This window comes from Cucurbita pepo, chromosome 20 (assembly GCF_057944985.1).
Source record: "Cucurbita pepo subsp. pepo isolate OVF chromosome 20, ASM5794498v1, whole genome shotgun sequence".
In the NCBI taxonomy this organism is placed as follows: domain Eukaryota; kingdom Viridiplantae; phylum Streptophyta; class Magnoliopsida; order Cucurbitales; family Cucurbitaceae; genus Cucurbita; species Cucurbita pepo.
Window position 1 is genome coordinate 8,621,569 of NC_141817.1, and position 72,089 is coordinate 8,693,657.

A 72,089-nucleotide genomic window follows, 5' to 3' on the forward strand; every position below is an offset into this window, starting at 1 on the left:
TTATGCTCTAGTCTTAACTTGGTTCTCTTGTACATATTTTGCTAGGAAGATTATCCTCTTAAACACCTAATGCATGATATACATAATCAAAATATTCGTGCAAGTTTATTAGTGAGATATCCTATCAATCACCGAGCAACCAGAAGCTAGAACACATATCACTATAGCGCATCCTCCTTTCTTACGCAATGGAAAGCATTTAAAACAAAATTTATCTTCAATCTCATAATAGATAATTTTGATAACTTCTTACATCTTAAGTAGTATACTCATCCATATTACTCATATGATATTTTAGTCATGCATATTCTCTTTCTATCACTACGAAAAATTCAAAAAAACAACATGCATCCCAAAATCTTACACTACGGGATATCGATAATTTTCCGTATCATACATACAATGTGTTCTCATCCAAAATTACTCTTTTCTAGTCCTAACATGCATATTCTGACCACCTAACGTAAGAAACACTTGCATGCTAGCACATCCTAATAATCCCTACAAATATTACTTACCTAAAGTTTATATGGCTACTTATAAGGATGTAGTGTGCCTTTTCGAGCTTGCTTTTATTCTTATAGGTCGTAATTAACACAAAAATTCATTTATGAAACCTAATTAACGTAAAAATAAAGTTAGTATCAAAATTGAGATGAAAAATAATCAAACAAAGGTCAAACGAATAAAATAACATTCATGCCCTTCACATGGTGCAAGGGAGTTCTACACTCATTTTCACGCATGGCACTACAGGGGTAGTATAGCTGCTTGTTGATAGATGGGGTTGCGGTTATGGGTCAGATACAGGGGTACAGGCTGGACGAACTAGTTCCTAAACGCCCAAATAGCTAAACAAGTTGTTGAAAGTTAAGTTTATTAGACCAGCAAAGGTGGGTATCAGTGATCGCCTGAATGCTAGAGAGATCCCAAACCAACACTTTAATTCAAGGGTGGAGACAAATTTTTTAAGTAACTCCTGTTTACTTAAAAAAAATCTAGACGAATGAAGAGAAGATCGGATAGAAAAAGTAGGCCACAACAATTCCAATATAGAAAGAGTTCTAATCACGATAAGATTAGATCAACTTCGAATTCAAAGCAAAAAAAACCAACGAGTGGTGCAAAAATACTATGGACCAGCGATATGTGCATAACAAAGGCAGCCAATTCAACTGAAAGAAGGAGTGAGTGTTCGCTCAAATCAGTGAAAGAGGCAAGCAGCAAAAGCACCAGCGATATGTGCATAACAAAGGCACCGGCTGGAGAGCCAAAATTCAACTGAAGGAAGGAGTGAGTGTTCGCTCAAATCAGTGAAAGAGGCAAGCAGCAAAAGCACCAGCGATATGTGCATAACAAAGGCACCGGCTGGAGAGCCAATTCAACTGAAGGAAGGAGTGAGTGTTCGCTCAAATCAGTGAAAGAGGCAAGCAACAAAAGCACCAGCGATGGGTCCTCGACACGGGGGCAACAAACCATATGATCGGGGCCCACTCCGTCGTCGAGATCGAAGGGCGCGGCACCATCCTGTTCGTCGGCAAGGGAGGCATGGCTAATATTGTGAGCCTGGGTCAACTCGATAAGGTCGGCTGCCACGCTTCCATCAAGCGTGGGTTACTTAGGATCGACGAGGTTGCTCACGCAAGTTTGGTGCATGGCAAAACTGTCTTTACATCCTAGAGTTAGAGATAGAGCAACTAGTCAGCCTCTCGGCCAGGTACCAGAGGATGGAAGACCTATTAGAAAGAGGTGAACCACCTTGACTGGCGTCGCGCCTTCTCGAAGAAGAGGTGGCCGAACAAGAGTTGGAGTCTGGAGGACATGAGCCATAGGGCTCATATACAACAGGAAATTTTTTTAGATGGAAGAAGTTGGAGTCTGGAGGACATGAGCCATAGGGCTCATATACAACAGGAAATTTTTTTAGATGGAAGAAGTTGGAGTCTGGAGGACATGAGCCATAGGGCTCATATACAACAGGAAATTTTTTTAGATGGATGAAAGTGACACAGATTTAGTTGGCCTCACCAATTCTCTCTCTCTCTGTTATTTTTCGCATTTTTATTTTCTTCCAACATCTTCCCGTCAAACGATTTCCTCTCACCGAAAAGGATTTCACTTGTCGACTATCCTTGCTGATTGTCGAAAAACAACAGGCGGTGCTAAAGGCGAGGCGGGTACCCATCGCTTTTTGGAGTCCGCGCCAAAAGGCCGATGTAAACTCGCGGGTCCCGATCCGACACAATTGACATCGGTACTCCATGCAACCTCACAATTTCTTTCACATACAGTTGGGCCCAATTGTCTACTGTATATGTTGCGTTACCCGGTAGGAAGTGAGCCGACTTTGTCAGACGATCGACGACCACCCAGATTACCGTATAGCCCTTTAATGTTTTGGGTAGGCATACTATGAAATCCAAGGCAATGTTTTCCCATTTCCATTCCAGTATACTTAGAGGTTGTAGTAGCCCGGCGTTTTTCTGTCTAGGGGCTTTTACTTGTTGGCACACCAGACACTTACTCACGTACTCCGCGATATCCCTTTTCATACTTGGCCACCAGAAGTGTTGTTTCAAGTCTTGATTCATCTTTGTTCCACCTGGATGTATCGAGAAGGGTGAGTTGTGTGCCTTAGTTAGGATTTCATTCTTTATTTCGCTCATGGGTGGCACACATAAACGTCCTTGATATAATAATCCGTCATTTGTTGACATAGAAAATTTGTCCACTGGGCCTACTTTCAATTGGTCTACGATTTTGCTTAGGCTTGGATCCCCACGTTGTAAGTCTATGATCCTTTGTCTGAGCGTGGGACGCTCTGTCAGTCGGGCTATTTGGGCTACCACTTCTTCGATTACTACCATTATGTCAGCTCGTTTGAAATCAGTTCACACTCGTGGCTCCCTTGTGATGAGGGCCGACGAGTGTACTGCTTTTCGACTCAGTGCATCAGCGACTACGTTTACTTTTCCAGGGTGGTACTGGATATCTATGTCATAATCTTTTACCAGCTCTTACCATCTACGTTGCCTCATGTTCAATTCTTTTTGTGTGAAGAAGTATTTTAGGCTTTTATGGTTTGTATAGATTTGGGTCTTTTCGCCATATAGGTAGTGTCGCCAAATTTTTAACGCGAACACCACCGCTGCCAGCTCCAAATCATGTGTAGGATAGTTTTTCTCGTAATACTTTAGTTGGCGTGATGCATACACAACAACCTTGTCATGTTGCATCAGTACACACCCTAACCCCTTTTTGGATGCATCACTGTAAATCACGTATCCCACAGAACTCTCTGGAACTGTGAGCACTAGGGCGGATACTAGTCTTTGTTTTATCTCTTGAAAGCTAGCCTCACAAGTAGCATCCCAAACGAAAGGTACACCTTTTTTTGTCAATTGGGTGAGAGGCGTGGCTATTCTAGCGAAGTCCTGGACAAACCTTCGATAGTAACCCATCAATCCCAAGAAACTTCGTATCTCGGTGACCGATGTTGGGCGTTTCCACTTTGTGACAGCTTCTATCTTATTGGGATCTATGAAAATTCCATCTTTAGACACTATGTGCCCCAGAAACGAAACCTGTCGTAGCCAAAATTCGCACTTTGAGAATTTGGCATACAACTTGTTCTCCCTTAGGATAGTTAAGGCTTTGCGAAGGTGCTCTTGTGTTCTAGGTTCATTTTTGAGTATATCAAGATGTCGTCTATGAACACGATCACAAACGAGTCTAAGCACTCCTTAAATACTCGGTTCATTAATTCCATAAATACCGTTGGGGCATTGGTGAGTCCAAAAGACATCACCACAAACTCGTAGTGACCATATCTGGTTCGAAAGGCTGTTTTCGGTATGTCTTCATTTTTAATCTTAATTTGATGATATCCTGATTGAAAATCTATTTTAGAAAACACTGTCGCCCCTCGCAGTTGGTCAAATAGGTCCTCGATACAGGGTAACGGGTATTTGTTCTTTACCGTCCTCTTGTTTAATTCCCTATAATCAATGCATAAACACATTGAGCCGTCTTTCTTTTTGACAAACAACACTGGTGCACCCCAAGGGGACACGCTAGGTCGAATGAAGCCTTTATCTAATAGGAATTGCAGCTGTGATTTAAGTTGTTTTAGTTCTGCTGGTGCCATGCAGTACGGGGCCTTAGAGATGGGTCCGTTCCTGGTTCCAATTCTATTCCGAAGTCTACCTCTCGCGATGGAGGGATTCCCGGGAGGTCCTCCGGGAAGACATCCATAAATTTGTTTACGGATGAGAGGTTAGTGGAGAGAAGTGGGGAAATGTTGTTTTTATTTATTTATTTATTATTATTATTATTATTTTAACTACCTTACTATAATTATTTTTATTTGTTTATTTATTTTTGCTATTACATTTCCTCACCCAAATTAAGATATATAAGTAATAGCAAGAAGAAGAAGAAGAAAAAGAAAAGAGGAGAATAATGAAACATTCAAAGATCTATAAAATACATGTGAGTGATGACAAAACTGGGCACTGAGTCGTTGCAATCATTTCATAATCTATTTACATTACGAAATAGAGTATTAAACCATTTCCTATTTATACTCACATCGCTTTTCTTCAATGGTATGACATTGTGCACTTTGAGTATAAACTCTCATGACTTTGCTTAATTAGCCAATGTGGGATCTTCTCCGAACACTTCTGTCCTCAAACAAAGTACACCATAGAGCCTCCCCTAACTATGAATCCCTCGAATAACCTTCTCTTAATCGAGACTCGACTCCTTCTCTGGAACCCTCGAACAAAGTACACCCTTTGTTTGACACTTGAGTCACTTTTGACTACACCTTTGAGGCTCACAACTTCTTTGTTCGATATTTGAGGATTATATTAACATAAATAAGTTAGGGCATGATTCTGATATGATGTTAGGAATCATGAACATCACAATGATATGATATTGTTTGGCTTTGCTTTTGATTTTCCCAAAAGGCCCCATACCAATGGAATGTATTCCTTGTTTATAAATTCATGGTATCTTTTTAATTAGCCAATGTGAGACTTCTCTCCCAACAATTTTCCATAGAATATGGGGTAAAAACCCATAATGGAGGAAGGTATGAGCAAGGTTCAATATACTTAAAAAAAAAATCGCAAATATAACCAAATTGATGATAATGGGGATGAGAATGGGGATTGGCTAGAAAATGTTGAGGATTATTGGGAGTGAGTCCCACGTTGGTTAATTTAGTGGATGATCATGGGTTTATAACTAAGGAATACTTTCTCCGTTGGTACGAGGCCTTTTGGGGAAGCCCAAAGTAAAGCCATTAGAGCTTATGCTCAAAGTGACAATATCATACCAATGTGGAAACCCGTGATTCTAACATGGTATTAAGAGTGTTCCTGTTGAACAAAGGGGTGTACTTTGTTCAAGGGCTCCAATGGGAGTGAATCCCACATTGGTTAATTTAGTGGACGATCATGAATAAAATCTTCATTGTCTTCATACCCTTTGGAATGCTCGGAATACGATAGTGATGAACATGGTGTTAGATATCCGTTGAACCTCTTTCATGAGATCTTCAATCTTTGAGGTTGGATGGTTAATTTAGTGGAAGATCATGAATAAAATCTTCATTGTCTTCATCTCCTTTGGAATGCTCGGAATACGATAGTGATAAACATGGTGTTAGATATCCGTTGAACCTCTTTCATGAGATCTTCAATCTTTGAGGTTGGATGGTTAATTTAGTGGAAGATCATGGGTTTACAAGTGAGGAATACTATCTCCATTGGTATTGTTCGAGGGCTCCAGTAGGAGTGAATCTCACATGGTTAATTTAGTGGAACATCATGAATAAAATATTCATTGCTTCATCTCCTTTGGAATGCTCGGAATACGATAGTGATGAATATGGTGTTAGATCCATTCATGTTACAAGCGATCTCATAAGTCCATAAATTTTTTCTTGGATTCCATGAAGATTTTCTAGGTTCTTAGTTTGTCTATGTAGTGTGATTCTCAACTATTGTTTCTAAGATGTTTAGGACTAGCTCATCGGCTAATCTATACTCTGGGTGCACGCAGGTCTAAATCTTTGATTGCTGCTTATGATCCTAAAGTGCTCAGTCTACTGAAAATGTACTAACCTGAGTTGGCTCGAAATATCTCTAGCTTTTTTGTCCTAGTCTTAACTTGGTTCTCTTGTATATGCTTTACTAGGAAGATTATCCTCTTAAACACCTATTGCATGATATACATAATCAAAATATGCGTGCAAGTTTATTAGTGAGATATCCTATCAATCACCTAAAGCACTAAAAGTAGAAACTTAAACATTTGCAAACAAACAAGCTCAACCACAAGCTAACATCCATCAATAGCGGGAAGCACATATGAGTATAGTGCATCCTCCTTTTTAGCACAACATTTATCTTAAATCTCATACTAGAAAATTTTTGATAATTTCTTGCGTATTTTATAAATATCTCTACGGAAAAATATAAAAAAACAACATGCATCCCAAAATCTTATCCTAGGGGCATATCGATAATTTTCTATCATACATACAATGTATTCACATCCAAAATTACTCTTTTGTAGTCCTAACATGTATATTCTAACCACCTAAGGTAAGAAACGCTCGCATGCTAGCACATCCTCACAATCCCTACAAGTATTAGTTGCCTAAAGTCCATGCATCTACTTATCAGGATGTAACATGCATTTTTTAGCTTGCTTTTATGCTTGTAACTCCTAATTAACACAAAAATTTATTTGTAGGACTTAATTAACATAAAAATAGGGTTAGTATGGTAATCAGAATGAAAAATAGTCAAACGAATATAATAGCATTCACGAACTTCACATGAGGCTTGTAACTCCTAATTAACACAAAAATTCATTTGTAGGACCTAATTAACATAAAAATAGGGTTAGTATGGTAATCAGAATGAAAAATAGTCAAACGAATATAACAGCATTCACGAACTTCACATGAGGGAGTTCTACACTTATTGTTCTGAACTGTACAAATAGCTAAACAACTCGTTGAAAGTTGAGTTTATTAGACTAGAAAAGGTTTATGTTAGTGATCACGTGAATGCTAGAAAGAGATCCCAAACCAACACTATCATTGAAGGGTGTAGACAAACTTTCGAAGTAACTCGTGTTTACTCAAGAAAACATCGAGACAAATTAAGAGAAGATCTGGTAGAAAATGTAGGCCACAACAATGCCAAAATAGAAAGAGTTCTAATCACGCTAAGATTAGATCAGCTTCAATTTCAAAGCAATAAAAACCAACGAGTGGTGCAACAATACTATGGACCAGCCGAAGTCATTAAGAATGTCGGGAATGCATCATACATGATTCAATTTCTCTAATGGATGCAGACTAGCCCTGTTGTCCATGTCAGTAACTTGAAACGTTACAATCCTGACCAGGAAAACACTAGGCACAAGAAGGCAGTATGATCTCCTGCTACGAAGGAAGTAGGAGAGATTCTAGCTGAAAAGACGTGAAGAGTTGACGAAAACTTGACGAACCAAGAAGTGATTTTCAATAGTTCATGGTAGATTAGAAGAGGCTCTTTAATTTGAGATCAGCTGGAAACACATCAAGAGACTTTAAAGTCAACATTATCATACATCGCTAAGTTCACAAAGAGTTGGTTGTCAAAGGCATCAACCAATTGAGTGGGTAAAGATGTCACGGTCATGTTTGTTGAAGGCGTATTGCTGTCATGACTATTTATCAATTCTTCACCACGTTATAAGCCATCAAAGTTGTGGTTGTTGCTTATTTGCTTTTAGCATATAACATTACTTTCTTTCAAGTTGTTTTCAACTCATTTCTTCCCTCACTTTTTATGAAATAATTTATCTCAGATGTGACTCGAGGCTCGATCATACGTTAAGATTGTCCACAAAGTTCAATTTTCACATGGCTGACTTGTTCAATGGGTTAGAACAAGTGTCACACAATCGTTGTCCTGCTGCCATAAGAGTGCGATTATGATATTTGGCAATCCCAATTATTAAAGTGTTATAAACTAACTTTACTACTCTTCCAAAATCTCTCTCTTATAGATAGTTTTAAAGGCAATCAAGTTCATATGCCGTCTCTATCTCCTAAGAAGAGTCTTGTAATAGCGTATATCTCAGTTTTTTATTCGACCATTTCTACAAGGACTTATTTTCTTCTCTTACATCATAATTTTCAAAAAATTATATTGACTCGTAGAGTTGGAATACAATATCACTGTCTATCAATTAATCTTAGTAACAAGGTTATTATGATATGATAATAGAGTTTTTATAGATTTACCTACATGAATTTCAACTTTAATCTCACTTTTTCAAGAAAAATATTTAAACTTTCGTTGCATTTGATAAAGATACTTATATATTAAATAATAATCAATCAGATCGATGAAATATTCATAATGTTCTTTGACTTGTACATTCACCAGAACATTTGGGTCGGAAAAAATAATTTGTCATTTTATTCGTGGTTGTATAATCATGAATATCTCAGTCTTTTGTAATACCTAAAACCTATGTTCCTAGAAAACAAGCTTCATGAATTTGAGAAAAACTTATGTTCGGGACTCAAATAAGAATTTCAATTTTGGTTTCACCCCTTCGACTCAACATTGTCATGCATCCCCCGTGACCTAATATGAGTCTAACATCCTACAAAAAGAATATGGACATGGCATTCCACCCATTGAAGTGAGAAAAACATGTGATCTTGGTGTATCGCATAGGTCGGAGGTGGGTCCCATCAGGTTGTGTACTTTCTTTTCCATACATTATACTTTCTAGTTCTATACCTAAAAACACTCCCTTAAAAAGACTAGCTAGGTCACATGACCGGTAAATATCATGAATTAAAGAAAAACCTATGTTCAAGACTCAAATCACAATTCAAATTCTGGTTTTAGCCAATAGACTGAACATTCATCTACATCCCTCATGACATAGTATGAGTCTAACATCCTACAAAAAGAATATACATGTGATCATGGTGTATCGCATAGGTGGAGGTCTAAGATGACTGAGGGCATATAGCATGTTTGAGTCTCTTATATTTAGTGACACCTAGTTGTTTGGGCGTTGTATTTGGCTCAGGGTCGTGGATGTGTTTTTTCTCGAATCAACTTACTTGGCTTGGCTATACCCTTAGAAATAATGCATAGGTTTGTAAGTTCATGGTTCTGACTTTAGAGGGTCTATCATAAAAAGCTAAGGGTATAACCTAAGCATGTGATGTTCTACTCCTATCACAAAAAATACCTATCATTTCTATGCTTCATAACATCATAACTAGATGCCATATAAAACTTCAGGTTAGTCGTAAAAGCCATAAAACATCATAGAAGGTATAGTAAGGGCATTTTTCGTTATTTTACTTGTATCATTGGTTTGTGCAATGCTCCTATAACCTTCAAATTCAACATGCATCGTGAATTCATGGTATAAGGCCATAACACTTGTAGGCTCTCTTCAAATTTAGGGCATGAAAAGGAAGCTCTCATCGTCCTCTTTAACAGCTGTATGATCACCAGCTTTTACTTGTATAGAAACTCCACAAATCTTCATCTAAATTTCGAGGTATTTTCCATATTTGATTCTCGTACCCTCAGGCAACCTCAACAATTGGATGGCTTTGTGACGATTCCGTATAGGCCTAGGTAGATTCTTTGGTTGTTACATTAAGTACATGGACATTTCATATATTAGAGTTAAAAGATGACCAAATTGGTCTAAGGTATTTTGTTTCTTTTAATGTTAGCCCATCCCTAATCTATTTTCATTCCTATATCTTTTTAAGAAATATGTGAACATTAATGTCTAGAACTTGACTATTAATGTTGGAGTTAGTCTAAAATGTTAGATTAAGGTTTTGGTTCGAAAGGACTCGAGTTCAAAAAATTTCTTGTGGGATCCTAATAAGATTTAATAATTATGTTATCTTTTGATCCCTAAACCTTTATAAAGAATACAAATGGATTAATTTTTTTCCAAGCATCAAAGTTGAGATGGCCGAGTTGGTCTAAGGCGCCAGATTAAGGTTCTGGTCTGAAAGGGCGTGGGTTCAAATCCCACTCTCAACAATTATTTTTTATACGTTGTTTAATATTTTGATCACTTATAAAGAATACAAATGGATTAATTTTTTTTCAAGCATCAAAGTTGAGATGGCCGAGTTGGTTTAAGGCATAATATGTTGATCCCTAAATCTTTATAAAGAATACGGATGGATTAATTTTTTTTTTCAAGCATTAAAGTTGAGATGGTCGAGTGGTCTAAGGCGCTAGATTAAGGTTCTGGTCCAAAAGACTTATATAAAGAATATGGATGAATTAAGATTTCTAAGGAGTTTGTATCGAGCTGGTCCAAAAGACTTATATAAAGAATATGGATGAATTAAGATTTCTAAGGAGTTTGTATCGAGCTGCCCAACAAGGTGGAAAAATGACTTGAAAGTTGACCCTGACTCGATGAATTTGACTATAAAATTAGGAGCCTCCACCAAAAATGATTTCCTACCTACTTTGAGAGCCTATAACTCGTGCTATAGTCCACGACAAGGTAAAAATTGATTCCTAACTTCTTCTTTTCTAAGCAGTTTGTATTGAGCTGCCCAACAAGGTGGAAAAATGACTTGAAAGTTGACCCTAACTCGATGAATTTGACTATAAAATTAGGAGCCTCCACCAAAAATGATTTCCTACCTACTTTTAGAGCCTATAACTCGTGCTATAGTCCACGACAAGGTAAAAATTGATTCCTAACTTCTTCTTGCAATCCCATCTGCCACTTTTATGAAGAAGATGAACTAGTCACGTCACCCTAAGTCAGAACTTCCTTTAGTCCTTCACCATATTTGTAGGAATTGCTTCGAAATAATCCAATTAAGTAATGTTAGATTAACCTACTAAATGGACTCCATTACTTATGAGATATGACATCTTAAGGTTACACATGAAATTTGGTAATCACAGTATACATATCATGAACATTAAATGCAGAAATACTTCATTTAAACTTTCATAAAACGTCATCTTCATATTAAAATATAGTCATGGACTTATGTATTTTGAAAACACCTTTAAAATGACGCAACAAAAGACTAAATGATATGAACCAAGAGACATCAATCATACAATATATTTCAAAGAAGATGTGAAGAAAATATTGTTGAAATTATCAAAAGATATTTCAATTCATGCCACATTGAAGAAGAATGAAGTTTCATGTTATAAATTTTAGGTGGATTACAATTTAGAGTTATTGTACTTCATTAATGTATTTTAAGACTTTGTAGTTACTTTAGGTTAGAATTACAGAATGGTTAATTATGGCCATTAAGTATGAATGTTACCGCTCTTGGAATGCCTTTAATAGTTTCATTTTGAGACTATATAAAACCATGTAGGTTGATTACATATTGGTTAATTATGGCCATTAAGTATGAAAGTTACAGGTCTTGAAATGCCTTTAATAGTTTCATTTTGAGGCTATGTAAAGCCATGTGTTATATTTGTATGTAGACTTGGAAAATATAGTAAAAGGAGCATTTGTGCTTTTCTTTAGCCAATGGCTAAGTTTCTTAAAATTCTATGTAGTTTAGGTTGCATGTAGAATCATTCAAGCTCGACATGATCAATCTTGCTTGTGGAGTGATTCGAATCTCAAGCAAGTGTTCTTCCGTTGAGATATTTGATCAACAAGATTCATTCAAGCTAGACATGATCGATTTGGCTTATGGAGTGATTCGAATCTCAAACAATGTTATTGCCTTGAGATATTAGATCGACAAGGTAATCCGAATCTTATTCCCCATGTATTGATTCCTTATCTTATCACTAAATAAAATAAATAAACGTTTACATTCAAAACATCTTATCCTAGTCTAAGTATAAGAAAATAAATGTGACTACCATGTGCATGTGTCATAGTCTCGAGTTTCAATATCGTCGTCAGCCGTACAGGAATGCCTTGCCTTAACTTGAAATAGAAGTAGCACGTAGCTTGAGTATCAGTAAGTGACCCTACTATTGGGGTTAAATGGAATGACGGGTCCTATCATATCAGTCTATTTTCCTACGACACTATCCTAACGGGCAACTTGGATGTGTACCATATACTCTACACACAACCCATATGTGCGAGTATGGACTCACCAGTCAGCTCGCACACCACTGGGCCCCTTTCCTTGTCGGGCGAGCATGCTCTGGTAGCTCTTTATGTCGAACACCCGTTAGAATTAGTAACCGTCACGACAGCATTATGTAAAACATAATGATAGTTCTCCTGCTTAGTGGTGTACGCGTCCCTACTCTCGTGATGGAATAATGGTATCCCCCAATGCATGAACACACATAATGCATGAGATCCCAATATTTTTCAATTTTCAACATTATTAAATATAATCTCGCTACCGTTTTTCATTCATATCATATCATTTCTCATTTTTCAGTTCTCATATCATGCATAATTCTAACGGGGTTATATTTCATGTCATGTATCATGATATCAAGTCATTCATAACAAATATGTTTTATACATACAGTTTAGGAGACATAACATAACGTTCTATGCTTTTAACAAAACATTTCATAAAGTGTGATTCATACAACAATTACCTCAACGGTCACATAAAACAATCTAAACATAACATATCACATCATAATATATCGTATCATAAATATGTCAATTTATCACATATCTCGTACCATAACATATTTCTATTTTCTTTTTGTATTTTTATTTTATTATCTTTTTTGCTTTAATTACGTTGACCTGAGCTAATTTTTAATTAATTCTTACTCTCAAATCTTCTCTTTTAATTTTTAATCACATCCATACTCATCATCATAAATAGGAAAATTTTCCGAACACACACAATGTATGAAGCCTCCCTAGTTTTCATCTTTAAATCATTTTTATCACACAACCCTATACATTGTTCACACATTACTCTAATAACATATAAGCATGGACCTTCATACATTCATCATCATTAATATTAACTAGGGTTGTGCCTTTGAAAACTCGTCTTCACAGTGCATCTTAACATTTAATACATGCACATCATCTTAATATATAACATCATAATGTGAAGTCGTTTCATCATCATATATCTCACATCATCTTGTTATCATGCATCGACATCATCATGTCAACATCATGTAAATCATCACATCATCATATCATCATTTAACATCATCATGTTCTCATATAACATCACACATCATCATATAATATTAACTTTGTGATGGTACTGTCTGATCTGTGTGTAAATGCATTAGTTTTTTTAGTTTTTTTCATTCAAAGCACAACGATTATCTATAAATAAGGAAAATCGTAGATCACAAAGAAGATATCTTGGGACTAAAAGTCATAGAAAGGAAAATCGGATAATTTGCAATCTGTAGATGACTGGATGGACTTCATCAATGAATAAACAGGTATAAACTCTATGGTAATGAATATTTATAGATCAAAAAAATATATTATGATATTTTCGAGATTATTATGTACTTTGATATAAATGTTACTTATGTCTTCTGATTGAGTAGTTGAAATGTGAAAAGTATAATGCCATGAAAAAAATAGACAACTCCCTCGTACATGCAGAAAGCTAGTTTGGAAGTACTATATTTGTAGGAGCGCATTGAACAAGCCGAGGTTGAGACAATAATTTCAACAAATAATGTTGTTGATGATGCTTTGAATCCTTATTGAGCCTAATCGTGAGCATGTAAGAGGGCTATGATTTTGAGTAACTCGTTTCAAATTATCTCTCATTAGTTATTTTTTAATTTAATGACTAAATTATTGATTACATTATTAGAGCACAATAATAATACTCAAATTAACTACTAAGTTATTATATTGGCATGACTTAAGAGAGATTGTTGCAAAAGGACGATAGTTTTCTAATGATCCAGTTGCTCTTATTCATCACATTCCTATTGGACCACATGAGGTTAGAGTATGGGCCGATGTATCAAGGAAATTTAATGCGTACTTATGACGTCCTACATAAAAAAATAACATGTATGGAAAAAGTTATAATTAATAAAATTTATTAATCATACCCAATCACATATTTATATATATTTTATATATTTATATAGGTGAATGAAGTGATACCTTATTCATGTGAGAAATTAATTCGAAGATGACAACTCATCTACTTGATAAACTTCAATAAATAAAAACGGGTGAATCTTGTATTTCCTTAATTAATAAATAATTTATATTATGAAATATAATGATAAGAAAAACTCTGTCATTTATTACTCTTCCAAAATGATAAGTGTCATATTTTGATTTGTCCATCAATTTGATTTAGCTGTCACATCATCACATCGGTATGTTGTCTTGACTGTAATATCTTCGTTTTAGCTCTGATTGGAGTGATTGAAAAGTCGTTGAAATCATTATTCCCAACCATTCAAAATCCTGAAAATGGTTAATAATCAAGAGTAAGTTTGTTATCATCAAAACATCGATCAATTAATTAATTAACATGAGATTAAGGGTCAAAAAGCTAACAATTTGATACCTAAACCTTTATAAAAAATATTGATGGATTAATTTTTTTTCAAGTATCAAAGTTGAGATGGCCGAGTTGGTCTAAGGCGCCAGATTAAGGTTTTGGTCCGAAAGGGCGTGGGTTCAAATCCCACTCTCAAGATTTATAATGCAAAATTTCTTGAAAATTTCTTGATGATCCTTATATGATTTAACAATTATATTATCTTTTAACCGATGTTTAATATTTTTATCCCTAAACTTTTATAAAGAATATGGATGGATTAAGATTTCTAAACAAGATTGCTCACAACTTTGATGGAGAAATCAAATGTTAAGAGGTTTGTATCGAGCTCCCCAACAAGGTCGAAAAATGACTTGAAAGTTGACCCTGACACGATGAATTTGACTATAAAATTAGGAGCCTCCAACAAAAATGATTTCGTGCCTACTTTGAGAGCCTATAACTCGTGATATAGTCCAACTTCTTCTTGCAATTTCATCTGCCACTTTTATGAAGAAATCAAATGCCAAAAGTTATCGGGTGAGGAAAGGGGAGACCATTTTTAGACGTATCCCATGGGTGCATTATCTCCTCTCTTTAGAAGAAGATGAACTAGCCACGTCACCCCAAATCAGACCTTCCTCTAGTCTTTATCCATACTTGTAGGAATTGCTTCGAAATAATCCAATGGCATAAGTTAACCAAGATTTGCTTGAAAATTAAGTAATGTTAGATTAACCCACTAAATGGACTCCATTATTTATGAGATATGACATATTAAGGTTACACATGAAATTTGGTAGTCATTGGATAATTTTAAACGTTAACATGATTTATGCTCACTTTATGGTCATAAACGTTATTATACTACAAGTAAATGCTATTATGTGTTACAAGCTTTATGGTACACCTTAGGTTAGCCCACAGACTTCCAAGTACTAAGAGTTCAAACTTGTTTCTCCAACCAGACCCCTAATAACGAGGAGGGAGGAAAAACTTAAAATTCCAAATCACCCATATCCATATGGGTTGTGTCAAAGCTATATCAATTGGATTCTAGACACCATCACCTATCATAATCATCTTCCTTTTTACCCATCACCTAATCATATTCTTTTATGAATCGATCATGGTCATATCGTTTTTATCAATCTCTCATATTCATAGCACTTTAATACGTAACATAACCTTAACGTTTCATGAACATATCTTACTCCTATCGTTACATTATGTTTAGTGCATCCTTCTCGTATCCTATCTCAAACATATCATTAAACACGTCGTACCATAAGTATTATCATACAATTTACATATTATAACATATACTATCATGTCATAAGCATATCGATCCATAAACATTCACACATATCAATATATATGACACGTGCAGAATCATGGAGCACGTGTCAACATCAAATATAACCATGTCGATAGTAAGGCTTCTTACTTGGATGACCTTAGTCGAAGTTCTATCTAACTCCAAATTAGCTTGTTTTCGTCCCTCGAAACCGTTCTCACTTATGCCAAGGCGCTTCACCCTATTAAAGATGTTCACTAAATTCCATCAATAATTATAATTCCTAAAATTTGTTAAGTATTTAATAAATTCTTAATCTTTTCGTTTAGATTTAATGTTTCTTGGGAATAATACAATGCCTACCAACATACAATTTATTTGATACTATACTTTTGAATTACTTTATAAATGAGAATATATGTTTGTTATTGTAACACCCGCATATCGACAACGCGACTTACAGGAGTTACCATCGACACCAATAACAAACTCCGACAACCAACCATAAATTTAGAAATATTTCCAAAACATTTCTCTAAATATGGAGTAAAACATTTAAAACCAGTACTATTTAAAACATTAAACAACCGACGTAACTTTTAAACAACGAAAAGCATAACTACATAAACAGATCCAGACATGGATTCCCAATGGTCTCTAGCCCGTTGGTCTCGTCCTCGGTTGCCTGCATCATCTAAATCTGGAAAGAAAAGTTATAATAATTTTGATGAGTAATTAAATTACCTAATAGATAGCTAACTTATCTTTCATGAGTTATAACTAATCTTTACAAGTGTTTTTAAGCTTTGTTCGTCGTTGACTCCTAGTTTCTCTTACCAGTGTCACCTGTTCATTAATGCGGTATCTCAGCTACCTCCAGCTTAGGTTACTTACTTTCTCTATAGGCTTATCTAGAATTTTTGGACTCGTATGTAAGACTCGCTCTCGGTCAAATACGGCCCGTCTACTCATTTCTCTGGTGGCCTGTTCATCTCATATACCAACGGTCAGGAGCACTCATTCTCTCTAACTTAGCACTCAACACTCATATAAATAAGTCATGACTCAAAACCAATAAGCATATCCTAGAGTCGTAACCTTTCCATTAACATGCATAACATACTCATATCTAATGCATGTTTTCATACGTTTATAATGTTCGATACAGAACATTCTGGTAATCATTAATAACATGCTTACATTACAAGCAAGCAGTCACAATATACAATAGACATTAAATATCATCAAATTCATATTAACATACTAAGCTCTTAATCATGTAAACAACATACTCACATGTTGTAAAACAAGTTAAGAACTAGTTTAAAGAACGATATGCTACTTACTTGCTTTCGAATCCCTTTTTTTCTTGGATGTACATTTAATAGAGTATTTCAATCCAATTCCTATTAGACCTATATTTCACCATTTTCAAGATAAGTATAGACCAATCTTGATAGGACAGGTCAAAAGGAGTCGAAGGGGACAAACCGGGAGCCAAAACAATGACAAACGTGCCCCCACTCTCTCTGTCGGCAGAATTCACGCGCCCTTTCTTCTTCCTTGCGATTTCCTGCAATTTTCCCACTTTTACACTAATTCCCGTTAAGTCACGAGGCCATACTCCAATCCTACAACCCGTATTTCATCCCGACTTCTTCTACAACTTTATAGATCTGCTTATTACGATTCTAACAAGCCCTATTTCATTACCTATTACTCAACATACACCAAGATATCAAGTTTTAAAGGTTCGGTAATATGGGTTTTGTGTTACCTTGGTATAAATATGGGTTTCTTGTTGGAAACAAACGATCCAAACACTCGGATCGCTCCTCTTGATCCTCTGAGTAGATCTGGAGGGAGACCTTAGATCGAAAGTGCTTCAATGTTCGGATTTGAGCGTGGTACCCACCTTCCTCTTCTTCTTCTTCTTCTTAAAAACCCTAACTCCTCTTTTTCTCTCTCTGTCTCTTTTCTTTTCTTTTCTTTTCCTTGCAGGTCTGTCTAAACCCCCTCAAGGGTGGTGTGTGGGGAAAAATTACTCTTTTGCCCCTGGTTGACTTTGACCCAAATTTTTCATCAAATTACCATTTTTTTTTAAATTTTCCTAAGCTCCTTGATGTGTCCGAGCATCTTTTCCTAAAACTATAAACTCGTAAAAGTTAGGAGGATGCTTGTCTGAAAGAAGTGTAAGTCTGTACCTATTGGGCTTGGGGTGTTACAAGCCTTAACTTCACTTGCATTACTCGATAATGTACTTAAAAATGCACATCAATGTGGCTTATTCAACACAATAGTGGTGGAAAAATTTATGGAGTGAGTTAATTTGTGTACCAATTATTACTTACAACCATAATTTTTTAGTAATTCATCTAGTTAGGATGCATATGAAGGAACTCATGATCTAATATAGAAGACTAGTAGAATATTCTAGTCTACTTTGGAAGGTTCATGCAGAATAATTTCCATCATGATTAAAATCTAAGGTAATATAACATACTATTCCATAAACTAATGAATGTACATGATTATAACACAATTTAACTAACAAGTAGTATGTTTCTTCTTACCGGATTGAAATAGATTCATCTATCGTAATTTACTCGGACTTGTTAAAATGGCTTGCAAATAGACCAAGAAAAAGTGTACATGTGGAGACACTATGAATGCGGCCCACTTTTGTATATGATATAAACAATGTGATCACTAAATTGTACATGTGGAGACATGTGAGTGGGGGCGTCCTATGCAATGAGTATTGCATAAGATTAGACCATGAAGAAAACCATTCTCACTTTATAATGGCGTTTACTATTGAGACTGATTTTTTCATTCGATGACCTAGGTAACTCGATCTTAATCCTGAGCTAACTATGAACTCTTGTTTATTCAAAATTATCCTTAGATTTGCATGGGTGAGAGTGGCCCGAGTTCGCCGACTCAATAAGCCTCCCATTTCAGGGGTAAGACTGGGTGAATAGCTAGGGACATAGGGTGTAAGATGGAATTCACTCCTACCCGCTTTTAGGGATAGTAGAGAGGTTGTTCCCTTAAGTATTGACTCCAAGTCTTGAACAAGGGGCCCCACCCTCTAATTGGCCCGAGAGGGATTCGGTTTGGTGGTTGGACCACAAACCAATTGTTCATTAGAGGCCCGAGAGGGATTCGGTAAATTGGTCCAGCTCTAGTTACGAACAACCTGTGAAGGATCGACTTACTAATCATGGTTATATCAAATGGACAGAAATATATCTATAGTGATGGGAGTGCAACTACTAGGCAATAATGGAGTGTCTTAGTAGTTAACGAATGTGGGTTAACAAGGTTAATGAGTTTAGCGGTTAATCTCGGATCGTTGGAGCCCATGATTTGTAGGTTCATTAGGTCCCTCTGCTAGCTCATATCAGACTAAACCTTAGAACAGTGTGACGAGTGAGTTCGAAGTGTTCGAATTCAAATTAGAGAATACACACGAAATATATACGATATATTTAACAAAATTTTGTTTTAATTATGAATTAAACAAAAAGAGAGAATGGGAGATATTTGAATAAGATTTAAATATTTTAATTATGAATAGGGATTCATAATCAATATGTACCGGAATTGATTGAGATTGGCACTGGATTTAATGTTAAATATTAATTAAATTGTTTAATTAATCATTTAATATTATTTTGATTTGAAATTAATTGTTGAATTAAAATAGAGAAAGTTAAAATGTTGACTTCACTGGGTGGAAAAATCCATGTTTGAGTTAGTGGAATATTGAGTGTCAATATATAGTTTAACCAAACATGCATGTTTGCCAAATAAACCCCACAAATTTGATTGAAATTTTGAGTGTCAAAATTTGATAATCTCAAATTTGCATGGACAGGCAAATATGACCCTATAAATTGAGTAATAAGGTACATGGAAATTTGGCTTGAAAAACTGTGTGAAAATCTCTCAAAACTCTCTCTTTAGATATACTAAATTCCTATCAAGTTTAGTCACTCACCAGATTCCACAATCTCGTTTTAAGGCTAGAGAATAGTAGGGAAGATACTAGTGGTTGTTCAAAACCGGTTCGTGAGGAAAAAGAAATTTGAACTACAAAAGGTTAATATTCAAACTCATTGAGTTTTAATGCTTTTGAGCATGCTAGCTAATTTACTATAATTAATGTACTTAGAGTGCCTAAGATCCAAATTGCTTCCGCACGTGTTCAGTAACACCACCACTTCCAATCTTTACATGTCTATAATGGAGTAAGAATTGAGGAAGGGTTCGCTCTTGTTAAACTACATCAAAATCAAAGTGTTTTTATATGAGAACCTTTCATCTTAGCCTTACGAGCCAAACATATGATTTATGTTAGAGAAAATGATGCCTCCAATTGCTATGTCCTATTAAAAATACCACAAATAGGCTTTCATGACTTTGATATGTACGATCGACAATATGTTGATACGATGGTTGTCAATGAACAAATTCTTAGTACATTGGAAGACATTGATAAAAATACTGAGATCACGTATGCAAGACAAGATATTGAGGGCATATTTATTTGAGGAACAATTCGGGACGTTATATAAAATATTTTTTGTGAACACATTATACTCTATATATAATATTAATTTTGTGACGGTACTGTCTGATTGGTGTGTAAATGCATTTTTTTTTTTTTTTTCATTTAGTGCATAACGATTATCTATCAATATTAATATCAAGTTGGAATGATTAGAGATAAGCTACATCCTCAAACCGTAGATCACAAAGAAGATATCTTGGGACTAAAAGTCTTAAAGGAAAATTGGATAATTTGCAATCTGTAGATGACTGGATGGACTTTATTGATGAATAAACAAGTATGAACCCTATGGTAATTTATATTTACCGATAAAAAAAATGTAGTATGATATTTTCGAGATTATTATATACTTTGATATAAATGTTACATATGTCTTCTGATTCAATAGTTGAAAAGTATAAAATCATGAAAAAGAGACAACTCCCTCGTACACGCAGAAAGTTTGGAAGTACTGTATTTGTAGGAGCGTATTGAACCAGCCGAGGTTGAGACAATAACTTCAACAAATAATGTTGTTGATGATGCCTTGAATAAGGTTATTGAGCCTAATCGTGAGCATGTAAAAGGACTATGAGTAACTCGTTCCAAATTATCTCTCATTAGTTATATTTTTTAATTTGATGACTAAATTATTGATTACATTATTATTTCATTTGTTATATTTTTCTTCTCCTATAGCATAATAATAATACTCAAATTAACTACTAAGTTATTATATTGACATGACTTAAGAGAGATTGTTGCAAAATGATGATAGTTTTCTAGTGATCTAGTTGCTCTTATTCATCACATTCCTGTTGGACCACATGATGTTAGAGTATGGGCCGATGTATCAAGGAAATTTAATGCGTACTTATGATGTCCTACATCAAAAAAAATGTGGTGTCACACATTGGTTGGGGAGGAGAACAAACCACTGTTTAGAAGGGTGTGGAAACCTTCCCCTAGCAAACGCGTTTTAAAGCCCAAAAGGGAAGCCCGAAAGGGAAAGCCCAGGGTGTGGAAACCTTCCCCTAGCAGACGCGTTTCAAAGCGTTGAGGGGATGCCCGGAAGGGAGCCCAAAAAGGACAAAGGGAGTCCAAAGAGAACAATATCTGCTAGCGGTGGGCTTGGGTCGTTACAGTTGGTATCAGAGCCCTAGGTTATAGATCTTGTAGACTAGCAAGGACGGATATTTTTGTGATATGTGGTTGGCTTTAAATATTGAAACGGATATTTTTGTGATATGTGGTTGGCTTTAAATATTGAATGTCATGATACTTTATGATTTTGTGTTGGGTAGGATGAGGGAAGGATGGATATTTTTGTGATATGTTGTTGGTTTTAAATATTGAATGTCATGATACGGTATGATTTTGTGTTGTGATGTGATCTTGTTAATGCATGTCTCTACGTTGCGGCATTTATGTTTTCTTTTCCCTGAATTATATAGTAGAATGTAAGGAATGTTACAAGTGAATCAAAACTTAGATAGAATCATTTTCTTGGTTTCTAGAACCATGCAGCACAAAGATCGTAGAAGAGGCAAGAGAGGGAGAGGATGACCTCCCATTAGGAGAGGGGGAAGAAGAGAAGCCGAAAGAAGCTCCTCCCAAGAAGGGTCGACTACTGGACCCTATGCGTTTGAACCACCTCCTGAACACGCACCTCCCCCACAAGCTGTACCCCTCCTGAATACGCACCTCCCCCACAAGCTGTACGCACTCCTGAATACGCACTGCCCCCTCAAGCTGCACCACAAGTTAGGTTAGACCCTGCCACAAGATTAATGTTGGAGTCACTCCAAACGACAATGCTGGCCACACAACAAGCCACGTTGTTAGCTACGCAACAAGTCGCAGCAATGGCAACGCAACTAGCCAACGTGACGACCACGCAACTGGTGGATGCGGTAGCCATACAACCCGCCAGAACCTGCAACCGGATAGGGGGCAGTTGGTTAAAAGACTTCAGGCAGTATAACCCCCGTCCATTTGTCGGTTCAAAGGAAGATCCCACAGTAGCTCAGATGTGGATCGCAAACAAGGAAACGACCTTTGAATCAATGAGATGCCCTGATGAACATAAGGTGACGTGTGCGACGTATGTACTGCAAAAAGACGCAGAAGTATGGTGGGCGGATAATAAACAGAGTATCAACCTGGGAGAGGGGATCACAACGTGGGAAATCTTTAAGGAAGCCTTCCTGAAGTATTATTATCCAAAGGAAACCCGTATAAAGAAACAACAAGAATTGAACCACTTAACCCAAGGTGAACGCACGGTGGATCAGTATGATAAGGAATTCATGAGATTAAGAAGATTTGCACCGTCACTAGCAGATACTGAAGAGAAACAGATGGAGAAATTTGTGTTGGAGTTGAACCTGAAGACCCGCCGCATGTTGGGGGCCTTTAACCCAAAAACTTACGAAGAGGCTCTGAGGACGGCCAAGGCCCTGGAGGAACCTTCGGAAGAGAAAAACCCAGAGCCAACGGTTGTCACAGGAAAGAAACACCCTGTCGAGGTCAAACCCACAAAATCCTAACCGCCGCTCCAGAGACCTCGACATCAGAACAGGCCACCTGCTCCACCCCCAATAGCCCAATACCTAGTACCGGAGAAACCCCTATGCCGCGACTGTGGAAAACAACATGGTGGTAGATGTTTGGCAGGCTCCAATATGTGTTATATTTACGGTTCTGTAGGTCACCTGGCCAGAGCTTGCCTTGCAAAGGGCACGGGAAACCCAAGGGAACCCCTTAGAGGACTGGTCATTCGAGAACCCACCATACAAACCCGCCCATAGACCAGGGCATATGCACCGACCAGTAAAGAGGCGAGAACGTCTGGCACCGTGGTGACAGGTACGCTTTCTATACTAGGACACTTTGCATTGACATTGTTTGATTCGGGTTCTACCCATTCGTTTGTTTCTTTACCATTTGTTAAACAAGCAAGGTTCATAGTAGAACCCTTAATGCATATACTGTCGGTCGGTACCCCAGCAGGGGTAGACCTAGTCACTTAAAATAGAGTAAAAGATGGATGAGTGGTAATAGCTAGACGAACCATCCACGTAGACCTAAAAGTAGTAGATATGACGAATTTTGACGTCATACTAGGAATGGACTGGCTAGCCGAAAACTTTGCTAGCATAGACTGCCATAAGAAAGAAGTGGTATTCACACCTCCAAACGAACTTACCTTTAAGTTTAAAGGAACCTTCACAGGTACCACCCCAAAAATAATATCAATGATGAAAGCGAGACGCTTGGTACAACAAGGGGGGTGGGCGATTTTAGCCTGTGCAGTAAACACAAAAGGAAGGGAGAAACCAATAGATACGGTACCCATAGTAAATGAATTCACGGATGTCTTCCCAAAGGACCTCCCGGGAATCCCTCCATCGCGAGCGGTAGACTTTGAAATAGAACTGGAACCAGGAACGGGACCCATCTCTAAAGCCCCATACCGCATGCCCTAGTAGAACTAAGAGAACTTAAATTACAACTACAAGACCTATTAGATAAAGGCTTCATTTGATCTAGCGTATCCCCTTGGGGTGCGTCAGTATTGTTTGTCAAAAAGAAAGATGGCTCTATGCGTTTATGCATTGATTATAGAGAGTTAAACAAGAGGAGGGTAAAGAACAAATACCCATTACCCCGCATCGAGAACCTATTTGACCAACTTCGAGAGGCAACAGTGTTTTCCAAAATAGAACTTCGATCAGGATACCATCAAATTTAGATTAAAAATGAAGATATACCGAAAATAGCCTTTCGAACCAGATATGGCCACTATGAATTTGTGGTAATGTCCTTTGGCCTCACAAACGCCCCAACGGTGTTCATGGAATTAATGAACTGAGTATTTAAGGAGTGCTTAGACTCTTTTGTGATCGTGCTCATAGACGACATCCTGATATACTCGAAACGGACTTAGAACACAAAGAGCACCTCCGCAAAGCCCTAACTATCATAAGGGAGAACAAGTTGTATGTCAAATTCTCCAAGTGCGAATTTTGGCTACGATAGATTTTGTTCTTGGGACACGTAGTGTCTAAAGACAAAATTTTAGTACATCCCACCAAGATAGAAGCCGTCACGAAATGGAAACGCCCAACTACGGTCACCGAGATACGAAGTTTCTTGGGATTGGCGGGTTACTATTGAAGGTTTGTCCAAGACTTTGCTAGAATAGCCTCGTCTCTCACTCAATTGAACAAAAAAAAGGCGTACCTTTCATGTGGAACGATACTTGTGAGGCCAGCTTTCAAGAACTATCCTACTCACGATTTGGAGTTTGCGGCGGTGGTGTTCGCGTTAAAAATTTGGTGGCACTACCTGTATGGCGAAAAGACCCAAATTTACACGGATCATAAAAGCCTAAAATACTTGTTCACACAAAAATAATTGAACATGAGACAACGTAGATGGCTAGAGCTGGTAAAAGATTACGACATAGATATCCAGTACCACCCTGAAAAAGCAAACGTAGTCGCTGACGCACTAAGTCGAGGAAAACTTAAGTTATCAGGAGAAACCGATTAAAATTCTAACCCGAGAAGTGAAAGCCTTACATAATAGAAACATAGGTTTCGTCAAGGTATTGTGGCAAAACCACCAAATCGAGGAAGCGACGTGGGAACTAGAGGAGGAAATAAAGGAAAAATATTCCGAATTGATCAAGGAGTTCGAGACTTTCGAGGACGAAAGTTCTTTTTAAGGGTAAATAGTGTAATGGATTAGATAAAAAAAATGGTCATCGGCAGTACCGAAAACTCCAGCGAACGCCGAAGTTTTCATTCGCACACGACCCACAAAGGCCTCCCGACGTCGGGGTCACCACGGAAACCAAACCCGACCTTCAGCCACTCCAAGACATCTGCAGAGTGGAAAAATAATGAGAAAATGAGAAAGACAATAAGAAAATCCGATGAAGCTCCGGCAAAGCCAAAACCTACGAAATCGACGTCGAAACCTCCATTTTACGCAACGAAAGAAATCCCAAAGACTTTTACACACACCAGGGGTAGATTTAGACGAGTCCTACTCGTTGTACACCGTCGGGCAAGGGAGACAAAACGTCGGATTTCTGAACCCTCTCAGATCCAGGAGTGTTAGGACTTTATAAAACAAATAAATACCGAAAACAAAATTAAGGGGAGAAGGAGACTCAGAAATAGAGAAAAAAGGAGGAAAAAAGGACGTCGAAACGACGTTACAAGGTGAGAGAGAGGTCGTCGGAAAACTTCGGGTACCCGGGCGAAGAAGACGAAGTCCGACCCAAGGGCCAAACTCCCGCGACCCGAACCGAGTCCAACCCACTCCAGTCCAAACCTCGGCTGACGACACTCCCGCGGCCCAGTCGCCTCAGCCCAAACCAAAAAGCCCAATTACGGCCTAACCCATCAGCCACGACCCAAGAGCAAAAACCCAACCGACCCGAGACCCGCAAGCCCAATCCAACACCCGACGCTCACAGCCCAACCCACCTTCACATGTTTCCTTTTAGTCCAGGCCCGGTCCATCACTCGCAGTCAACCCAAACTCGCGACTGCAACCAAAAACTCGCGTGCTCGACCCAACAACCCACGCCTCGACCCGAGACCGTTGCACACGCGTCGCCCTCTGGTTGTGCCACGTGGCACGTCTGCAGCGCGACACCCCTCGACGGCGGCTTCTCGGCTCTAGCGGCTTATTTGGCTCGAAAAACCTGTTTTCGACCTGGTTTGTCACCGTTCCAACCCTCCCACACCTAGTTTCGACCCCGTTTAAGGAAAAATAGATCATTTTAAGATCGTATTTCACAAATTCAAGTTGGAAATTAATTATGTTTGTGAAATACTAACGAAGTTGTCGAATGATCCAATAGGAACCAACCACCACCGGAAGCGTAGGACGTATACGAGGAGCTAGGAGCTTACGTTTATATTTTAGGAGTACTTCGGTTAAGGCCTACCAAGTAAGTGGCTCGACCGTCGTAGGTTACGCGTTGTTTGTTGTATGTTGGCACGTGCCTGTGGATTCGCACGTGTCATTAAATTGAATGCTAGACTGTTGTGCTTAAGTACGTAATCTTGTGAACGTTAATGTATGCTGTTTAGAATGATGTGATATGTAGTGCTTATGACGTTTATGTGATTCTTAAATGATTATGGCATGATTGTATGAGATATTTGAATGTAGACAGCATGAAATGTATGACATGAAATACGGTAAATTACGTGAAATATAACCCCGTTAGGAATATGTATGATACGTAGACTGAAAGTGAGAAATGACATGTTAAGCATGAAAAATGATAGTGGGGTTAGATTCTTTAATGATGGAGTAGAAATATTGGGGATCTCATGCATTATGTGTGCTCATGCATTTTGGGGATACCCCTATTCCATCACGAGGGTACGAACGCTTACATCCAATGGTAGGACAACGATCGTTATGTTTTGCATAGTGCTGCCGTGACAGTTACTAGTTCTAACGGGTGTCCGGCCTAAGGAGCTCCTAGAGTATGCTCGCCCGACAAGGAAAGTGGCCCAGCGGTGTGCGAACTAGCTGGTGAGCCCATACTCGCATGTATGGGCTGTGTGTAGAGTATATGGTACACGTCCAAATTTACCCGTTAGAATAGCACCGTAGGAAGACAGATTGAAAGATAGGTCCCATCATCTCATTGCATGTGATTGTTGCATAACCCCGATAGGGGGGTCACTTACTGAGTATTCTAGAAATACTCAAGTCTCGTGCTACTATACTTTTCAGATAAAGGCAAGGCACCCATGTGAGATCAACGGCGGTATCGCACACCCCGGGACTGTGGCACATGCATAGGATAGTTGTTTTGCATTTCGTAGAATAGGTTAGTTTAGGTTGAATTTCTGTTCGCATCGTTAGAATAGGTTAGTTTAGGTTGAATTTCCGTTTGCATCATTAGTATAGGTTAGAATAGGTTGAATTGTAATCGCATAATAAACCATAGGGTAGTATAAGACAATTGTTTCAGTGTTGTTCTTTTTCTTTCTTTCCCTTGTCTTCGTTTTTCAAGAGGTAATAAAAGGCCAGCGTAAGGAACATTTATGATAAGAGCCCATTTGATGTAAATTCGGCATTTCAAGGTATAGTAATGACCTTAGATTAAATAGGTAAAATTTAGGATCGTTAAAAAAAATGACATGTATGGAAAAATTTATGATTAATAAAATTTATTTATTTATATTTATATATATTTTATATATTTATATAGGTGAATGAAGTGATGCCTTATTCATGCAAGAAATTAATTTGAAGATGACAACTCATCTACTCGATAAACTTGAATAAATAAAAACGGATGAATCTTGTATTTCCTTAATTAGTTTATTACATTAAGCAACTACTTTATCTCAATTAAATAACTTTTTTATTTTGTAATATGTAAGTAAATTATGAAATTTTAATTATGGACAGAAGCTTTGATATTTAATGTATTGTGAAATATCATTCATGTATGTAAATTTCAAATATAGCTGAGAGTAAATTATACTAAAAATATTGTGGAGAAAAAAATATACCTTGTATAGAGAACTCGGGATATAATAAATTTATATTATGTAAAAATAATTTTATTTAGAAATATAATGATAAGAAAAACTCCACCATTTATTACTCTTCTAGAATGATAAGTGTCATATTTTGATTTGTCCATTAATTTGATTTAGCTGTCACATCATCACATCGGGTATGTTGTCTTGACTGTACCATCTTTGTTTTAGCTCTGGTTGGAGTGATTGAAAAATCGTTGAAATCATTATTCCCCACCATTCAAAATACTAAAAATGGTTAATAATGAAAAGTAGGTTTGTTATCATTAAAACTTCAATAAATTATTTAATTAAAATTAATTAACATGAGATCAAGGGCCAAAAAGCCAACAATTTGATCCTTAAACCTTTATAAAAAATATTGACGGATTAATTTTTTTTTAATCATCAAAGTTGAGATGGTTGAGTTGGTCTAAGGTGCTAAATTAAGGTTCTGGTCTGAAAGGGTGTGGGTTCAAATCCCACTCTCAACAATTATTTTGAGAAATTTCTTGAGGGCCCTCGTATGGATTTAGCAATTATATAATCTTCTAACTAATGTTTAATATTTTGATCGTGAGAAATTTCTTGAGGGCCCTCGTATGGATTTAGCAATTATATAATCTTCTAACTAATGTTTAAAATGTTTAATATTTTGATCCTTAAACCTTTATAAAGAATACAGATGGATTTATTTTTTTTTCAAACATCAAAGTTGAGGTGGTCGAGTTGGTCTAAGGATTGAAAGGGCCTCGGATAGAGGTTTGTATCCAATTAATGGATTGAAAGTTGACTCTCACTCCATGAATGTAACTAACAATTAGGAGCCTCACCAAAAATGATTTTCTGCCTACTTTAAGAGCCTATAACTTGTGATATAGTCCACGCCAAGGTAAAGATTGATTCCTAACTTCGTTTATGTGGAGACATATGAGTGGGGTATCCTATACAATGAGTTTGTATAAGACTGGACCAAGAAATATTTAATCTCTCTTTATAAATCCATTAATTGAGAAGATTAATATTTCACAGGATAATCATATGCGACTTGATCTCAATTTTGAGTGAGTTATGAACTCCTGCCTACGAGGTTTGTCCTTTAATTTACATGGGTGAGAATGACTCTTTTAGCCGATCAATATGCCTACCATTTTGGGGACTTGACCAAATAGGGAGTTGGAAACATAATATCATGAGATGGAATTCACTACCTTCCATATAAAGAAAGTAGGTGAGTTGTTCTATTAAGTACTGATTTCGAGACTTGAACAATAGGGCCCCGCCCTCTCATTAGCCCGAGAGGGACTTGGTTTATGATTTGATCATAGACAAATTGTTCATTAGAGAATCAGTGGTACTTATGGCGAAAGATGTAATTTCAGGGGTAAAACGAACTTTTGACCCAGCTGTAATTATGAACAACTCGTGAAGGATCGACTTACTTGTAATAGTTATATCAATGGACATAACTTGTCCTAGAGTGCATGAGAGTGCAACTCTAAGTCTATAGTGGAGTGACTTATAGTTAATGAATGGAAATTGATTAATTAAAGAGTTTAATTAATTAATTTTGTATCATTGAACTTATAATCTATAGGTCCATATGGTCCCCTTGCTAGCTTATAGTAACGCTAAAAGATTCAATTTATTTGAATTTTTTTTTTTTTGAAGTGTTCTAATTGATATTTAGTATATTAGATATATTAAATATAAAGGAGAAAATAAATTTAATTGAAATGTCACATTAATATTTTATATATTAGATATATTAAATAAATAGAGAAAATATATTTATAATTATATATATTAAATAAATAGAGTAAATATATTTAATTTGAAGGGTTTAAATTAATATTTAATATATTAGATATATTAAATAAAATATATATTTATTGTATTCAATACAACTAAATATTAAATCAATTAATGTATTTTGATACCTTAAATAAAAATTAATTAAATATATATTAGGATATCTTATAATATCTAAATATGATTTGTACAAGGTATTATATCATAGTATATTAAATATGCAAATATATTATTTGGAAAATATTCTCCAAGAGTCCCTATAAATAGGACCCTCGGGTTGAGCCAAAGACATACGATCTCTCCCACTTTATCTAGAGAATAAAATTAAGAATTCTAGAAACTCTCTTCTCCAATCCCTTTCGGATTTTCTTTGAAGAGGCTCCCACAAGTCTTGACCTTGTGTTCGAGTCATAGTAAGGAAGATATTGTGGAATGTTCAAGAACTTCCGCATAGCTGGAATACTCCGAGGAGTCTTGCAAGCTAGGGTTTCTACATAGGTAGAGTTCTTACTCTTGTATTTATTGCTTTGTTTTAATTCTTAATAAAAATAAAAACGGTTCTCAATGCTTCCGCTACGTGGATGAAGAGTTCATTCCCTTCAAACATGCTAACATAGTATACATGATGTGACATATGGAGGTTCATACATCATATAACTTTCATATTATAGCATAACTTATATCATATCATAAATCGTCACATAACATATCACACATCAAATATCATAGCATCACAAAATATGACACGTACAAAGGTCATAATGTACGTGTTATTCATATAACATACAAGTCATTAAACCAAATTCATGGGCGTCCAATAATAGAACAGCTTACTTGGTTGGTTTAAGACAAGGTCATTATGCATCCTTGATGCTAGCTTAAAAAGTTGATCATTGAACTCAACTTTCACCTAAGGAGTCCTACCATTATAATTTAGAATTCTATTATGGTAATTGACTCACCTCATTTGCATAAAATAATCTAAAAACTTATCTATAAGTAATTTAATTTGGCAAGTCAGTAGCCATACTAACTTTAAACGATTTTAAAAGTGTCAAAAAAACGTATCTTGAAGAGTAAAAAATGGTAGTCAATGATCTAAACTTACCGGACCTAAATCAAATGTGTCAAGTTATAGGCCATCAGAGTATGAATTATCTAGTTCTGAGTTGTCAAAATAGGATGAAACTGAGCAATTTTAATGACTAAGTAAACTAAGGGACTTCTTTTATATTAGAGTTCACTTTTCAACTTTGAAAATCTAATCGATATAGAACAAATTTTTTTCCTTAATTCTCCGTCATCACATTTAACTCCTCAAAGGTCACCACAACTCATCCTCGATTATAATCCTAATGTTAAAGTTAAGGTAGAAGGTATGTGTACGTGCATGTACACAATAGAAAGAGAGATAAAATACACAAGAACACATCTAAAAACAACACAAGACCAACTTTATAGTTTTCCAAGCCCGCGCAATGGGTATGCGACATGAAGCGGCCGACTTTGTTTTCCTGGGGTCGTGTGTCGTTAAAGCATTAACGCCCTCTTATTCTCCTTCTTTCATTCTCCAATCTCTAAAATTTCCTCACCCAAATTAAGATATATAAGTAATAGCAAGAAGAAGAAGAAGAAGAAGAAAAAGAAAAGAGGAGAATAATGAAACATTCAAAGATCTATAAAATACATGTGAGTGATGACAAAACTGGGCACTGAGTCGTTGCAATTATTTCATAATCTATTTACATTACGAAATAGAGTATTAAACCATTTCCTATTTATACTCACGTCGCTTTTCTTCAATGGTATGACAAGGTCCACTTTGAGTATAAACTCTCATGACTTTGCTTTTAGTTTCCCCAAATGGTCTCATACCAATGGAGATGTATTCATTACTTATAAACCTATGATCATTCCCTTAATTAATGTGGGATCTTCTCCGAACACTTCTGTCCTCAAAAAAAGTACACCATAGAGCCTCCCCTAACTATGAATCCCTCGAATAACCTTCTCTTAATCGAGACTCGACTCCTTCTCTGGAACCCTCAAACAAAGTACACCCTTTGTTCGACACTTGAGTCACTTTTGACTACACCTTTGAGGCTCACAACTTCTTTGTTCGATATTTGAGGATTCTATTAACATAAATAAGTTAGGGCATGAGTCTGATATGATGTTCGAAATCATGAACATCACAATGATATGATATTGTTCGGCTTTGCTTTTGATTTTCCCAAAAGGCCCCTTACCAATGGAATGTATTCCTTGTTTATAAATTCATGGTATCTTTTTAATTAGCCAATGTGAGACTTCTCTCCCAACAATTTTCCATAGAATATGGGGTAAAAACCCATAATGGAGGAAGGTATGAGCAAGGTTCAATATACTTAAAAAAAAAAATTGCAAATATAACCAAATTGATGATAATGGGGATGAGAATGGGGATTGGCTAGAAAATGTTGAGGATTATTGGGAGTGAGTCCCACGTTGGTTAATTTAGTGGATGATCATGGGTTTATAACTAAGGAATACTTTCTCCGTTGGTACGAGGCCTTTTGGGGAAGCCCAAAGTAAAGCCATTAGAGCTTATGCTCAAAGTGACAATATCATACCAATGTGGAAATCTGTGATTCTAACATGGTATCAAGAGTGTTCCTGTTGAACAAAGGGGTGTACTTTGTTCAAGGGCTCCAATGGGAGTGAACCCCACATTGGTTAATTTAGTGGACCATCATGAATAAAATCTTCATTGTCTTCATATCCTTTGGAATGCTCGTAATACAATAGTGATGAACATGGTGTTAGATATCTGTTGAACCTCTTTCATGAGATCTTCAATCTTTGAGGTTGGATGGTTAATTTAGTGGAAGATCATGAATAAAATCTTCATTGTCTTCATCTCCTTTGGAATGCTCGGAATACAATAGTGATGAACATGGTGTTAGATATCCGTTGAACCTCTTTCATGAGATCTTCAATCTTTAAGGTTGAATGGTTAATTTAGTGGAAGATCATGGTTTTACAAGTGAGGAATACTATCTCCATTAGTATTGTTCGAGGACTCCAGTAGGAGTGAATCCCACATGGTTAATTTAGTGGAACATCATGAATAAAATCTTCATTGCTTCATCTCCTTTGGAATGCTCGGAATACGATAGTGATGAATATGGTGTTAGATCCATTCATGTTACAAGCGATCTCATAAGTCCATAAATTTTTTCTTGGATGCCCATGAAGATTTTCTAGGTTCTTAGTTTGTCTATGTAGTGTGATTCTCAACTATGGTTTCTAAGATGTTTAGGACTAGCTCATCGGCTAATCTATACTCTGGGTGCACGCAGGTCTAAATCTTTGATTGCTGCTTATGATCCTAAAGTGCTCAGTCTACTGAAAATGTACTAACCTGAGTTGGCTCGAAATAGCTCTAGCTTTTTTGTCCTAGTCTTAACTTGGTTCTCTTGTACATGCTTTACTAGGAAGATTATCCTCTTAAACACCTATTGCATGATATACATAATCAAAATATGCGTGCAAGTTTATTAGTGAGATATCCTATCAATCACCTAAAGCACTAAAAGTAGAAACTTAAAAATTTGCAAACAAACAAGCTCAACCACAAGCTAACATCCATCAATAGCGGGAAGCACATATGAGTATAGTGCATCCTCCTTTTTAGCACAACTGAAAGCATTTAAAACAACATTTATCGTAAATGTCATACTAGAAAATTTTTGATAATTTCTTGCGTATTTTATAAATATCTCTACGGAAAAATATAAAAAAACAACATGCATCCCAAAATCTTATCCTAGGGGCATATCGATAATTTTCTATCATACATACAATGTATTCACATCCAAAATTACTCTTTTGTAGTCCTAACATGTATATTCTAACCACCTAAGGTAAGAAACGCTCGCATAATAGCACATCCTCACAATCCCTACAAGTATTAGTTGCCTAAAGTCCATGCATCTACTTATCAGGATGTAACATGCATTTTTTAGCTTGCTTTTATGCTTGTAACTCCTAATTAACACAAAAATTTATTTGTAGGACCTAATTAACATAAAAATAGGGTTAGTATGGTAATGAGAATGAAAAATAGTCAAACGAATATAATAGCATTCACGAACTTCACATGAGGCTTGTAACTCCTAATTAACACAAAAATTCATTTGTAGGACCTAATTAACATAAAAATAGGGTTAGTATGGTAATCAGAATGAAAAATAGTCAAACGAATATAACAGCATTCACGAACTTCACATGAGGGAGTTCTACACTTATTGTTCTGAACTGTACAAATAGCTAAACAACTCGTTGAAAGTTGAGTTTATTAGACTAGAAAAGGTTTATGTTAGTGATCACGTGAATGCTAGAAAGAGATCCCAAACCAACACTATCATTGAAGGGTGTAGACAAACTTTCGAAGTAACTCGTGTTTACTCAAGAAAACATCGAGACAAATTAAGAGAAGATCTGGTAGAAAATGTAGGCCACAACAGTGCAAAAATAGAAAGAGTTCTAATCACGCTAAGATTAGATCAGCTTCAATTTCAAAGCAATAAAAACCAGCGAGTGGTGCAACAATACTATGGACCAGCCGAAGTCATTAAGAATGTCGGGAATGCATCATACATGATTCAATTTCTCTAATGGATGCAGACTAGCCCTGTTGTCCATGTCAGTAACTTGAAACGTTACAATCCTGACCAGGAAAACACTAGGCACAAGAAGACAGTATGATCTCCTGCTACGAAGGAAGTAGGAGAGATTCTAGCTGAAAAGACGTAAAGAGTTGACGAAAACTTGACGAACCAAGAAGTGATTTTCAATAGTTCATGGTAGATTAGAAGAGGCTCTTTAATTTGAGATCAGCTGGAAACACATCAAGAGACTTTAAAGTCAACATTACCATACATCGCTAAGTTCACAAAGAGTTGGTTGTCAAAGGCATCAACCAATTGAGTGGGTAAAGATGTCACGGTCATGTTTGTTGAAGGCGTATTGCTGTCATGACTAGTTATCAATTCTTCATCAGGTTATAAGCCATCAAAGTTGTGGTTGTTGCTTATTTGCTTTTAGCATATAACATTACTTTCTTTCAAGTTGTTTTCAACTCATTTCTTCCCTCACTTTTTATGAAATATTTTATCTCAGATGTGACTCGAGGCTCGATCATACGTTAAGATTGTCCACAAAGTTCAATTTTCACATGGCTGACTTGTTCAATGGGTTAGAACAAGTGTCACACAATCGTTGTCCTGCTGCCATAAGAGTGCGATTATGATATTTGGCAATCCCAATTATTAAAGTGTTGTAAACTAGCTTTACTACTCTTCCAAAATCTCTCTCTTATAGATAGTTTTAAAGGCAATCAAGTTCATATGCCATCTCTATCTCCTAAGAAGAGTCTGGTAATGGCGTATATCTCAGTTTTTTATTCGACCATTTCTACAAGGACTTATTTTCTTCTCTTACATCATAATTTTCACAAAATTATATTGACTCGTAGAGTTGGACTACAATATCACTGTCTATCAATTAATCTTAGTAACAAGGTTATTATGATACGATAATAGAGTTTTTATAGATTTACCTACATGAATTTCAACTTTAATCTCACTTTTTCAAGAAAAATATTTAAACTTTCGTTACATTTGATAAAGATACTTATACATTAAATAATTATCAATCAGATCGATGAAATATTCATAATGTTCTTTGACTTGTACATTCACCAGAACATATGGGACGAAAAAAATAATTTGTCATTTTATTCGTGGTTGTATAATCATGAATATCTCAGTCTTTTGTAATACCTAAAACCTTTGTTCCTAGAAAAGAAGCTTCATGAATTTAAGAAAAACTTATGTTCAGGACTCAAATAAGATTTTCAATTTTGGTTTCACCCCTTCGACTCAACATTCTCATGCATCCCCCGTGACCTAATATGAGTCTAACATCCTACAAAAAGAATATGGACATGGCATTCCACCCATTGAAGTGAGAAAAACATGTGATCTTGGTGTATCGCATAGGTCGGAGGTGGGTCCCATCAGGTTGTGTACTTTCTTTTCCATACATTATACTTTCTAGTTCTATACCTAAAAACACTCCCTTAAAAAGACTAGCTAGGTCACATGACCGGTAAATATCATGAATTAAAGAAAAACCTATGTTCAAGACTCAAATCACAATTCAAATTATGGTTTTAGCCAATAGACTGAACATTCTTCTACATCCCTCATGACATAGTATGAGTCTAACATCCTACAAAAAGAATATACATGTGATCATGGTGTATCGCATAGGTGGAGGTCTAAGATGACTGAGGGCATATAGCATGTTTGAGTCTCTTATATTTAGTGACACCTAGTTGTTTGGGCGTTGTATTTGGCTCAGGGTCGTGGATGTGTTTTTTCTCGAATCAACTTACTTGGCTTCGCTATACCCTTAGAAATAATGCATAGGTTTGTAAGTTCATGGTTCTGACTTTAGAGGGTCTATCATAAAAAGCTTAGGGTATAACCTAAGTATGTGATGTTCTACTCCTATCACAAAAAATACATATCATTTCTATGCTTCATAACATCATAACTAGATGCCATATAAAACTTCAGGTTAGTCGTAAAAGCCATAAAACATCATAGAAGGTATAGTAAGGGCATTTTTCGTTATTTTACTTGTATCATGGTTTGTGCAATGCTCCTATAACCTTCAAATTCAACATGCATCGTGAATTCATGGTATAAGGCCATAACACTTGTAGGCTCTCTTCAAATTTAGGGCATGAAAAGGAAGCTCTCATCGTCCTCTTTAATAGCTCTATGATCACCAGCTTTGACTTGTATAGAAGCTCCACAAATCTTCATCTAAATTTCGAGGTCTTTTCCATATTTGATTCTCGTACCCTCAGGCAACCTCAACAATTGGATGGCTTTGTGACGATTCCGTATAGGCCTAGGTAGATTCTTTGGTTGTTACATTAAGTACATGGACATTTCATATATTAGAGTTAGAGATGACCAAATTGGTCTAAGGTATTTTGTTTCTTTTAATGTTAGCCCATCCCTAATCTATTTTCATTCCTATATCTTTTTAAGAAATATGTGAACATTAATGTCTAGAACTTGACTATTAATGTTGGAGTTAGTCTAAGATGCTAGATTAAGGTTTTGGTTCGAAAGGACTCGAGTTCAAAAAATTTCTTGTGGGATCCTAATAAGATTTAATAATTATGTTATCTTTTGATCCCTAAACCTTTATAAAGAATACAAATGGATTAATTTTTTTCCAAGCATCAAAGTTGAGATGGTCGAGTTGGTCTAAGGCGCCAGATTAAGGTTCTGGTCCGAAAGGGCGTGGGTTCAAATCCCACTCTCAACAATTATTTTTTATACGATGTTTAATATTTTGATCACTTATAAAGAATACAGATGGATTAATTTTTTTTCAAGCATCAAAGTTGAGATGGGCGAGTTGGTTTAAGGCGTAATATGTTGATCCCTAAATCTTTATAAAGAATACGGATGGATTAATTTTTTTTTTCAAGCATTAAAGTTGAGATGGTCCAGTGGTCTAAGGCGCTAGATTAAGGTTCTGGTCGAAAAGACTTTTATAAAGAATATGGATGAATTAAGATTTCTAAGCAGTTTGTATCGAGCTGCCCAACAAGGTGGAAAAATGACTTGAAAGTTGACCCTGACTCGATGAATTTGACTATAAAATTAGGAGCCTCCACCAAAAATGATTTCCTACCTACTTTGAGAGCCTATAACTCGTGCTATAATCCACGACAAGGTAAAAATTGATTCCTAACTTCTTCTTGCAATCCCATCTGCCACTTTTATGAAGAAGATGAACTAGTCACGTCACCCTAAGTCAGAACTTCCTTTAGTCCTTCACCATATTTGTAGGAATTGCTTCGAAATAATCCAATTAAGTAATGTTAGATTAACCTACTAAATGGACTCCATTACTTATTAGATATGACATCTTAAGGTTACACATGAAATTTGGTAATCACAGTATACATATCATGAACATTAAATGCAGAAATACTTCATTTAAACTTTCATAAAACGTCATCTTCATATTAAAATATAGTCATGGACTTATGTATTTTGAAAACACCTTTAAAACGACGCAACAAAAGACTAAATGATATGAACCAAGAGACATCAATCATACAATATATTTCAAAGAAGATGTGAAGAAAATATTGTTGAAATTATCAAAAGATATTTCAATTCATGCCACATTGAAGAAGAATGAAGTTTCATGTTATAAATTTTAGGTGGATTACAATTTGGAGTTATTGTACTTCATTAATGTATTTTAAGACTTTGTAGTTACTTTAGGTTAGAATTACAGAATGGTTAATTATGGCCATTAAGTATGAATGTTACCGCTCTTGGAATGCCTTTAATAGTTTCATTTTGAGACTATATAAAACCATGTAGGTTGATTACATATTGGTTAATTATGGCCATTAAGTATGAAAGTTACAGGTCTTGAAATGCCTTTAATAGTTTCATTTTGAGGCTATGTAAAGCCATGTGTTATATTTGTATGTAGACTTGGAAAATATAGTAAAAGGAGCATTTGTGCTTTTCTTTAGCCAATGGCTAAGTTTCTTTCAATTCTATGTAGTTTAGATTGCATGTAGAATCATTCAAGCTCGACATGATCAATCTTGCTTGTGGAGTGATTCGAATCTCAAGCAAGTGTTCTTGCGTTGAGATATTTGATCAACAAGATTCATTCAAGCTAGACATGATCGATTTGGCTTATGGAGTGATTCGAATCTCAAACAATGTTATTGCCTTGAGATATTAGATCGACAAGGTAATCCGAATCTTATTCCCCATGTATTGATTCCTTATCTTATCACTAAATAAAATAAATAAACGTTTACATTCAAAACATCTTATCCTAGTCTAAGTCTAAGAAAATAAATGTGACTACCATGTGCATGTGTCATAGTCTCGAGTTTCAATGTCGTCGTCAGCCGTACAGGAATGCCTTGCCTTAACTTGAAATAGAAGTAGCACGTAGCTTGAGTATTTAAAGAAATACTCAGTAAGTGACCCTACTATTGGGGTTAAATGGAATGACGGGTCCTATCATATCAGTCTATTTTCCTACGACACTATCCTAACGGGCAACTTGGATGTGTACCATATACTCTACACACAACCCATATGTGCGAGTATGGACTCACCAGTCAGCTCGCACACCACTGGGCCCCTTTCCTTGTCGGGCGAGCATGCTCTGGTAGCTCTTTATGTCGAACACCCGTTAGAATTAGTAACCGTCACGACAGCATTATGTAAAACATAATGATAGTTCTCCTGCTTAGTGGTGTACGCGTCCCTACTCTCGTGATGGAATAATGGTATCCCCCAATGCATGAACACACATAATGCATGAGATCCCAATATTTTTCAATTTTCAACATTATTAAATATAATCTCGCTACCGTTTTTCATTCATATCATATCATTTCTCATTTTTCAGTTCTCATATCATGCATAATTCTAACGGGGTTATATTTCATGTCATGTATCATGATATCAAGTCATTCATAACAAATATGTTTTATACATACAGTTTAGGAGACATAACATAACGTTCTATGCTTTTAACAAAACATTTCATAAAGTGTGATTCATACAACAATTACCTCAACGGTCACATAAAACAATCTAAACATAACATATCACATCATAATATATCGTATCATAAATATGTCAATTTATCACATATCTCGTACCATAACATATTTCTATTTTCTTTTTGTATTTTTATTTTATTATCTTTTTTGCTTTAATTACGTTGACCTGAGCTAATTTTTAATTAATTCTTACTCTCAAATCTTCTCTTTTAATTTTTAATCACATCCATACTCATCATCATAAATAGGAAAATTTTCTGAACACACACAATGTATGAAGCCTCCCTAGTTTTCATCTTTAAATCATTTTTATCACACAACCCTATACATTGTTCACACATTACTCTAATAACATATAAGCATGGACCTTCATACATTCATCATCATTAATATTAACTAGGGTTGTGCCTTTGAAAACTCGTCGTCACAGTGCATCTTACTTAACATTTAATACATGCAATCATCTTAATATATAACATCATAATGTGAAGTCGTTTCATCATCATATATCTCACATCATCTTGTTATCATGCGTCGACATCATCATGTCAACATCATGTAAATCATCACATCATCATATCATCATTTAACATCATCATATAACATAAGACAAGTCTTCGAACCGAGCCGATATTAAGATCACTCACTTGGTTGGCCTTAGCCGAAGTTCTATCTAATTGTGAACCTGCTCGCCTTTGTCCCTCGAATTCTTTTCCACTTATGCCGAGGTGCTTCACGCTATCAAAAAAGTTCACTTAATTTCTTTAATAATTTTAATTCCAAACTTAATTTAACTTAAATAAATACACCAATATTATTTTGATATTTGGATCACATAATCCAAATGTTGTTTATGTGGTGCAACTTGATAAAACAAGAAATTTTTTTTTTTTTTTGGATAATCGACTCAAGGTGACGACCTCTCTTTAAGACAATCCTTCCTTCATTAACTGGTAGCTGTTATAAGAGCTACGGTATGGGGTAAACTTAGTCCTTCCTTTCCTTCCTTTCTTTATTGAGAATATTTTTATTTTTAGTCGTTACACAAATTTTCTTGAATTTTGTTGTCCCATTGTTAAAAAAATTATTTTTTAAAAGAATTATTTATTTAGAATTCATCATTATTCAATACAATTTTAAATAAAAGACATTAAAACTCCACAAATCAATCTGCGATCATTCGAACAAAAGAAATATTTATCAACAACATTAAGGGAGAATTGTGACATCTTAACCTAATACCTTGTTATAAAACTATAAATAACTAAATAGAGACATTTAATGAGCAATTGATACTCTAAAAATAATGATCCTGAAATTATAAAAAAGAAAATTAGTTTAAAGAAACCATGCCTAACAAAAATAAAAATTATTATGAAAATATTTTACTTCCATTAGACAAAATTTATTTAGGGTGGAGGGAGGGCTTCAATTATTTGAAAAATATAAATTTTATTTAGGGCGGAGGAAGGGCTTCAATTATTTGAAAAATATAAATTGTGATATAACAATATATACTAGGTTGCACGAAACCTAGAATAAATAAGTTAAAACTTAAAATTACTTATATCGAATAAAATCTTTAAACGATTAAAAAAAAATCTACTCATCAAATTTGATGTCCACTCTTTTATAAAAGAACTCCTAAAGTAATTAAGAATTCTGGTGTATGTACTAATTTTTTATTCAAAGTTATTATTAGAATAGTCAAAACATTTAAAAATTTGTAAAACGAAAATAAGATGCTTTTAAAATTACTCGAGTATATGCATAATCTAGGAACAATGAATATGCGAACGTACTCTCCAGGCACGATACTTAACGCGTTAGCTACAAAGATCCCCAGGCGGGATCTTTGTTGCTTCTTCTTCTTAAAAACCCTAACTCTTCTTTTGCTCTCTCTCCCTCTTTTCTTTTCTTTTCTTTTCCTTGCAGGTCTGTCTAAACCCCCTCACGGGTGGTGTGCAGGGAAAAAGTACTCTTTTGCCCCTGGTTGACTTTGACCCAAATTTTTCATCAAATTACCATTTTTTTTTCCTAAGCTCCTTAATGTATCCGAGAATCTTTTCCTTCTGAACCAGATTGAAAATAACGCTCTAAGTCCTTCAATAAAACTATAAACTCGTAAAAGTTAGTAGGATGCTTGTCTGAAAGAAGTGTAAGTCTGAACCTATTGGGCTTGGGGTATTACAAGCTTGAACTTCACTTACATTACTCGATAATGTGCTAAAAAATGCACATCAATATAGCTTATTCAACACAATAGTGGTGGAAAAATTTATCGAGTGAGTTAATTTGTGTACCAAAATATTACTTACTTACAAAACCATAATTTTTTTAGTAATTCATCCAGTTAGAATGCATATGAAGGAACTCATGATCTAATATAGAAGACTAGTAGAATATTCTAGTCTACTTTGGAAGGTTTATGCATAATAATTTCCATCATGGTTAAAATCTAAGGTAATATAACAAACTATTCCATAGACTATGAATATACACGATTATAATACAATTTAACTAACGAGTAGTATGTTTCTTCTTACCGGATTGAAATAGATTCAACTATCGTAATTTACTCGGACCTGTTAAAGTGGCTTGCAAATAGATCAAGAAAAAGTGTGATATCTTACACTAGATTTATCATTAATCGACAAAAATTTTACATAAAAAGTGCAAAGATCAATAAAAAAAAATAACAAGGTGTTTCTGTAGATACAACTACACTAGGTAGATCCCGTGTCAAAGATAGATCACAAATTATGAACCTAGTTAATTATTATGGGGTGTTACGAGAAATAACCTTGTTAAACTATTATGCCTACCAACTTCCAATTTTTACATGTCTATAATGAAGTAAGAGTTGAGGAAGGGTTCACTCTTGTTAACCTACATCAAAATCAAAGTGTTTTTATATGAGAACCTTTCATCTTAGCGTCACGAGCCAAACATATGTTTTATGTTAGAGAAAATGACACCTCCAATTGGTATGTCCTATTAAAAGTATCACAAATAGGCTTTCATGACTTTGATATGTACGATCGACAATATGTTGATACGATGGTTGCCAATAAACAAATTCTTAGTACATTGGAAGACATTGATAAAAATATTGAGATCACGTATGCAAGACAAGACATTGAGGGCATATTTATTTGAGGAACAATTCGGGACGTTATATAAAATATTATACTCTATATATAATATTAATTTTGTGACGGTACTGTCTGACTGATGTGTAAATTCATTATTTTTTTTTTCATTTAGTGCATAACGATTATCTATCAATATTAATATAAAGTTGGAATGAGGAGAGATAAGCTACATCCTCAAACCGTAGATCACAAAGAAGAAATCTTGTGACTAAATGTCATAAAGGAAAATCGGATAATTTGCAATTTGTAGATGACTATATGGACTTTATCGATGAATAAACAAGTATGAACTCTATGGTAATGAATATTTACAAATCAAAAAAATGTAGTATGATATTTTCGAGATTATTATATACTTTGATATAAATGTTACATATGTCTTCTGATTTAGTAGGTGAAAAGTAAAAAGTATAAAATCATGAAAAAGAGACAACTCCCTCATACACGCAAAAAGTTTGGAAGTACTGTATTTGTAGGAGCGTATTGAACCAGCCGAGGTTGAGACAATAACTTCAACAAATAATGTTGTTGATGATGCCTTGAATAAGGTTATTGAGCCTAATCGCGAGCATGTAAAAGGACTATGAGTAACTGGTTCCAAATTATCTCTCATTAGTTATATTTTTTAATTTGATGACTAAATTATTGATTACATTTTATTATCCAATTTTCATTTGTTATATTTTTCTTCTCCTAGAGCATAATAATAATAATACTCAAATTAACTACTAAGTTATTATATTGATATGACTTAAGAGAGATGGTTGCAAAAGGACGATAGTTTTTTAGTGATCTAGTTGCTCTTATTCATCACATTCCTATTGGACCACATGATGTTAGAGTATGGGCCGATGTATCAAGGAAATTTAATGCGTACTTATGATGTCCTACATAAAAAATGTGATGTCCCATATTGGTTGGGGAGGAGAACAAACCACCATTTATAAGGGTGTGGAAACCTTCCCCTAGCAAACGCGTTTTAAAGCCTTGAGGGGAAGCCCGAAAGGGAAAGCCTAGGGTGTGGAAACCTTCCCCTAGCAAATGCGTTTTAAAGCCTTGAGGGGAAGCCCGAAAAGGAGCCCAAAGAGGACAATATCTGCTAGCGGTGGGTCTGGGTCATTACAGTTGGTATCAGAGCCCTAGGTCGTTACAGTTGGCATGTTCCACAGTCCAATTAGCGATGCTCCATCGTTGTCAGGTACACCTTGCGTAGGATGAGGGAAGGATTATTTTTGTGATATGTGGTTGGCTTTAAATATTGAAGGTCATGATACTGTATGATTTTGTGTTGCGTAGGATGAGGGAAGGACGGATATTTTTGTGATATATTTAATGTGGTTGGCCTTAAATATTGAATGTCATGATACTGTATGATTTTGTGTTGCATAGGATAAGGGAAGGACGGATATTTTTGTGATATATTTAATGTGGTTGGCTTTAAATATTGAATGTCATGATACTGTATGATTTTGTTGTCAGGTACACCTTGCGTAGGATGAGGGAAGGATTATTTTTGTGATATGTGGTTGGCTTTAAATATTGAATGTCATGATACTGTATGATTTTGTGTTGCGTAGGATGAGGGAAGGACGGATATTTTTGTGATATATTTAATGTGGTTGACCTTAAATATTGAATGTCATGATACTATATGATTTTGTGTTGCGTAGGATAAGGGAAGGACGGATATTTTTGTGATATATTTAATGTGGTTGGCTTTAAATATTGAATGTCATGATACTGTATGATTTTGTTGTCAGGTACACCTTGCGTAGGATGAGGGAAGGATTATTTTTGTGATATGTGGTTGGCTTTAAATATTGAATGTCATGATACTGTATGATTTTGTGTTGCGTAGGATGAGGGAAGGACGGATATTTTTGTGATATATTTAATGTGGTTGACCTTAAATATTGAATGTCATGATACTATATGATTTTGTGTTGCGTAGGATAAGGGAAGGACGGATATTTTTGTGATATATTTAATGTGGTTGACTTTAAATATTGAATGTAATGATACTGTATGATTTTGTGTTGTGATGTGATCTTGTCAATGCATGTCTCTACGTTACGACATTTATGTTTTCTTTTCCCTGAATTATATAGTAGAATGTAAGGAATGTTATAAGTGAATCATAGAACTATGCCGCACAAAGGTCGTAGAAGAGGTAGGAGAGGGAGAGGACGACCTCCCATTAGGAGAGGGGGAAGAAGAGAAGCCGAAAGAAGCTCCTCCCAAGAAGGGTCGACTATTGGACCCTATCCTTTGAACCACCTCCTGAACACGCACCTCCCCCACAAGTTGTACCCCCTCCTGAATACGCACCGCCCTCAAGCTATACCACAGGTCGGGTTAGACCCCGCCACAAGATTAATGTTGGAGTCACTCCAAAAGACAATGCAAACAATGCTGGGGATCAGCTCAACTCCCACTTGCTTTGTTGTCTTGGAATTATGCTCCACATTTGGTTCCTCAGCAGTAGTCTCAGGAGTTTCATGAGTATCTGTTACAACATCACTAAGTGAGTTTTCCTGCGACTCAGGCTCAACTCCCACTTGCTTCGTTGTCTTGGAACTATGCTCCACATATGGTTCCATTTCCAACCGCACTTTCTTCAATTCTCTAGTGGTCCTTGTGAAGCTAACTCGTTTCTGCTTGCTCATAACGTAGTTCTCACAACGACCCACATCAACAGATTTCAGACCTTCTAAAACTCCTTTTGCGGCCAGCGTCTTCATTTCTTTCACGCTCATATGTCCAAGTCTATTGTGTCATAGACTTGAATTTGAAGCACACTCAGCAATAACAGCTATGTTCATACACCTTGCAATGGTGTATAAGGTTCCAGATTTTGAGCCACGTGCTACCACCGTAGCACCCTTCATAATCTTCCACGAACTCTTTCCTAACTTTGTTGCATAACCTATGCTGTCCAACTAACCAATAGAGATCAGGTTCTTTTTTATACCAGGAATATATCTGACATCCTTTAATATCCACTAATTTCCTGCCGGAGTTTTTATGCAGACATCTTCTTTTCTTTAATCTCCAAATCTTTGTTGTCGGCAGGATACACCTTCTCGAAATTTTCATACTTGAAATTTCGGAACAACTCTTCATTTGGAGACGAATGAAAAGATGCACCTGAATCCAAAATCCAGGATTCAATCGAACTGTCCACGCTGAGGATTAGAGCATCCCCAATGTCTTCTGCTGAATATATAGAATCATCATCCTCTCCAAATTTGTGATTCTGCTTCCTCTTTGGTCTTGTACAACCTGTCCGAAAGTGATCTTTTTCTCCACAATTCCAACACGTTACCTTTGGTTTACTTCTTCCCCGTTGGTCAACACTAAGAGCACTACCAGATGAATTTCCAATTTCTCGTTTGCGAGTACTTTCGCTGAGAACTACATCTCAAATTTCATCAAACTTCAATTTATCAGATCCTCAGGAACTGCTGATTGCGGCAACAACAGTATCCCACGACTTGGGTAAAGATGACATAAAAATCAATGCTTTATTTCATCTTCGAAATTAATTTCCACTGAACTCAGTTGACTTACGATCATATTGAATTCATTTATATGATCCACAACAATCCACCTTCAGATATTTGTAGATTGAACAATCTCCGCATCAAATACACCTTGTTCATAGCCGACGGTTTTTCGTAAATATTCGACAGTGCTTTCAGCAAATCTGACGTTGTCTTCTCCTTGATGATGTTAAACGCCACGTTTCTGGATAGCATCAATCGGATCATCCCTAAGGCTTTTCGATCCTTGAGCTTCCACTGCTCCGTGGTCATGGTATCCGGCATCACTCCCAATAGGGGTTCGTAAAAATCTTTCTGGTACAGATTATCTTCAATCAGCATCTTCCAGAAACTGAAAGCGGATCCATCGAACTTCTCAATTTCAATCTTTGAACTTTCCATCTTCAAAGATCGTGGTGACTTCCGCCTAGCTCTGATACCAGTTGTTGGGATCGCACAACAACGCACACACTCGATCTAGATGAACACAAAAAACCGGATAGAGAAAATGCAAGGAGAACTTTGACTAAAATTTATATTGATGACTTCAAGTATGTATAATAAGAGAGAATACAAAGAATATAGAAAGTACATTTTCAAAGCTATGCGCGAGGGATATATATATGGTTTAGCTTACTATATTTAGCTTTACCAGATATAACCATCTACTATATATAACTATTTACCATATATAGCTTTACCCGATATAGCTTTTTTACTATACATAGCTATTTAGACAATTTACTTTATATGTCATTTACCAAATATAGCTTTACTATGTATAACCGTTGACTCAGCTATAAATAAGCAGCAGGCTCCATAACCTAACACTCACCAACGCCCCAGCGGTGTTCATGGAATTAATGAACCGAGTATTTAAGGAGTGCTTAGACTCTTTTGTGATTGTGCTCATAGACGACATCCTGATATACTCGAAAACAGACCTAGTACACCAAGAGCACCTCCGCAAAGACCTAACTATCTTAAGGGAGAACAAGTTGTATGTCAAATTCTCAAGTGCGAATTTTGGCTACGACAGGTTTCATTCTTAGGACACGTACTGTCTAAAGATGGAATTTTAGTAGATCCCACCAAGATAGAAGCCGTCACAAAATGAAAATGCCCAACTACGGTCATCGAGATACGAAGTTTCTTGGGATTGGCAGGTTACTATCGAAGGTTTGTCCAAGACTTTGCTAGAATAGTCTCGCCTCTTACCCAATTGACAAAAAAAAAGGTGTACCTTTCATGTGGAACGATACTTGTGAGGCCAGCTTTCAAGATCTAAAACAAAGACTAGTGTCCGCCCCAGTGCTCACGGTTCTAGAAAGCTCTGCGGGATACATGATTTACAGTGATGCATCCAAAAAGAGGTTGGGTTATGTACTGATGCAACATGGCAAGGTTGTTGCTTATGTGTCACGCCAATTAAAAGATTATGAGAAAAACTATCCTACTCATGATTTGTAGTTGGCGGCAGTGGTGTTCGCGTTAAAAATTTGGCGACACTACCTGTATGGCGAAAAGACCCAAATTTACACGGATCATAAAAGCCTAAAATACTTGTTCACACAAAAAGAATTGAACAACGTAGATGGCTAGAGCTGGTAAAAGATTACGACATATATATCCAATACCACCCTAGAAAAGCAAACATAGTCGCTGACGCACTAAGTCGAAAAGCAGTACACTCGTCGGCCTTCATCACAAGGGAGCCACAAGCGCGAGCTAATTTCGAACGAGCTAACATAGCGGTAGTAACCAAAGAGGTTCTAGCCGAAATAGCCTGACTGACAGTGCGTCCCACGCTCAGACAGAGGATCATAGACTCACAACGTGAAGATCCAAGCTTAAACAAAATCCTAGATCAGTTGAAAGTAGGACCAGTGGACGATTTTTCTAAGTCAACAGATGATGGACTATTATGTCAAGGACGTTTATGTGTCCCACCGGTGAGCGAAATAAAGAATGAAATCCTAACTGAAGCACACAACTCACCCTTCTCGATACATCCAGGTGGAACAAAGATGTATCAAGACTTGAAACAACACTTCTGGTGGCGAAGTATGAAAAAGGATATCGTGGAATACGTGAGTAAATGTCTTGTGTGCCAACAAGTAAAAGCCCCTAGACAGAAAACAATCGGACTACTACAACCTCTAAGTATACCGAATGGAAATGGAAAAATATTGCTATGGATTTCATAGTAGGTCTACCCAAGACACTAAAGGGTTATACGGTAATTTGGGTAATTGTCGATCGCCTGATAAAGTCAGCGCACTTCTTACCGGGTAAGGCATCATATACAATAGACAATTGGGCTCAACTGTATGTGAAAGAAATTGTGAGGTTGCATGGAGTACCGGTGTCTATAGTGTCGAATCGGGACCCGCGTTTTATGTCGGCTTTTGGCGCGGACTCCAAAAAGCGTTGGGTACCTGCCTCGACTTTAGCACCGCCTTCCACCCACAAACTGATGGCCAAACGGAATGATTAAAATAAATCCTGGAAGACATGCTTCAGGTATGTGTTATGGATTTCACAGGGAGTTGGGACACTAAACTACACTTAATGGAATTTTCGTACAACAAGAGTTTCCAAGCAACCTGCGGGATGGCACCGTTTGAAGCGTTATATGGAAAACAGTATAGATCCCCATTGTGCTGGGACGAAGTAGGAGAATGAGAACTGGTAGGATCCGAGCTGGTCCGCATCACAAACGAGGCAGTACAGAAAATTAGAGGAAGGATGCGCACCGCACAAAGTAGGCAAAAGAGCTACGCCGACGTTAGGCGTAGGAACTTAGAGTTCAAAGAGGGGGACCCAGTGTTCCTAAAAGTAGCTCCTATGAAAGGTATTCTAAGATTCGGACGTAAAGAGAAGCTAAGCCCCCGATTTATCGGACCGTTCGAAATTCTAGAAAGAATAGATTCAATAGCATACAAACTAGCCTTACCACCTTCACTCTCGAGAGTAAACAATGTATTTCTTGTGTCCATGTTAAGGAAATATATTACAGACCCTATGCACATGATAGACTACAAACCCCTCGAGATCGAGGAAAACTTAAGTTATCAGGAGAAACCGATTAAAATCTCAGCCCGAGAAGTGAAAACCTTACGTAATAGAAACATAGGTTTCGTCAACGATGTATTTCATTTGTCACAATACCTTGACGAAACCACCAAATCGAGGAAGCGACGTGGGAACGAGAGGAGAGAATAAAGAAAAAATATCCCGAATTGATCTAGGAGTTCGAGACTTTCGAGGACGAAAGTTCTTTTTAGGGGTAAATAATGTAACGGATCAGATAAAAAAAACGGTCGTCAGCAAGACCGAAAACTCCAGCGAATGCCGAAGTTTTCGTTCGCGCACGACCCACAAAGGCCTCCCGACGTCGGGGTCACCACGGAAACCAAACTTGACCTTCAACCACCTCCAAAACACCTACAGAGAGGAAAGATAGTGAGAAAACAAGAAAGATAGTAAGAAAATCCAACGAAGCTCCGGCAAAGCCAAAACCTACGAAATCGACGTCGAAACCTCCATTTTACGCAACGAAAGAAATCCCAGAGACTTTTACACACACCAGGGGTAGATTTAGACGAGTCCTACTTGTTGTACACTGTCGGGCAAGGGAGACAGAACGTCGAATTTCCGAACCCTCTCAGATCTGGGAGTGTTAGGCCTTTACGAACCAAACAAATACCAAAAACGGAATTAGGGGGAGAAGGAGACTCGGAAACGGAGAAAAAAGGAGGGAAAAAGGACATTGAAATGACGTTATCGAGGTGAGAGAGAGGATCGTCGAAAAACTTCGGGTAATCGGGCGAAGAAGACGAAGTCCACCCCGAGGGCCGAACTCCCGCGACCAAAACCGAGTCCAACCCACTCCAGTCCAAACCTCGGCCGACGACACTCCCATGGCCCAATCGCCTCAGCCAAAACAAGAAAGCCCAATTATGGCCTAACCCATCAGCCACAACCCGAGAGCAAAAACCCAGCCGACCCGAGACCCGCAAGCCCAATCCAACAACCCGACGCTCACAACCTAGCCCACCTGCAGATGTTTCCTTTTAGTCCAAGCTCGGTCCATCACTCGCGGTCAGCCCAAACCCGCGACTGCAACTGAAAAACCCGCGCGCTCGACCCGACAACCTACGACTCAACCCTGCAACGCGACACCCCTCGGCAGCGGCTTCTCGGCTCCGACGGCTTATTCGGCTCAGAAAACCTATTTCTGACCTGGTTTGTCACCGTTGCGACCCTCCCGAACCTAGTTTCGACCCCGTTTAAGGTAAAATATATCATTTTAAGATCGTATTTCACAAATTCAAGTTGGAATTAATTATGTTTGTGAAATACTAACGAAGTTGTCGAATGACCAAATAGGAACCGACCACCAACGGAAGCATAGGACGTATACGAGGAGTTAGGAGCTTACGTTTATATTTTAGGGAGTACTTCGGCTAAGGCCTACTAAGTAAGTGGCTCACCTGTCCTAGGGTACGAGTTGTTTGTTGTATGTTGACACGTGCCCGTAGATTTGCACGTGCAATTAAATTGTATGCTAGATTGTTGTGCTTAAGTACGTAATCTTGTGAACGTGAATGTATGCTGTTTAGAATGATGTGATATGTAGTGCTTATGACGTTTATGTGATTCTTAAATGATTATGGCATGATTGTATGAGATATTTGAATGTAGACAGCATGAAATGTATGACATGAAATACGGTAAATTGCGTTAAATATAACCCCGTTAGGAATATGTATGATACGTAGACTGAAAGTGAGAAATGACATGTTAAGCATGGAAAATGATAGTGGGGTTATATTCATTAATGATATGTGATTGTTGCATAACCCCGATAGGGGGTCACTTACTAAGTATTCTAGAAATACTCAAGACTCGTGCTACTATACTTTTCAGATAAAGGCAAGGCACCCATGTGAGATCGACGGCGGCATCGCACACCCTGGGACCATGGCACATGCATAGGATAGTTGTTTTTCATTTCAGAGAATAGCTTAGTTTAGGTTGAATTCCCGTTTGCATCATTAGTATAGGTTAGAATAGGTTGAATTGTAATCACATAATAAACCATAGGGTAGTATAAGACAGTTGTTTCAGTGTTGTTCTTTTTCCTTTCTTTCCCTTGTATTCGTTTTTCATGAGGTAATAAAAGGTCAGCTAAGGATAGAAGCCCATTTAATGTAAATTCCGCATTTAAGGTATAGTAATGACCTTAGATTAAATAGGTAAAATTTAGGATCATTACAAAAAAAATGACATGTATGGAAAAAGTTATGATTAATAAAATTTATTTATATATATTTATATAGGTGAATGAAGTGATGACTTATTCATGCTAGAAATTAATTTGGAGACGACAACTCATCTACTTTATAAACTTCAATAAATAAAAACCGGTGAATCTTGTATTTCCTTAAGCAACTACTTTATCTCAATCAAATAACATTTTTATTTCGTAATATGTAAGTAAATTATTAAATTTTAATTATGGTCGGAAGCTTTAATATTTAATGTATTGTGAAATATCATTCATGTATGTAAATTTTAAATATAGGTGAGAGTAAATGATACTAAAAATATTATGGAGAAAAAAATATACTTTGTATAGAGAACCCGGATATAGTAAATTTATATATTATGTAGAAATAATTTTATTTAGAAATATAATGATAAGAAAAACTCCACAATTTATTACTCTTCCAAAATGATAAGTGTCATATTTTGATTTGTCCATCAATTTGATTTAGCTGCCACATCATCACATCGAGTATGTTGTCTTGACTGTAATATCTTCGTTTTAGCTCTAATTGAAGTGATTGAAAAGTCGTTGAAATCATTATTCCCAACCGTTCAAAATACTGCAAATGGTTAATAATCAAGAGTAGGTTCCTTATCATCAAAACATCAATCAATTAATTAATTAAAATTAATTAACATGAGATTAACGGCCAAAAAGCCAACAATTTGATCCCTCAACCTTTATAAAAAATATTGATGGATTAATTTTCTTTTCAAGCATCAAAGTTGAGATGGCTGAGTTGGTCTAAGGTGTTTGAAAAGGCATGGTTCAAATTCCACTCTCAACATTTATTTTGAGAAATCTCTTCCGGCTCCTTAATTTAATATTTTGGTCTCTAAACCTTTATAGAGAAGGCACATGGTTTAATTTCTTTTCAAGCATCAAAAGTTGAGATGGTTGAGTTGGTCTAAGGTGCCAGATTAAGGTTCTGGTTCGAAAGGGTATGGGTTTAAATCCCACTCTCAACATTTATTTTGCGAAATTTCTTGATGATCCTTATATGATTTAACAATTATATTATCTTTTAACCGATGTTTAATATTTTATCCCTAAACTTTTATAAAGAATATGGATGGATTAAGATTTCTAAACAAGATTGCTCACAACTTAGATGAAGAAATCAAATGTTAAGAGGTTTGTATCGAGCTCCCCAACAAGGTGGAAAAATGACTTGAAAGTTTTCCCTGACTCGATGAATTTGACTATAAAATTAGGAGCCTCCACCAAAAATGATTTCCTGCCTACTTTGAGAGCCTATAACTCGTGATATAGTCCACGACAAGGTAAAAATTGATTCCTAACTTCTTCTTGCAATCTCATCTGCACTTTTATGAAGAAATCAAATACCAAAAGTTATCGGGTGAGGAAAGGGGAGACCATTTTCAGACGTATCCCATGGGTGCATTACCTCCTCTCTTTAGAAGAAGATGAACTAGCCACGTCACCTCCAAATCAGACCTTCCTTTAGTCTTTCTCCATAGGTGTAGGAATTGCTTCGAAATAATCCAATAGCATAAGTTAACCAAGATTTTCTTGGAAATTAAGTAAGGTTAAATTAACCCACTAAATGGACTCCATTACTTATGAGATATGGCATATTAAGGTTGGTTGTCGTTGGATAATTTTAAAGGTTAACATGACTTATTCTCGCTTTATGGCCATAAACGTTGTTATACTACAAGTAAATGTTATTATGGTTACAAGCTTTATGGTACACCTTAGGTTAGCCCACAGACTTCAAGTACTAAGAGTTCAAACTTGTTTCTCCAACCAGACCCTTAATAACGAGGAGGGAGGAAAAACTTAAAATTCCAAATCACCCCGCATGCATATTGGTTGTGTCAAAGCTATATCGATTGGTTTCTAGGTAGTTTCAAAGAAGACCACAAAGGCTACTAATGTCATAGCTCGATTTTCTAGTTTGTTGGAAGCACGAGTTACGATCATGTTGACTCGATGGTGTAAAAAGAGTTGCCATAAATTTTTTTTATGAGATTTGGTCGTGAAGGGAAAGAATTTTGAGAAGAACGGTAACAACCTAAAATTTTTTACTTAATTTAAGATTGTCATTATATACGAACATTGAATGCAGAAATACTTCATTTAAACTTTCATAAAACGTCTTCATCTTAAAATATAGTCATGGACTTATGTGTTTTGAAAACACTTTTAAACAACAAAAGACTAAATAAAATAAATAAATGTTTAAATTTAAAACATCCTATCCTAGCCAAAGTCTAAGAAAATAAATGTGACTACCCTGTGCATGTGTCATGGTCTCGAGTTGCAATGTCGTCGTCAGTCGTACAGGAATGTCTTGCCTTAACCTGAAATAAAAGTAGCACGTGGCTTGAGTATTTAAAGAAATACTCAGTAAGTGACTCCATTATTGGGGTTAAATGCAATGGCGGGACCTATTATCCTAATGGGCAGCTTGGATGTGTACCATATACTCTACATACAGCCCATACGTACGAGTATGAACTCACCAGTCAATTCGCACATTGCTGGGCTCCTTTCCTTGTCGGGCAAGCATGCTCTAGTAGCTCTTTATGCCGGACACCCGTTAGAATTAGTAACCGTCACGACAACATTATATAAAACATAATGATAGTTCTCCTGCTTAGTGGTGTACGCTTCCTTACTCTCGTGATGGAATAGTGGTATCCCCCCATGCATGACACACATAAGGCATGAGATCCCAATATTTTTCAATTTTCAACATTATTAAATATAATCTCGCTACGTTTTTCATTCATATCATACCATTTCTCATTTTTCAGTTCTCATATCCTGCATAATTCTAACGGGGTTATATTTTATGTCATTTATCGTGATATCATGTCATTCCTAATAAATATGTTTTATACATACAATTTAGGAGACATAACATAACGTTCTATGCTTTTAACATAACATTTCATAAAGTGCGATTCATACAACAATTATCTCAACCGTTACATAAAACAATCTAAACATAACATATCACATCACAATATATCATATCATAAGCATGTCAATTTATCATATATCTCGTACCATAACATATTTCATATCATATCACAACAGATATATATATATATATATCCGTTATTCATATTTTGTATCATAATCATATCATATCGTAAACAATTCGTGGTCATATCGTTCCCTAACTTACCATAGCCTTAGTGTTCTTATACATATCACAGTCATATCGTTATAGGAACGTACCTTAGTCATATCGTTATAGAAACGTATTTTAATGCTATTGTTCTATCAATCTATCATAATCATCTCCCTTTCTACTCATCACCTAATCGTATTCTATTATCAATCGATCATGGTCATATCGTCTTTATCAATCTCTCATATCCATAACACTTCGATACGTAACATAACCTTAACGTTTCATGAACATGTCTTACTTCTACCGTTACATTATGTTTAGTGCATTCTCCTCGTATCCTATCTCAAACATAGCATTGAACACATCGTACCGTAAGTATTATCATACAATTAACATATTATAACATATACATATCATATCATAAGCATATCGATCCATGAACATTCACACATATCAATATATATGACACGTGCAGAACCATGGAGCACGTGTCAACATCAAATATAACCATATCGATAGTAAGGCCACTTACTTGGATAGCCTTATCCGAAGTTCTATTTAACTCCAAATTAGCTTGCTTTCGTCCCTCGAATTCGTTCTCACTTATGTCAAGGCGCTTCACCCTATTTTCACCGAATTCCTTTGGTAATTATAATTCCTAAACTTTGTTAAGTATTTAACAAATTCTTAATCTTCCCATTTAGATTTAATCTTTCTTGGGATATAAATGTTGCCTTTTTGGCCCTTAATCTCAAATTAATTAATTTTAATTAATTAATTAATTGATGTTTTGATGATAACAAACCTACCTTCAATTATTAACAATTTTCAGTATTTTGTCCAAAGTGTAAGGCTGGAAATAACGATTTCAACGTCTTTTTTTGTTCACTCAAATTAGAGATAAAACGAAGAAGTTCCAATCAAAACAAGATACCCGACGTGATGATGTGGCGGCAAAATTGACATCATGGACCAATCAAATTCAAAACAAGATACCTGACGTGATGATGTGGTGACAAAATTGACAACATGGACCACCAAGAAAATTGATATCATTTACCAATCGAAGTATGACCTTTATAACTTTGATAGAGTAAGGTGGAATTTTCAATTGCTTCTCAATTAAAAGAAAAGTACTTACAATTATAAAATCATTACAAACTTTTAAGTGAAAAGAAAATTATTTGAATTATAAAATTATTTCAATTAGAGTTACTCACATGGTTTTCATTATTTTTTTTATTATATTGTTATATATATATATATATATATATATATGATATGTGGTCTATAGTTTTTCACGATAAATTTAAAAATAAATAAATATTATTTTTCGTGATCCACATTTCAGTTCAAATTTTAGTGTTCGGTATCAATTCTTATTTTTACACCTTCATCACTATTTAAACTCATCACCTCTTCATATTTTTTTCAAAACACAACCTACAGAACATAAAACACAACACACAGAACATAAACACAACACACAGAACATAAAACATAATACACAACTTTCATAGTTTCTTCGATCTAATTTTTTTTAAAAAGTCTCCATTTTGCTTTTTCCAAGTTTTCAATTCTATTTCTTGTTTATCTTATTCTTGAGAGAGGTGTCTATTTACTGGATCTAATTTTTTTTTTAAAAGCCTCCATTTTGCTTTCTCGTTTCCAATTCTATTTCTTGTTTATCTTAATTTTTTTAGAGAGATGTCTATTTGTATGGTGAGAAAATTGTAAATCTATTACTCCAGAGAGTTGTGATGTATTTCTATAAGATTTTAGACAGTTGTACCGGTTTGATCCTGAGTCATGAAAAGGATTGAGTTTGCTCTTGAACTCGTAAAAAGAGCGGTGTACCGGTTTGATCCTGAGCTGTGGAAAGGATTGAGTTTGCTCTTGCACTCGTAAAAAGAGCGGTGTAGCGGTTGGGCTCTGATTCAAGAAAAGAGTCCGAAAGTTTTATTCAAATTCTCAAGAGGCACTTGGGGAGTGGAGTAGGTCGAGTTTGACCGAACCACTATAAAACTATTATATTTTCTAACCCTTTTTCCTATTTAAATTCTAAATTATTGTTAAGTTTTATTGCATGCTATCAAGTTTTATTGTTATTAAAAAAAAAATTAATAATTACATTGTTGAAACCCTATTCATCCAGTTGTCCTATTAGATTCAACAATAAATATGTCTAACAATAGAATGCCAAGTTCCCATTTATTAGATAACATAATTTCATAATGTATTTAAAAATTACTTTATAAATGAGAATATATCTTCTTTGCTATTACATGTACTAGTATCAACTTTTTACTCTCTGTTTTTTCAATATATTCTTTTTTTATGTGTTTTTATTTTATTATCTTTTTTTATTTTAATTAGGTTGACATTAGCTAATTTTTAATCCATTCTTACCTTCAAATCTTTCTTTTTAATTTTAGATGGCATCCATTCTCATCATCATAAATAATAAAGTATTCTGATGTATAAGAACACACAAAATACATGAAGCCTCCACGTAGTTTTCATCTTTAAATCATCTTTATGACACAACTCTATACATTGTTCACACATTACTCTAAATAACAAGTAAGCATTGGCCTTCATACATTCATCATCATTAATATTAACTAGGGTTGTGTCTTTGAAAACTCGTCTATATTGTGCATCTTGACATTTAATACATGCACATCATCTTAATATAAAACATCATAATGTGAAATCATTTCATCATCATATATCTCACATCATCTTGTTATCATGTGTCGACATCATCATGTCAACATCATGTAAATCATCACATCATCATATCATCATTTAACATCATCATATTCTCATATAACATCACACATCATCATATAACATCATCACATCATCATATAACATAAGACAAGCTTTCCAACCGAGCCGATAGTAAGGTCACTCACTTGGGTTGGCCTTATCCGAAGTTCTATCTAATTGTGAACCTGCTCGCCTTCGTCCCTCGAATTCTTTTCCACTTATGCCGAGGTGCTTCACCCTATCAAAGACGTTCACTTAATTTCTTTAATAATTTTAACTCCTATCTTAATTTAACTTAAATAAATACACCAATATTATTTTGTTATTTGATTCATATAATCCAAATGTTGTTTATGCGGTGCAACTTGATAAAACAAGAAATTTTTTTTTTTTTGGATAATCGACTCATGGTGACGACCTCTCTTTAAGAGAATCCTTCCTTCATTAACGGGTAGCTGTTATAAGAGCTACGGTATGAGGTAAACTTATTCCTTCGTGTCCTTCCTTTCTTTCCTTTCTTTATTGAGAAAGTTTATGGATAAGTTATTATTAAAAAAATAATTAGTAATTAACTTATTCCTTCGATTCTTTCTTTATTATTATTTTTACTTTTAGCCGTTGTTACACAAATTTTCTTGAGTTTTGTTGTCGGATTGTTAAAAAAATTATTTATTTAGAATTCATTCAATACAATTTTAAATAAAAGACATTAAAACTTCACAAATCAATCTACAGTCATTGGAACAAAAGAAATTTTTATCAACAACATCAAGGAAAAATTGTAACATCTTAACATAGTTCGATGTTATAAAACTACAAATAACTAAATATAACATTTATTGAGCAATTAGTACCCTAAAAATAAGGAAAATATAATGATCCTAACATTATAAAAAAAAAGAATTAGTTTAAAGAAATCATGCCTAACAAAAATAAAAATTATTATAAAAATATTTTACTTACTTTAGAAAAAACTTATTTTTCATTTAATAACTGATTGGAGGAAAGAAAATATAACAAGCAAATTAGATCGATATTTTTCATAGATCAGCGTATGTATGACACGATGTTAAATATTTGATTCCATATAATGACTACACGTGTGAAAGAAAATATAACAAAAAAACTTGATTGATATTTTCTAGAGAGATTAACGTATGCACGACATGATATTAAATATTTTATTCCATGTATACAATAATTGCTCGTATGAAAGAAAAATAATGAGGAAATTAGATCAATATTTTCATAGATTAGTGTATACCTCCCGTGTATATAATAACGGCAGGCGAGCAGGTTAGCAATTGAGAAGCGAAGAAACGAAGCTAAACGAAACGAAACGAAAGATGACATGGACGATGAGCAAGATGATAGACACACTAGAGAAGGAAGAAAAAAATGTGAATGGAATCATGACAGACACGAGGAAAGGCATGAAAATCATCTTGTTCGATGTGGACCACAAACAAAGTCTTGAAAACAGTCATGAAAAGGGTGGCAGATGAAGAGTTCCATAAAAGTTGGGACTTTGAAAGACAAAGGACATATGGAGGGACACGAGATTCTGATCCGTTGGAATTGGAACAATGATTGGCTCGCTTACCGGGTCCTTCCTACTTCTGCTCTCCGCACTCGTCCCCAGATTGTTAACCATTTCTCCAATAGTTTTCATCCCGTTGAATAAAGATTTTATTATGCCTTACATTATAATATATTAAATATTTTTATGTTCGTGGTCGTATTATGGTAACTATTGGCTATAAATTCTAATATTTTTTATATTCAATCTTCAAAATTGTTAGTTTCTTTGATTAATTTCTAATCTCGCAATTAGAAGTTCAGTTTTGTTTAATTGTATGTTAAAGTGTACCAGTTTTTAAGTTGTTGGTATCTAAAACACAATAGTTGTTGAAATTTCACAAATAAATAATTAACGCCAATTTATTGAATATTTTACATTTTTAAATTTCATAGGATTATGGAACTATATAATTTCTTAAATTATTTAAATTAATAATTATAGTCCTACCAAAACACTATAAAAAATCTTAAATTTTTAATAATATTTTTTGGACCAACTAAGGAGGCATGCTATTAAAAAAATAAAAATAAAAATAAAATAATAATAATAATAATAATAATAATAATATTGTATATTCTTTATTTAATTGTTAAAAACTATATTGTAATATTAAAATTTAAATTTTTAGAATATATATATATTATGAACTAAATTGGTTTATTATAATTTTTTATATTATTTTTAATAAAAATTCTATTGAAAAATGAAAATTTTAAAATAATTATATATTTTTTTTTAAGAATAATAAACGGAAAAAATTAAAGGAACGGATCGCCCTCATTCCAAACTTACCTCTTCGCGACAGGGCCTGTCGACCAGAAAAGTCATAGAGGATAAATGACTCTCTAACTAAATATGTCATCTCCCAAAATTTCAAGGCATCTAAATCACGGGGAGCAACTCAACAAACAATGCAATCCATGATAATGGAAGAAAACAAGGTATAAAAATTCAAGAATATTCCCTCGCGATTTTAAAATCATTCAAGTAAGAAAAAAAAAAAACAAAGTATATAATGGGGGAAAACAAATCGGGATACATGATATGATAAATGTTAACTATACAAAAGCAAACTAGACAAACTCCCCAAGTCGACATTCCCTCTGTGACTTTCAAGCTCCTGAGCACCCCCACCCCACGAACTGTAACTTCACGGACCTGAAAAAAAAACTGTAGGAAGGAGTGAGTATAAACATACTGAGTAAGCAACCCAGTTGTAGGCTCTTATTCTCATCCAAGTCTTAGGAGAGAACCACCAACTATACTCTAGATCCTAGAGTCTTAGTACTCTCAATACATCGTTCAGGGTAGAAGAGCTTAACGTTTGAGATGATATTTAGCGTTTGAGGATGAGACGCTCCCTCATAAAACTTGTCCCCCGGTACAACCCAACTCGAATAGGTCACCTGCGTGGTCAGCATCCTTCCAAAGGACAAACCCGCCATGTAGGCAACCTTGACTCACCTGCATGATCAACATCCTACCATAAGATGGATCCACGATGTAGAGTAGTCGATCTACCACTGAGTAACACCACCCTAACTAGCGTCTCGCTTAGCTCAACGGTACCGCCTCAGAGTAGAAAGGGAAGTGGAGAACCCTCGAATGCCATACCAGCTACTATCGGCTAAGGGGTTTTTTCCCTTCGTCTCGGGGTTCTAAAGTGGTCCTCTAGATCTCAAGGGTAGTTAGATTGTTGAGTTAGGGATCCTTACTTACAGAATTACTCATCCAAGACTTCCAAGTCTATAACTGTCCAGGGTTAAGGGTCTCTATAACTGTCCAAGGTTAAGGGTCTCTCCCTCTAATCTTCCCTCACGATACCACTGAATGCAGCATTAGGAGGGTCCCCTGACTGAGCCCAACTGAATAGACAAGTGTACACCCTAGGCATAACTCAACACTACTTTTTATCATTCATATAATAAGTTCACACATTCATTCGACAAGAGTTTATGTATTATTAACTATGCATGCAGTCACACAAGTTCAACGGGGATATAACATCCATAAGTACTCGGAGCGTAGATACACAAATACCTCCATCCGCCAACATAGTAGTAAGACATTTCACAAAGCATAAAAAATTTGAGTATAAAATTCCACTAGGGGAGCAAATCCATCAAATATATAATTAACTTCCTAAGGGACTATCAGATCTAGCTACTTAGGAGTAATTTTCTTTAGCATGCATGCAAAACCAAGTGCACCTTACAAGTATTATTTCCTAATTCCAAGTAGTTACTTACAGGTCTATCGTGTGTCTTCCCGAACTTGATTAATAGACATAAGGGAGTCCAAAAATTACGAATTCTCTCTGCAAGCATCTATTTCACAGTAAAATAGGATAAGTATTGGAATTGGACGAAAAACTAGCGAATCGAGCGAAAAACGTGTGAAAATTGGGGATCCATGGGCCTGCACACTCTGGCAGGTCCCCCCACGTGTAGGGCACAAACATGATCAACGCAGATAGTGGTGTGCTTCGAATCCCAGCGGACACAAACTTACCCTTCAAATTTTCAAGACGTGAAACATGACATGTAGGGATTTGCTGTAGGATTTGGGTTGGACCGCGGGTTGTCAGGTTGCTTCACAACGCACGGGTCAGTTTCCAGTTCGGGTATCTGGGTCAGCGGTTGGACATGTGTCAGCGCACGGCATTGAGCGCATTTCTCCACTGCGTGTTCGACACGTGTCCCTCTAGTTGCCCGACACGTCTCCCCCCTTTCTAGTCATCGCGTGTCCATCGTCGATTACCTAAATTCAATAAATATCCACAATCCGATCAAATTGCATATCAACTTTTTTTTTTTTCCATCTTCCAATCCATAACTTGAATTAACTCGATTCCTTCACGAAAATTCAAGATCTCAAGTCCAATCTAGATATATTTTTATTGCATTTTTCTTACTCACATGCCTTAATAAATGAGTTCGAAAATCATAGAAAAATTAGTTTCTTACCGAAGTTGGACGATTCTCGATTTCAATTTTCGACACAATTTTTTGTTGTGTTTCCTCCGAGAATTTGCAAGAATCCTCACCTAAGTTATTGTAATTGGTTATTAAGACCTAAATCATCAAAAACTCACAGATTTAGGGCGAAATCCCGAAACAAAAAAGATCGTGGACTTACCTCGAGTTCTTGCCCGTTTCTTGTCGGAAACAAACGATCCAAACACTCAGACCGCTCCTCTTGATCCCTCTGAGTAGATCTGGAGGGAGACCTTAGATCGAAAGTGCTTCGATGTTCGGATTTGAGCATAGTACCCACCTTCCTCTTCTTCTTCTTAAAAACCCTAACTCCTCTTTTTCTCTATCTTTTTTCTTTTCTTTTCTTTTCCTTGCAGGTTGGTCTAAACCCCCTCAATGGTGGTGTGTGGGGAAAAATTACTCTTTTGCCCCTAGTTGACTTTGACCCAAATTTTTCATTAAATCACCATTTTTTTTTCCTAAGCTCCTTGATGTGTCGGAGCATCTTTTTCTTCTAAACCAGTTTGAAAATCATGCTCTAAGACCTTCAATAAAACTAAAAATTCGTAAAAGTTAGGAGGATACTTGTCTTAAAGAAGTGCAAGTTTGTACCTGTTGGACTTGGGGTGTTACAAGTATGAACTTCACTTACATTACTCCATAATGTGCTTAAAAATGCACATCAATATAGCTTATTCAACACAATAGTGGTGGAACAATTGATCGAGTGAGTTAATTTGTGTACCAATTATTACTTAGTTTCTTACACAACCATAATTTTTTAGTAATTCATCTAGTCAGGATGCATATAAAGGAACTCATGATCTAATATAGAAGACTAGCAGAATATTCTAGTCTCACTTTGGAAGGTTCATGCAAAATAATTTCCATCAGGGTTAAAATCTAAGGTAATATAACATACTATTCCAAAAACTAATGAATGTACAGTTGAGTATTGTTGGGAGTGAGTCCCACGTTGGCTAATTTAGAAAATGATTAAGTAAAGGAATACATCTTGTATGAGACCTTTTGGGAAAGCCCAAGGCAAAGTCATAAGAGCTTATGCTCAAAGTGAAAAATATCATATCATTGTGGAGAGTCGTGATTCCTAACATGCTATCAGAACCATGACAATAGAATCTTCAAATATCGAACAAAGATTGTGAGCTTCGAAGATGTAGTCAAAAAGTGACTAAAGTGTCGAACAAAGGGTGTACTTTGTTAATTAACTAACAAGTAGTATGTTTCTTCTTACCCGATTGAAATAGATTCATCTAAATTTTCACATAAAAAGTGCAAAGATCAATAAATAAAAAATAATGGGGTGTTTCCATAGATACAACTTAATGTAGATCCTGTGTCAAAAAAAGTGTTTTTATATGAGAACCTTTCATCTTAGCGTCACGAGCCAAACATATGTTTTATGTTAGAGAAAATGACACCTCCAATTGGTATGTCCTATTAAAAGTATCACAAATAGGCTTTCATGACTTTGTTATGTACGATCAACAATACGTTGATACGATGGTTGCCAATGAACAAATTCTTAGTACAACGGAAGACATTGATAAAAATACTGAGATCACATATGCAAGACAAGACATTGAGAGCATTTTTATTTGAGGAACAATTCCGGACATTACATAAATATTTTTTGTGAACACATCATAGTCTATATATAATATTAATTTTGTGACGGTACTGTCCCATTGGTGTGTAAATGCATTAGTTTTTTTTTTTTTTTTTTCATTAAGTGCATAACGATTATCTTTCAATATTTATATCAAGTTGGAATGAATATGGACAACACATAAGGGAGGAATCTGCAGGATGACTTCGTTTCTTTGTCCACTCATCAAAGAGGCGGTGCCCGTGACTTTAGAGAATGGGAAGAAATGACCTACGAGGTTGAAATTAGTATTATGGAAGTTTATTCCGGTATGAAATTATTTTAATTCATTTCATAGTTTTAATCACATGCGTAATTTTGCTCCTGACCATTTGGTACTTTAGTCAAGGTACAGTGTGAATGACGATTGACAGAAAAAAATTTATTTTTCAACAAATGGGTAAATTATAAAGGGCTGAAAAAATGGTAAAACAAATTCGCAATGTCCCAACAAATGCTGCACTTCTACAACTTATGTCGGATAATTTGCAATCTGTAGATGATTGGATGGACTTTATTAATGAATAAACGAGTATAAACTCTATGATAATGAATATTTATAGATCAGAAAAATGTATATATTTTGATATAAATGTTACATATGTCTTCTGATTAAGTAGTTTAAAAGTGAAAAGTATAAAGCCATGAAAAGGAGACAACTCCCTCATACATGCAGAAATTTTGGAAGTACTGTATTTATAGGAGCGCATTGAACAAGCCGAGGTTGAGACAATAACTTCAACAAATAATGTTGTTGATGATGCTTTGAATAAGGTTATTGTGCCTAATCGAGAGCATGTAAGAGGATATTGTTTCGAGTAACTCATTCCAAATTATCTCTCATTAGTTATATTTTTTAATTTAATGACTAAATTATTGCTCACATTATTATTATCAATAATTTTTGTTCTCGTAAAGCAAAATCATAATACTCAAATTAACTATAAGTTATTATAGAAGAGATGGTTGCAAAAGGACAATAGTTTTGTATGTAATATAAGTATAATAGTTTCTAAATTTTATATATTAGAGTTGAGATGGCGAAGTAGGTCTAAAACATATAGTTTATTAAGAAATCTGTTATTTCACAATTTTAGAAAGGGTTCGGATTTAAATTCCGCTCTCAACGTATATATGAAATTTTGTGGTATCTAAGAGGTTTGGAAGCCTTAATATTTTTATTCTTAAAACTTCTTATTAACTATTTGAGAAATGTCAAAAAAAAAAAAAAAAAAAAAAAAAATTATCATGAAAATTTTTTTTATCGTTAGAGTTGAAATGGCTGAGTTGGTCTAAAGTGTCAAATTAAGGTTTTAGTCGGGAAAGGGTGTGGGTTTAAATCCCACTCTCAACTCTGCATTTTGATCGCTTTATTCCTTAATTCTTGTTTATACTCTAAACGTACTCTAAACGTGTTTTTACTTGGTGCAGCTCTTAACCTTGTCTAATGACAACCAAATTTCATATGATATTCTTGTCTTTGTCTAATAACCACCAAATTATTTCCATTTAGGGAATCATTCAATGTTATTTAAATCTCAAGAAATTTCCTAATAACCACCAAATTTCATATCACACATCATACATAATATCACACATCATACATAACATGCTTATCATACATATTATGCTTAACATTAAGATCTCATTTAGGGAATCATTTTAATGTTACTTAAATCCGAAAATCAACGGATCCTTACGCTTTCAGTATCCAAATTGCTCCAAATATTCTTTATTAGATTCGTCTTTTAAGTCCAGTTACAGGAACCATAGTAAATAATACTAGTTAAGGGAGTTAAAATTGGGGTAGTTGAGGGGGTTAAAATTGGGGAAAAAGGGATGGAAGTTCAGGTTTTGGAAGGAAGAAGATGCACGTGGGCCTTGGCATCACCACCTGCAAACATATCGCAGCTCTTATCTCGAGGTTATATACCTTCCAAAGTTCGCTGAAAACAAGTTTTTGACAGAAAATTTTTTATTAGTTGGGACATTTTAGACCTTACCAATCCCGAAACAGGTTGGAAATCCCATGAAGATCCAAAGCTCCCAACGGCTGCTTGGAGACGAGTACACGCATAAAAACTCGAGATAAGAGCTTTGTAGACATCTTAACAAGAGTTCCAATGATTTAGCAATGCCACTACTAAAAAACCATACGTCAATCGAGGTAGCAACCAACCAAAATGGTGTCTATGGGAATTATAGAGAGAAAGCAATCTCCAAATCAATTTTCAAACCGAAAAACGGCTGCTTTCAAAAACATGACATGAAATATCTTTAGGCTATCCATTGCAACACAAACATCTGTTCACCATAACGTTCCTTTTCGTCATAATAAGAAGAGACTTTGACACAACTATCTTCCAAATATAGCAACAAAAGGCATCCCATTCTAATAGGAATATATGGAACAAATACAAAATGTTTCAGCATCATCCCTAACCTGCAACGCCACAACATCAATGCTTGCCCTGCGCCTCCTCCCACATGCTCTCCTAAGCCATTACCTGCAGATCCTGTAAAGCCAATCATCCTACACAGTGGACCATATTAACCTGTACAAAAATTTCATGGTCACATCTTAGCTTGGCAACCTTAGAAGCAGGGAAACCTGAGCCTGCAAAACTTAGATAATCATCAGATCACTTTTTTTTTTTTCTTTTTTTTTTTCTAATATCAACAAAAAGGTAACGCAAAGGGAAAAGAAACCGTAATATGATAACGAGATCGTTCACAAGTCCTCATGAGCAGCAGTCTTAATCCCTGACTGTAACATCATTATACATATTTGCTATCAAATAAAAGATATTAGAAGAATGCATACGTGCAATTGATGCATGGTAACAAGAACAAATCACTACCAAGAAAAAGTGTGCCAAAAAATTGGCTTTAAATTTTTTCTGTAGTTAAAATGCTTTCTAGATCGACTCAACAGCTTAACTGGAGGACCTTCTGGTAAGCTAGATGGTTTCCTTCTACACATTGTCAACTGTCCACACATCAAAGGGTAAACAATCATATCAAATAGGGGATAAGAACACACTCAAGCATCATGTCTTGTTAGCCAAATTCGTGTGTTCTATCTTGTAAGTGGTTCTCCCTTTCATCTCTTTTTCTAATTTTTTTTTTTTTTTTTTTTTTTTAATTCTCTAAGCTGGACATGTACCTGAACAATCCACTTTAAAAAAATAAAAATAAAAAATAAAAAATAAAAAATAAAACTTGCTGTTATCCACTCTAAGAGCAAAAGAAAAGATCACAGAGAGGTTAGGGAAATCAGATGACTAGAACCAGCAGACCACTGACGAATTGGGATAAGAGTACTATGGAAATTTTAATAAACGAATGCAAAACCTCAAGCAGAAACTTCGGTAGTAGTACCTAAGTTTAGGTAAAACAGATCAGTAACCATAGCCTTGCTCAGGAGGCTTCTGCTGCTGCTGCTGCTGCTTATAGCCACAGGTCTGATTTTCATACTGTACATCACCATTGTAACTTTTTTCATGGCTATTTTCGTTGCCATCAGAATTAGAATTATTATAATTTTCTTCTTGTTCTTTTTCTCTGTTCCACTGCTCAATTTTAGCACGCCTCTCTTCACTCCCTTCTCTAACTGAACTTCGATTCTTCCTTCCTCGTGGGCTACGACTTCTGCTTCCTCTATGCCAAGGGCTTGTACTCCTATGCCTCCTATTTCGACTATCATGATAAGCATCTCTCTCATCATACCTCCGACTATGACCATGCCGACCATAATGGCGTTCCTCATAACTCCGATGCCTATAGGGGCTGCGGCTTCTGCTCCTACTGTGACTACGCCTTCGATGATAACTTGCAAACAGTTCATGCCTCAGCTCTCTGCAAGACAGGAAAAGATCATGGCTATCAAATGAATTACACATAGCTTGCATCTTAGAGGGAAAAATGGAGGTGGTGACGAAAATATACCGACTGATCCTCTTCAAATGCATGAAATTGCAATATCCACCACGATTACACATGTTTTCTTCATATTGCCTACATGTAGCTTCTCTAAAGTCTGTAACTGGAGAGAAATCAACAATGATCGGACGTCCTGGAAAGAAATAGTTTTCCATTATGTTACACGTTCAATTTTAAAATCAAAAGCTGCATACAAAAAGTATAAACACAATGAAAAAAATATAAAACTAAGAATGACAAAATAGAGAAATAAAGGAAATGGGGGCAGGGGCAGGAAACTCCAACTAACCAGCATAGAATCTTCCACTAAGATTCCGAAGAGCATTTGCAGCTTGTTCCTCCTCTTGAAATTGAACATAAACATTGCCCACCTAATTAAATGCATTAGATAAATACTCATTAGCTGTTCTACAATGAAAGGCTGATTGGAAAATCAGTTTCCTTCAAACAATGGGCGAAGATGACAGTATTACCATATGGTCAGCTAGATTGTCACAAACATTCAAACTTTCAATCTCCCCATACTTGTTCAGTTCCTGAAATAGATCCTCATAGAACTCCTGAAATATGCACAGATCAACAATTAAGCTACAATTCATCTAAGCGCAACAAGAAACGACCAACCCAACGTGATTATTCAAAATAACAGAATTTACAAACCACGCCAAGAGCATAAAGAAGGAAATTAGGACACTAAAAATCAACAAACAATATCTTACTCTTTCGAAGATAGCACGATCGTTTGAAAATCAACCAAACTAAACCATCTCTAAGATAACCGCAAGATTATGATAAAACAATCAGATAATAACAATCCAAGCTCAAAAAATATTCATAATTCATGATAAAAATGCGTATTAACAAATACGTTAGAAGATTGAAAAGATAAAAATATGCACTATGAAACACGGGAATTAAAAACAAGCTCTACCTCAAAATGGTCCTGGATCTTGCGAGGGTCAATCGGATTCCCCTGCGCGTCGACACCAGGGGTAATCATGTCGGGTCTCTGATACATATTAGAAAGCAAAAGCGTGGGGCTTATACTAGGCTTCGTATGCAACCGTGAACACCTATCACCATGTCGGCAGGCCCCGATCTTGAAGTAGAAGGGACAGTTAACCCTATCCTTCTCCGTCCCGAATATGGAAGCCAAATGCTCCGCCATTACGCCTCACGGATCTCAGTAACACCAATGATTGTTCGTTCGAATTCTTCCCCGTCTCTCTCAGACACCGAAAGAGAAATCGCAGATCCCCACAAATTTGGTAAATCAAACTGGCAAGAAGTTAGGGCTGGGGGTTGAAGATGAGTGAGAGAGAGGAAGACATGTGGCGTTTCGATGAGGAAAAAACGGAATTTAGCGAGAAGAATGGGGTCCCCTTCTCCCTTCCTCTAGAATGTTCATGGAAAACTTTGGGGTCTAGAAGATTCGGAACCATTAATTATATTAAATAAATACAATTAGACTCTTAATATCAAGTTTATTAAATCTTCATCTTTATTTCGTTCTTTTTTTTTTTTTTTTTTCTTTTCAGGGAAAAAATACAATAACATAAAAAAAAAAATTGTTATTTTTCTTAAATTTACTTTATTTATCTTTTCTTTAACGTTTATGAAAAGTGTTCGAGCAGAAGTCTAAAAAGAAGTGTCAATCAACCACCGAGTAAGAGTTGGACTAAAAAAAATTTAAAAAGACACACACTTGTGTATTTACTTGAGCTTAATATCCAGTTTAGTAAAGTCATGGTAATATCTAAGTTACCCGCCAATAAATCAATTAAGTTGTGGGTATCCTTTAGATTAAGTGAAGCCACATGACGCTAATAAATCAATCAAATTTAAATAAATTTAAAAGCCAAAGGACTAAAATGAAGAATTTTCTCTAACACACAAATTTCGACATATTTGATTTGATTATGAGAATAAATCCTACTACTTCTGGTTCTGAAAGTTTCACGCTTGACAAAAAAACAACTTGGGACACTATACTACACCAACGTTGACTATGCACTTTAGCCCTGTTAGAAGCAGAACTAGCCAAGTAAGAGAAGGTTGGTTTACTTGGGACGCTATACTACACCAACGCTGACTATGCACTTTGACCCTGTTAGAAGCAGAACTAGCCGAGTAAGAGAAGGTTGGTTTGATTAGCTGGATGATAATGAAGACGTAGACAAGAAAGTCTCATATGAAATTCCAACACGTTTGTATAAGATAGGCATGGAAGCTCTCCTATATTCAAAGATTCTCTAGGGTAGAACTTAACCGGTGCTATATAAATATAATAGCCCGATTTTAAGGTAGAGAAATTTCAAACAATGATGGAAAATCAAAGGTCAAAGTGCAAACAGTATAAATGAAAATAGTGGCAAATACAAAGATAGGAACATTCTCAATCAACTAAAATGAGTCAAATACAATCACTTTAAGATCAAGGAGTATAAAAAGACCAAAACTGTCCTAAATTTATGAATAGACATATCTTATTCTCGAGTGTAATAGCTACGTCTTCATCGTCGTGATAGCTGCATCGAATAATTTCTCTTAGTAATAACAATTTTTCTAGCCAAACTAGTCTGATGAGGAAGGCCAACCGTGCGAGAGAAGGGTAATAGTCCTAGGAAATTCAAGGGGGGAAATAGAAATCATTGTTCATTCCATTTCATCTAAATCTCCGAACAGTTCTTTCCAATGCGACGATGCTTCTGCTGGGGTTCGAAACGTCCAGATGTGAGATTTGGCTCTCTCTCGGCTTTCGAGGATTTCCTGCATTTAACTAAATCTTGTTACTTCTAAAGTAACCATAAAAGTAATATCTGATTGTGGAGAGACCCTAAAAAACAAGACTCGGTTTAAGGTAACAAGCTACCAAATTGTGCATTGATCTTACTCAAACAAGTATTTAGCAACAGGGTGTTTTATTTTCTTTTAGACAGAAAAAAAATACATTTGAATAACCAAAAAGGAAAAACAGATAGAGAAAAAACAAGGTATTCAAACCCCCCGTCATCGGACGAGATTACCAAAAGAAAAAAAAAACGAGAAAAAGAATTATTTCTTCTTCTTCTTCTTTCTTTTTAATGTCCGATGTTGGGAGATCCCACATCGGTTGAAGAGTGGAACGAAACATTCCTTATAAGGGTGTGGAATGAAGCACTCCTTATAAGGGTGTGGAATGAAGTACTCCTTATAAGGATGTGGAAACCTCTCTCTAGCAAACGCATTTTAAAACCATGAGGCTAACGGTGATACATAACGGGTCAAGCGGATAATATCTGCTAGTGGTGGGTTTGGGCTGTTACAAATGGCATCAGAGCCAGACACCGAACGAGTGCCAATGAGGACGCTAGGCCCCGAAAGGAGGTGGATTGGGAGATCTCACATCAATTGGAGAGGAGAGCGAAACATTCTTTATAAGGGTGTGGAAACCTCTCCCTAGTAGATGATACATAACGGTGATACATAACGGGCCAAGCGGACAATATCTGCTAGTGGTGGGTTTGGGCTGTTACAAATGGCATCAGAGCCAGACACCGAACGAGTGCCAATGAGGACGCTAGGCCCCGAAAGGAGGTGGATTGTGAGATCTCACATCAATTGGAGAGGGGAGCGAAACATTCTTTATAAGGGTGTGGAAACCTCTCCCTAGTAGATGATACATAACGGTGATACATAACGGGCCAAGCGGATAATATCTGCTAGTGGTGGGTTTGGGCTGTTACAAATGGCATAAGAGCCAGACACCGAACGAGTGCCAATGAGGACGCTAGGCCCCGAAAGGAGGTGGATTGTGAGATCTCACATCAATTGGAGAGGGGAGCGAAACATTCTTTATAAGGGTGTGGAAACCTCTCCCTAGTAGATGATACATAACGGTGATACATAACGGGCCAAGCGGACAATATCTGCTAGTGGTGGGTTTGGGCTGTTACAAATGGCATCAGAGCCAGACACCGAACGAGTGCCAATGAGGACGCTAGGCCCCGAAAGGAGGTGGATTGTGAGATCTCACGTCAATTGGAGAGGGGAGCGAAGCATTCCTAATAAGGGTGTGGAAACCTCTCCCTAGCAGACGCGTTTTGAAACCGTGAGACTGACGGTGATACGTAACGAGCCAAAGCAAACAATATCGATTAGCGGTGGGTTTGATATGGGTTTGAACTGTTACAGATGTATGCTAAAAAAAGCTCATATTGGTTTGAATAAAAGATGAATAGTTACAAATTCCTCATCAAGAGTCCATCTCCAGAAACTAAGAAACTAAGAAACAGCCACCTCAACATCTTTATTCTTCTTATTATTATTATAAGAAATTGGGAGTATATTAGAAAAGGCCAAAACAAGGGCTGCAAAAGAATTCATAGGAGAACTGATGTTGGAAATAAAACATGTGAAAAATTCCAGAATGTTTCCTAAGAAGTAGAATAAACGATGAAACTTAGGATTACTCTCAATATTGTAAAAATCACTTATTTTGTGATCAGGACCAAAGAAAAATAAAAATCACTGTTATTTGGCATGTTTAAATTCCATAGAGTTG

General features: G+C 35.9%; 2 protein-coding genes and 3 non-coding genes across 9 annotated transcripts in view; 3 read left to right on the forward strand and 2 right to left on the reverse strand.

The window, feature by feature from the left end:
* Window positions 1–10,028: 10,028 nt before the first annotated feature.
* Window positions 10,029–10,109, forward strand: TRNAL-AAG (transfer RNA leucine (anticodon AAG)). Its single transcript has one exon. It is a non-coding gene; the product is annotated as a tRNA-Leu (tRNA).
* A 4,514-nt stretch (window positions 10,110–14,623) lies between these two features.
* On the forward strand, window positions 14,624–14,704 carry TRNAL-AAG (transfer RNA leucine (anticodon AAG)). Its single transcript has one exon. It is a non-coding gene; the product is annotated as a tRNA-Leu (tRNA).
* A 22,387-nt stretch (window positions 14,705–37,091) lies between these two features.
* TRNAL-AAG (transfer RNA leucine (anticodon AAG)) lies at window positions 37,092–37,172 on the forward strand. The gene has a single exon. It is a non-coding gene; the product is annotated as a tRNA-Leu (tRNA).
* A 28,694-nt stretch (window positions 37,173–65,866) lies between these two features.
* LOC111783022 (splicing factor U2af small subunit B) lies at window positions 65,867–68,929 on the reverse strand. Of its 3 annotated transcripts, none has more exons than XM_023663896.2 (6): window positions 68,478–68,929; window positions 68,020–68,106; window positions 67,836–67,917; window positions 67,553–67,679; window positions 66,986–67,462; window positions 65,867–66,159 (listed from the first exon to the last, which is right to left on the reverse strand). In XM_023663896.2, the coding sequence occupies exons 1-5, from the start codon at window positions 68,712–68,714 to the stop codon at window positions 67,006–67,008; spliced, it is 990 nt and encodes a 329-aa protein (XP_023519664.2). In that variant the 5' UTR covers window positions 68,715–68,929; the 3' UTR covers window positions 65,867–66,159; window positions 66,986–67,005. The 3 variants fall into 3 exon arrangements, with proteins under 3 accessions (XP_023519664.2, XP_023519662.2, XP_023519661.2); XM_023663894.2 differs by having other exon boundaries at window positions 65,867–66,371; XM_023663893.2 differs by having other exon boundaries at window positions 65,867–67,462; window positions 68,478–68,928.
* Window positions 68,930–69,873: 944 nt separating this feature from the next.
* Window positions 69,874–72,089, reverse strand: part of LOC111782657 (uncharacterized protein C227.17c) — a 4,781-nt gene continuing 2,565 nt past the window's right edge. For all 3 annotated transcript variants that reach the window (XM_023663453.2, XM_023663455.2, XM_023663454.2), the window contains exon 4: window positions 69,874–70,315. In XM_023663453.2, the coding sequence (XP_023519221.1) occupies window positions 70,202–70,315 (114 nt within the window). In that variant the 3' untranslated portion in view covers window positions 69,874–70,201. The remainder of the gene's footprint in view (window positions 70,316–72,089) is intronic.

Excerpts from the sequence above, each read along its gene's own strand:
- LOC111783022 (XM_023663896.2), bottom strand. The coding sequence starts at position 68,714 with ATGGCGGAGCATTTGGCTTCCATATTCGGGACGGAGAAGGATAGGGTT. Across the intron at positions 67,680-67,835 it reads TAGTGGAAGATTCTATGCTG|GACGTCCGATCATTGTTGAT; the intron begins GTTAGTTGGAGT and ends ATTTCTTTCCAG. Across the intron at positions 67,463-67,552 it reads CATTTGAAGAGGATCAGTCG|AGAGCTGAGGCATGAACTGT; the intron begins GTATATTTTCGT and ends CCTGTCTTGCAG.